At 44.7% G+C, this 72,089-nt stretch overlaps 1 protein-coding gene across 1 annotated transcript; it reads right to left on the bottom strand.

The window, feature by feature from the left end:
• Window positions 1-12,369: 12,369 nt before the first annotated feature.
• Window positions 12,370-42,305, bottom strand: RAB11A (RAB11A, member RAS oncogene family). The gene is made up of 5 exons (XM_073568883.1): window positions 42,129-42,305; window positions 27,888-28,083; window positions 27,293-27,486; window positions 18,007-18,087; window positions 12,370-13,156 (listed from the first exon to the last, which is right to left on the bottom strand). The coding sequence occupies exons 1-5, from the start codon at window positions 42,166-42,168 to the stop codon at window positions 13,017-13,019; spliced, it is 651 nt and encodes a 216-aa protein (XP_073424984.1). The 5' UTR covers window positions 42,169-42,305; the 3' UTR covers window positions 12,370-13,016.
• Between the last annotated feature and the right edge of the window lie 29,784 nt (window positions 42,306-72,089).

Raw genomic sequence — 72,089 nt, 5'->3', positions numbered from 1 at the left:
TAGGGTTGGTGCTGATGATTTAAATTATGTGCAGGCCTCAAAACCGTTAAATGTCCATTTTGCAAGGTTGCGAGAAAAAAACGCTATACAGATCACATACGGATGCTAACATGAGAAAAATACGTGGCCACACCCTGACAACGGATGACATACGGAGCACTATTTAGGGACCATTTATGCGTATTACGGCCGTAAAATACGGTCCGTATTTCTCTACGTTGTGTGTGACTACAGCCTAACACCACTGCCTATTGCCATACGCAGCAGCGTCCTATGTTGCCTGGGAACCGGGGAACACAGCGTCTCATGTTCCCCGGGCAGTTAAATCCGTGGGAAATATGGTATCCTGCATCCCCACATATCCTACTACTCCATAAGATCGGGATGTTTTCCCTGCACGCGTGGCAGCTCTCCCTGCAGGGTCAGGACAATTGCGGCGCTTGCGACTGCAGTAGCGTAGCGCCAGACCCGATCCATTCCCAGGTGGGAACACAGAGCCACAATACCGAACAATAAGAAACACAAAGGCACCCATTCATCAAGCATTTTCCACCAGTTTTCTGGTGTTAAAAAGTTGCAAATTTTTGTGCACCACAAAATTGCACGGAAATTTTCAATTTTGATGGTTTTCTCCAGCTTTGCCAACTTTTTGAATAGTGGTTGGAACTTAGTGAAAGTGGCGGGGTCTAGCGCAGCCCAATGCATTCTTGATGGAAGTACATTTTCTGATGCTGCTACATGGATAGTTGAAAGATGCCCCAAATTTGTTAAAGGAGCACGCCTCTTTATGAATTTGTACATCTTGCTGCAGAGTGAGGACTAAGGATCAAGACTGACGTACAAAATGGCAGTCTTGATTAATTCCCTCCTTACACTCTGCACTTTCAGTCGGGCAACAACACTTCTATATTACCGATCTACAGTATTATTGCTGACCTGAGGCGGTATGGAAAGATCAAGGGAAATGTGAGGTGAGCCTGTCCCCTCTGCCAGACATGAGGCATCATAAGAAATGTCTGCATGAATGCAACCACATCAGAGGGGGAGACGACATCAAGATAAATGCATGATGCGACTTTTTTCACGAGAAGGTCCGGCCCGTGAAAAACAAAAAATAATTACTCATCTGCACTACACCATTGAATAACATTTGTCTGAGTGCTGCTCAGACCAAAAATACGCATTGTGTGAACCTACCCCTTGAGAGATGAAATGCTCAAACCCAAAGCCTTTTATTCTTCTGTAGCTGGACTTGTGTTAGACATTGTTTTTGCTGGACAAGCTTTCATTTTTAATGGCACCATTTTATTTTTTGATGAATATCTATTTTGGTAGGAGGCATGAAGAAAAGACAATAAATCTTTTGACATTATTTTTTCAGGACGTTTAGGCTAAGTTCACACGTAGCAAAGTTACCGCGAGAATTCCGGAATTCCATTCCGCGGGAAAATCGCATTTTAAATTCCCGCGATTTTCCCGCGGCAAAACTAGCGATTTGCAAGCGTAATTAGCTTGCAGAATGCTAGCGTTTTCCAAGCGATCTGTAGCATCGCTTGGGGAACTGATTGACAGGTTGGTCACACTCGTCAAACACAGTGTTTGACAAGTGTGACCAACTTTTTACTACTGATGCTGCCTATGCAGCATCAGTAGTAAAAGATAGGATGTAAAAAATAATTAAAAAAATTAAAAATATTGTTATTCTCACTTTCCGGCGTCCCGCGCAGCCTTCCCGTCTCTCTCCACGCTCCCGGCATCTTCCGGTCCCAGTAATCCTTTGCGCGAATGACTGCGAGACGTCGCACTCCCGCGACGTCATCGCGAATGACCGCAAGACTACGACGTAATCGCGGTCATTCTCGCAAAGGATTACTGGGACCAGAAGATACCGGGAGCGTGGAGAGAGACGGGAAGGCTGCGCGGGACGCCGGAAAGTGAGAATAACAATATTTTTAATTTTAATTCTATTTTTTACAGGGATATGGAACCCAGAGCCCTGAGGACAGTCTCCTCTCCTCCGGACCGTGGGTACCATCCGCAAATGTTCTGCTTACTTTTCGCATAGTGGGCACAGCCACATGCGGAAAGTAAGCAGAACAATGCATTCCTATGTGGGCGGGATCGCCGCGATTCCGCTAAATTAATGAGCATGCTGCGTTTTTTACCGCGAAGCGATTCCGCCGCGGAAAAAAATGCAGCATTAGCACACATTACGGAATCCCATAGGATTGCATGGGATGCTGTTTTTTCGCGGCAAAATCGCGCGTTTAAAACCGCCGTGAAAACAAGGCGACGTGTGAACGCAGCCCGTGCAATGTTATGGACAAGTTATTTACAGACAGAATAAAGTTAATGTTGGTGCCCAATTTTTATGCTTTACTACTTTTGCACAACAAAACCATGTTTATTTAAAAAAAAAATTTGAGGGGTTGTCATGTTCTAAGAGATATAACTTTTAAATTTGTCTTAGTACAGAGCAACGTGAAGGTTTATTTTTTTTGCGTGCCAAGTTGTAGTTTTACCGGTACAATTCTGGGATATATATGACTTTTTGAACAGAAACAGCAATGCTGGCATAGTTTTTCATGTATATGGTTTTTTTTTTCAGATTCACAATTCAGGATAAATATTAAAATGATTTTTCAATATTGGTCATTGCAAAAAGCATCAATAGCAAATGTGTTGTTTCTGCAAGGAGGAGAGTTGGGTTTTTCTTGCAATTTTTTTTAATTTAAACTGGGATTTTACATTCAGTGGCTTGCAAAAGTATTCAAACCACTTGGCATTTTCCGTGTTTTGTGACCTCACAATCCGGAATTTCAGGGTTTCTTTTTAGGGTTTTCCAGTTCATGTAAAAAAATCTCTACAATTGTGAACATTTGGTTTTCTTTTTATTGTGAAATAAAAAACAAGGCAAAATAACAAAACTTCAGTGTGCATAACTATTCACCCCCCAAAAGTGAGTACTTTGTAGAGCCTCCTTTTGCTGCAATTACAGCTGCAAGTTGCTTTGGGTAAGTCTCTATGAGCTTTCCACATGTTGCGACTGGGATTTTTGCCTATTCCTCAAGGCAAAACTGCTCAAGCTCCTTCAAATAAGGTTTTCTCTGGTGAACAGCAATTTTCAAGTCTGACCACAGATTCTCAATTGTATTAGTCTGGGCTTTGAGTAGGCCACTGTTAAACATTTACACATTTCTCCTTAAATCACTCATGTTGCTTTAGCAGTATCATTTGGGTCGTTACCTTGTTAGGTGAACCTCCATCCCAGTCTCGAATCACTGACAGTCTGAAACAGGTTTTCATCAAGAATATTCCCGTATTTCGCACCATCCATCGTCCCCTCAACTCAGACCATTTTCCCTGTCCCTGCTGCCAAAAAAATCACCGAAGTATGATGCTGTCACTCCCATGTTTTACTGTAGGGATGGTGTTTTGGGGGTGATCAGTAGTGATGAGCGAGCATGCTCGGGTGGTCTCCGAGTATTTTGGCGTGCTCAGAGATTTAGTTTTCCTCGTCTCAGCTGCATGATTTGCGACTGCTAGATGGGCTGATTACATGTGTGGATTGCCTGTTTGTTAGGGAATTCCCATATGTATTCAGCTTGTCTAGCAGCCGCAAATCATGCAGCTGAGACGATGAAAACTAGATCTCTGAGCACGCCAAAATACTCAGATCACCCGAGCAACGATGCTACTTGCCAATCACTAGTGATGAGCTGTGTTGGTTTTGCATTAGACATGGTGTTTACCTTGGTGGCCAAAAATATTTGGGGAGTCTCCAAGATGTCTTTTGGTAAACTGGAAACGTAAGTAAAGGTTTTTCTTTGCTCACTCTTCCATAAAGGCCACCTCTATAGAGTGTATGGCTTATCGTGCTCGTATGGACAGATACTCCAGTCTCTGCTTGGTAACTCTACAGCTCCTTCATGTTTACCTATGGTCTCTGTGCTGCCTCTCTGATGCCCTCCTTGCTCAGACTGAGAGTTTTGATGGGCGACCCTCAGGTTTGTTGTGGTACCATGTTCTTTCCATTTGATAATGGATTTGATGGTGCTCCGGGTATTATCAGAGACTGGGATATTTATTTTTTTTTTTTTTTTTATAATCCAACCCTGACTTGTAGTTTTCACAACTTTGCCTCTGACATGTTTGGAAATCTCCGTGGTCTTTGGTTAATGGTGCTGCAGACTGTGGCTTTTCAGAAAAGGTGTCTGTATGCTGATAGATCATGTCCACACGGGTGGACTTCCTTTCACTAAGAATGTAACTTATGAAGGTAATTGCCTGCACCATAAATTTTTAGGGACTTCACAGCAAAAGGGGTGAATTCATATGCACATGACATTTTTTCGTTATATGATCCCATAAATGTAATTTATGCCTATATTTTTCTCCCTTCACCAACTTAGACTATTTAGTGCTGATGCATCACACACAAAGCAGATGACACAAATATTTAAACACAGATTGTAATGTAACAAAATAGGTAAAAAGTCAAGGGGGTGTGAATACATTCATGAGCCACTGTGTATATATTACACTTAAACTTTTTTTCTTTTACAACACTTTCTAGTCCCACAGAGGACTTGAAATTGAGATCCGTTGATCGCATTGAAAACTCAAGACAGAAGTCATCATTATTCTTGCTCATTGCCATAACAATTACCAGCGCTCTATGATGGATTGATTTCCCAGTCAAACTTCTCACATGAAGCTGTCAATATTGACAGCAGAATATAAAGGGTTAAAGTGCCAGGATCGGTGCTAGACCCACTCCAAGCATACGCAACAGAATCTCAGCAGTGTCATCCCTGTGATCCAAGGGGTAATGTTTCTCCTTGCGGAGAGTGACATGTCAAGGTGAGGAGACGTAAGCCTTGCAATGCTCCTCTGGGAAATACGCAAATTGTCTGTTCAGAGGGGAAGAGGACTAGAACCCTAGTGCCGCCTATTGGAAGTAGCAACCTTAAAAGTCAATATCAACTCTAACAAGCCTTGTCACATAACTTAGGATAAAAGCCAAAACCAAAATCTCAGTTTGCGTGAAGTCATGAAAAAGGTCAATAGAGAGTCAATATTGACTTCTAGGATTGCTACTTCCAATAGGTGGCCCTAGGGTTCTAGTCCTCTTCCTCTCTGAACTGTCAATTTGCATATTTCCCAGAGGAGCATTGCAAGGCTTAAAAATCTCATCAACTTGACAAGTCAGGTTCGACATATTAGTCTCCGCAAGGAGAAACGCTACCCCATGGATCCCGGTATGACACCACTCACACAGCCAAACCAGATCTCACACTTTGCACTAATGAGAAGCAGTACCCAGAAACAGTGTCTGCAAATTGAGATTTTGGTTTTTATCCTAAGTTACGCGATAAGGCTCGTTAAGGGTGAGTGCACACACTGCAGATGCACCTGTGGATTTTTCCACGCGGATTTGCAGGTAAAACCGCAGGTAAAGTGACCTGCGGTTTTCCTCTGCGGATTGACACCTGGACAATGGAACAGGTGTCAAACCACTGCGGAATCCGCAGGAATTGACATGCTGCAGATTTAAAACCGCAGCAAATCCGGGTGGAAAAATCCGCTGCATGTGCACTGCGGATTTGAAATCCCATTGGCTAACATTGTACTGTACAATATCAGCGGAACTGCAGCGGATCCGCAGGGCCTAATCCACAGCAGAATCTGCAGTGTGTGCACACACCCTAAGGGGTCGATATTGACTTGGTACTGCTATTACCAATAAGAATTGCAGGAAAGCACTTGCAACCCAGACATCTTTCCAACATTTTGCAGGACAGGAATAAAGCAGCCAAGTCAGGGAACCTGTGGTGACTCCTGAAATGTCTTTTAGTAAATAATTGAATTTTTCATTACAATGCTGAACCAGGCTTTCCAAGATCTCTGCTTTGTAGAGCACAACTGGGTGTTACTAGGTGTCCCTGCCCAATCAGTGATGACAGTATGTAGACACCCCTTTGACAACACCCAGTTGTAATTTGATTTATACATTTTTTGGAGGAATGATAAAGAGATGCATGTGTGTTTTCTTGTAAGAGACGATACTACAGGTCTTTAAAGCAGATCTGTCAGCTGAATATGATGCTGTAGTTAGGGGTAGATATTCTAGTTACAGGTCTGTATGGCTTGTAGCTATAAGGGTCCAGTGTATTGATGAGATTGCTTCACAGGGCAGGGAATGACGTATAGACAGCAGCCACTCACTTCAGTGGTGGACAGGGAAAGCACTCTACTTCAGAGCGCAATGGACTGGCCTGATTTATTATTGCACTTGCCCCTTTTTGTCTAGGTTTGTGCGTCTTTTTGATTTGAACCAAATTCATCTTTTAATTGGAATCTCTTTAAAGTCTACGTTATGAGTTTGCCTGTTTTAATCTTTTTTTGTTTGTTGTGTGGGTGGGTTTGGCGTTTTCAGCCGTATCATCAACAACTTTTAGAAAAGTCACAAAATGTTTACCTAAATGCACTCCCGTCCCCACCATGGAGTGGTTTTATGCACGTCCAAAATAATTTAGTAGAAATGTTTTTAATTTTTGCTATAAAAGATTCAAAAACAATAAAAAAACCCTATATGACGAGACAAAAAAAAAGTGCATTTCCATAATTAAGTATATATCCCCACAATCAACCGATAAGATGTAATGCATTTTGGATTAAAACTGATGTTGAACTGTTTTTTCCTCTGTCAAAGTTATGTGCTTCCATTTTTGGAAATCGCAATAAATTTCAAAGAATAAAGAAAATCTTTACTTTTTTTGAAAAATTCACGAATAATGTTATTTGTAAAACGCTGTGGAATTAATGGCGCTATATGAGTAAAATAAATAAAATAAAAACTGTGTGCCATATTGAAGAACTTGGCATAAAAAAGTCAATGAATACCACAAGCCAAAAAATTATATAGAAAATTCCATCACAAGAAAAACACCAAAAATATTTTCTGATCCCATCACCGGTACATCATATGCTATGTTTCCATGTGCAAAAAAGGTATTGTTTGTTTTTCTTTACTTTCCTCCACAGTTGTCTGCACCAAAATACACAATAAAAATTTATCCCAATTTTTCAATCTTATTGCAGATTTAAGCAGCATTTTGTAAATGCAAAAATGCTGTGATCCTGTAATTAATGCAAATATACAGTGGGTACAGAAAGTATTCAGACCCCTTTAAATTTTTCACTCTGTTTCGTTGCAGCCATTTGGTAAATTCAAAAAAGTTTGTTTTCTTCTCCTTAATGTACACTCTGTACCCCATCTTGACTGAAAAAAACAAAACAAATGTAGACATCTTTGCAAATTAAAAAAAAACTGAAGTCACAAGTTGATAAGTATTCAGACCCTTTGCTCAGACACTCATTTAAGTCACTTGCTGTCCATTTTCTTGTGATCCTCCTTGAGATGGTTCTACTCCTTCATTGGAGTCCAGCTGTACCTAATTAAACGGATAGGACTTGATTTGTAAAGGCACACACCTGTCTATATAAGACCTCACAGCTCACAGTGCATGTCAGACCAAATGAGAATCATGAGGTCAAAGGAACTGGCCAAGGAGCTCAGAGACAGAATTGTGGCAAGGCACAGATCTGGCCAAGGTTACAAAAGAATTTCTGCAGTACTCAAGGTTCCTAAGAGCACAGTGGCCTCCATAATCCTTAAATGGAAGAAGTTTGGTACCACCAGAAGTCTTCCTAGACCTGGCCATCCAGCCAAACTGAGCAATCGTGGGAGAAGAGCTTTGGTGAGAGAGGTAAAGATGAACCCCAAGATCACTGTTGCTGAGCTACACAGATGCAGTAGGGAGATGGAAGAAAGTTCCACAAAGTCAACTATCACTGCAGCCCTCCACCAGTCAGGGCTTTATGGCAAAGTGGCCCGACAGAAGCCTCTCCTCAGTGCCAGACATATGAAAGCCCGCATAGAGTTTGCTAAAAAAAAAAAAACACAAGAAGGACTCCCAGACTATGACAAATAAGATTCTTTGTCTGATGAGACAAAGATAGAACTTTTTGGTGATAATTCTAAGCGGTATGTGTGCAGAAAACCAGGCACTGCTCATCACCTGCCCAATACAATCCCAACAGTGAAACATGGTGGTGGCAGCATCATGCTATGAGGGTGTTTTTCAGCGGCAGGGACAGGACTGGTTGTAATCGAAGGAAACATGAAAGCGGCCAAGTACAGAGATATCCTGGATGAAAACCTCTTCCAGAGTGCTCTGGACCTCAGACTTGCCAAAGGTTCACCTTCCAACAAGACAATGACCCCAAGCACACAGCTAAAATAACAAAGGAGTGGCTTCAGAACAACTCTGACAATTTTTGACTGGCCCAGCTACAGCCCTGACCTAAACCAAATTGAGCATCTCTGGAGAGACCTGAAAATGGCTGTCCACCAACATTCATCATCCAACCTGAGGGAACTGGAGAGGATCTACAAGGAAAAATGGCAGAGGATCCCCAAAATCCAGGTGTGAAAAACTTGTTGCATAATTCCCAAGATGACTCATGGCTGTACTAGCTCAAAAGGGTGCTCTACTCAATACTGAGAAAAGGGTCTGAATACTTATGACCACGTGATAGTTCATTTTTTCATTTGCAAAAATTTCTACATTTTTTTTTCCAGTCAAGATGGGGTGCATATTTTACATTGAGAAAAAAAATGAACTTTTTTGAATTTACCAAATGGCTGCAATGAAAGAGTGAAAAATTTAAAGGGGTCTGAATACTTTCTGTACCCACTGTATTTCTTATATGTGCTTTTCAGATTCTGGATAGAAGTCAATGGAAGGGATGAACAGGATGCACCAAAAAAGCACAGTTCATCAGTCTTTAAACATTCACTGGGTTTGAGTTTTCATGAAACCACATGCACTTTGATTGAACTGATAAACACAGTGGATTTTCTGCACATACACCAGATGGCGCTGCTAAACTGATTAAAATTATACAGTGCCTACAAGTAGTATTCAACACCCTGAAGATTTAGCAGGTTTGATAACATGCAAATAAGTTAGAGCCTTCAAACTTCAAACAAGAGCAGGATTTATTAACAGATGCATAAATCTTAAAAAACAAAAAATTATGTGGCTCAGTTAAATTTTAATGCATTTTAAACATAAAAGTGTGGGTCAATTATTATTCAACCCCTAGGTTTACTATTTTGTGGAATAACCCTTGTTTGCAATTACAGCTAATAATCATCTTTTATAAGACCTGATTAGGCCGGCACAGGTCTCTGGAGATATCTTGGCCCACTTCTCCATGCAGATCTTCTCCAAGTTATCTAGGTTCTTTGGGTGTCTCATGTGGACTTTAATCTTGAGCTCCTTCCACAAGTTTTCAATTGGGTTAAGGTCAGGAGACTGACTAGGCCACTGCAACACCTTGATTTTTTCCCTCTCGAACCAGGCCTTGGTTTTCTTGGCTGTGTGCTTTGGGTCGTTGTCTTGTTGGAAGATGAAATGACGACCCATCTTAAGATTCTTGATGGAGGAGCGGAGGTTCTTGGCCAAAATCTCCAGGTAGGCCGTGCCATCCATCTTCCCATGGATGCGGACCAGATGGCCAGACCCCTTGGCTGAGAAACAGCCCCACAGCATGATGCTGCCACCACCATGCTTGACTGTAGGGATGGTATTCTTGGGGTCGTATGCAGTGCCATCCAGTCTCCAAACGTCACGTGTGTGGTTGGCACCAAAGATCTCGATCTTGGTCTCATCAGACCAGAGAACCTTGAACCAGTCTGTCTCAGCGTCCTCCAAGTGATCATGAGCAAACTGTAGACGAGCCTTGACATGATGCTTTGAAAGTAAAGGTACCTTACGTGCTCGTCTGGAACGGAGACCATTGCGGTGGAGTACGTTACTTATGGTATTGACTGAAACCAATGTCCCCACTGCCATGAGATCTTCCCGGAGCTCCTTCCTTGCTGTCCTTGGGTTAGCCTTGACTCTTCGGACAAGCCTGGCCTCGGCACTGGAGGAAACTTTCAAAGGCTGTCCAGGCCGTGGAAGGCTAACAGTAGTTCCATAAGCCTTCCACTTCTGGATGATGCTCCCAACAGTGGAGACAGGTAGGCCCAACTTCTTGGAAAGGGTTTTGTACCCCTTGCCAGCCTTGTGACCCTCCACGATCTTGTCTCTGATGGCCTTGGAATGCTCCTTTGTCTTTCCCATGTTGACCATGTATGAGTGCTGTTCACAAGTTTGGGGAGGGTCTTAAATAGTCAGAAAAGGCTGGAAAAAGAGATAATTAATCCAAACATGTGAAGCTCATTGTTCTTTGTGCCTGAAATACTTCCTAATACTTTAGGGGAACCAAACAGAATTCTGGTGGTTTGAGGGGTTGAATAATAAATGACCCTCTGAATAAACTTTTCACAATTTAAAAAAAAATTAAACAAAGAAATAACATTCTTTTTTGCTGCAGTGCATTTCACACATCCAGGCTGATCTACAGTCCAAATGTCACAATGCCAAGTTAATTCCGAATGTGTAAACCTGCTAAATCTGCAGGGGGTTGAATACGACTTGTAGGCACTGTACCTGCTGTGAAGAAATCCGTCTTGTGGTTCTTGTGTAATCAGTGTTAGAAGTTATCAATTAATGATAAGCCAGTGCTCCGGGGCCAGACTATAGGCAGAGTCTTATCTTCATGCTCTAAGACAGAGAAACCAAGGAAAGACCTAGGAGAGACCTGCCCACAGGCCACCCCCAAAACAAGAGAGAATTTTCTGATGAAACCTTTTTAAGTTTTTCATCCACGTGGACACTGCAGCAAATCTCTTCCTCAGCGGTGATGCATGCACAGCAATTAGCGAGGTCAGTAATTAGTGGCAGTGTTCACACCAGGACTGTGGAGTCGGTAAGCCAAACCTCAGAATCCTCAATTTTCCGGACTCGCCTGCCCTCGTCACTACTGAGCCTGTACATAAAGTGCAGCACAGATTCATCTCATTTACAACCCCACAGCACTGCCTCCTACTGAGCATGTAAATGAAGTGCAGCACAGATTCATCTCATCTCTGACCACAGCGCACTGGTCACTACTGAGCATGTACATAAAGTGCAGCACAGATTCATCTCATCTCCAACCCCACAGCACTGTTCACTACTGAGTATGTACATAAAGTGCAGCACAGATTCATCTTATCTATGACCCCACAGCACTGGTCACTACTGAGCATGTACATAAAGTGCAGCACAGATTCATCTCATCTATGACCCCACAGCACTGGTCACTACTGAGCATGTACATAAAGTGCAGCACAGATTCATCTCATCTCCGACTCCACAGCACTGGTCACTACTGAGCATGTACATAAAGTGCAGCACAGATTCATCTCATCTCCAACCCCACAGCACTGGTCACTACTGAGCATGTACATAAAGTGCAGCACAGATTCATCTCATCTATGACCCCACAGCACTGGTCACTACTGATCATGTCCATAAAGTGCAGCACAGATTCATCTTATCTATGACCCCATAGCACTGGTCACTACTGAGCATGTACATAAAGTACAGCAAAGATTCATCTCATCTCCGACCCCACAGCACTGGTCACTACTGAGCATGTCCATAAAGTGCAGCACAGATTCATCTCATCTATGACCCCACAGCACTGGTCACTACTGAGCATGTACATAAAGTACAGCACAGATTCATCTCATCTCCAACCCCACAGCACTGGTCACTACTGAGCATGTCCATAAAGTGCAGCACAGATTCATCTTATCTATGACCCCACAGCACTGGTCACTACTGAGCATGGACATAAGGTGCAGCACAGATTCATCTCATCTATGACCCCAGAGCACCGGTCACTACTGAGCATGTACATAAAGTGCAGCACAGATTCATCTCCCCTTCCTACCCAGATCCTTAGATCAGTTACAGAACAGGCATTTATAACTTTCCCAAGTCATTATGAAAACATTTACAGCACATCCTGCATTGTATTACTGTACCCAAGTCATTATATATTTTAGGAGTCGGTCCGTTTTATAGTAACTCCACCACCCTAGTTCACATGAGTGATGTATCCAACGCCATTACTACAGAACCTGAAGGGATCACGGAGCAGTGGGGGATTTGAACTGATAAAAATGGTATGATTATTTTTCACTTTGCATAATTTGCTACTCATAAGTCACCTTCTAAAAATCGTACAAACCCTTTAAAAACAAAAGATGACTTTTTTCCTATTCGGATGCATTATAGTAAGTAGCACCCAAAGTCCTGCACCCTCTCACCGCTAAGATGACTACAGAAGGAGGTCTTACCCCAAATGTCCGCAGAAAGCTGCGGGAAGGCAGAGCGTGAAGAGAAAAACGTGACTTAAGGCTTAACAGTATAAACACTTTATTACACATCACACCTGTTTTTTTCCATGTAGTTTCTATAGATCAAAACAGCAGTTCTAGCAATGAGTGACATACAAGTGACATTACCTATTACTAGATTAGTGAGAAAAACAACCCATGAACAGAAAAAAGATCTGTTGAGTCACAAGGTATGAGGAGAATATGCCTCCAGCAGACAACATGCTTTTATTTCTTATATTATACAGACATCTCTGAGTGGAGAGGAAGAAGAGGAGGATGGGGGTTAGGACAGACCTGGAATCATCTTATCTTTAGAGAGGAGGAAGGCAGCAGAGCAAAGGGAGGGAGAAAGAGAAAGAATTAGATCGTTTCTTTAATATAGGAAGATGGAAAAATCAAAAAGAATTTAAGACATGTAAAAATCCAGATGGAATAGTAAAATTAAAGTTCTTACACACATACACTCAAAAAATATATTAACAAAAATAGAAGAAAAAAAAAAAAAAAGGGGGAGAAAAAAAAAAAAAAAAAAAATTCCAAAGAGTCCAGTGCAGGACAGGGGGAATATACAGAGCCTGGCACCTCTAGGGCTGGTCAGGTACAAAGCCTGGCCCCTCCAGAGCTGGACACAGGGATTCATAGCCTGGCACGTCGCAGGCAGCAGCCATTATATGTTCTGACAGCATTGCATCTTTGGTTTATTTTCAGTGGTGGGTGGGACATGTATGGGAACTACGTTGTTACTGGGGGACATGTCATTCTCACGTCTGTCAGACATCTGCTTCTGGGACACAATGCGGTAAATCTCTGAAAAACAAAGCACAAATATGAATGGATTAAGTACAGTCACAGTGTCACATGTCAGAGAAGGACAGGACAACAGGGGACGTTACATCCGACTCATGGGGCTACTACGGTTGTGGTCAAAAGATTTGAGACTGACATTTTACTCAAGTACAATTATCAGAATTTTATAAGTTTTTACACTTTTATTGACAAAATAAATCAAGTTTATACAAAGACTCAATATCTACATGGTTGTCCCTTATTAGTCATCACACAGGGCACCGGAGGAGACACTCAGACTCAGCAGGGACCAGCCCCTGAAATGAGCGTCGCTGATGACGCTTTGTTTCAGGGTGGGGGCAGTGACTGCAGCCTGTGCCCCCCGATGATGCTTCGTTTAGAGAATCCCAGCATGCACTAGTGATACTCAAACTAATCGTCATCAGACAGGAAGGAAGAAAGAAAAATAAAATACAACAGCAGTAAGGTTAGTTAGGGAAGAGTGGGCAATTGTTAAAGCAAGTATCTTCGCTAATAGCTCAGAATTATAGGACTAAATAGATGGGAATAAAGGAGAAAAATGCTTTGCCTTCGTACCACCCCTTTAATGCTCCTTCATGGAATTTTACATCAATGCTGGAATATGGCATGTGTCACTTTACATAAAAGTATCCCAGCTTTTCTCACGGTTTCCTGACTCATTGCACTTTATGTTAACACATTTAAATTGATGTGTTTTCTGCCCTTGAAACAGATTATTGCACATAAAATAGGTAAAATAACGGACATTTTTCATATGCCCTTTATTTTGTCATGATTGTTTGTGACATGAGACGGCTTAGGAGTTTAACAGCAGTTTTTTCAAGTACTTTAAAGTAACCGTCTTAGAAAGTGCACCCCTTATAGTACTTAGTAATACACAACAGTCAAAACAGTGTTTAGCGCACATAAAGCATGTAAGTCATACAACAGGTATGAGCAAATTAAAAAAAAATATTTTACCCATTAAAATGTAGTTTTAACACAATTTTTTTTATTTACAAAAGGAATAATAGGAGGGAAACAAGCCTCACTTTTTTACGCAATATGTAGTCATACACTTTGTTGGGGCAGATCCATTTGGAGCTTCACTTTGCTGCAATTATTTCCTGCCACAATATCTGAAGCATTTGAGGAACCAGATGTATTAGAACAGTCAGCGCCAACACCGCCAGAGCAGCCCCGGGACAGTCAGCGCAAACACCGCCGGAGCAGCCCCGGGACAGTCAGCGCAAACACCGCCGGAGCAGCCCCGGGACAGTCAGCGCAAACACCGCCGGAGCAGCCCCGGGACAGTCAGCGCAAACACCGCCGGAGCAGCCCCGGGACAGTCAGCGCAAACACCGCCGGAGCAGCCCCGGGACAGTCAGCGCAAACACCGCCGGAGCAGCCCCGGGACAGTCAGCGCAAACACCGCCGGAGCAGCCCCGGGACAGTCAGCGCAAACACCGCCGGAGCAGCCCCGGGACAGTCAGCGCAAACACCGCCGGAGCAGCCCCGGGACAGTCAGCGCAAACACCGCCGGAGCAGCCCCGGGACAGTCAGCGCAAACACCGCCGGAGCAGCCCCGGGACAGTCAGCGCAAACACCGCCGGAGCAGCCCCGGGACAGTCAGCGCAAACACCGCCGGAGCAGCCCCGGGACAGTCAGCGCAAACACCGCCGGAGCAGCCCCGGGACAGTCAGCGCAAACACCGCCGGAGCAGCCCCGGGACAGTCAGCGCAAACACCGCCGGAGCAGCCCCGGGACAGTCAGCGCAAACACCGCCGGAGCAGCCCCGGGACAGTCAGCGCAAACACCGCCGGAGCAGCCCCGGGACAGTCAGCGCAAACACCGCCGGAGCAGCCCCGGGACAGTCAGCGCAAACACCGCCGGAGCAGCCCCGGGACAGTCAGCGCAAACACCGCCGGAGCAGCCCCGGGACAGTCAGCGCAAACACCGCCGGAGCAGCCCCGGGACAGTCAGCGCAAACACCGCCGGAGCAGCCCCGGGACAGTCAGCGCAAACACCGCCGGAGCAGCCCCGGGACAGTCAGCGCAAACACCGCCGGAGCAGCCCCGGGACAGTCAGCGCAAACACCGCCGGAGCAGCCCCGGGACAGTCAGCGCAAACACCGCCGGAGCAGCCCCGGGACAGTCAGCGCAAACACCGCCGGAGCAGCCCCGGGACAGTCAGCGCAAACACCGCCGGAGCAGCCCCGGGACAGTCAGCGCAAACACCGCCGGAGCAGCCCCGGGACAGTCAGCGCAAACACCGCCGGAGCAGCCCCGGGACAGTCAGCGCAAACACCGCCGGAGCAGCCCCGGGACAGTCAGCGCAAACACCGCCGGAGCAGCCCCGGGACAGTCAGAGCAAACACCGCCGGAGCAGCCCCGGGACAGTTAGCGCAAACTCCGCCGGAGCAGCCCCGGGACAGTCAGCGCCAACAGCGCCGGAGGAGCCCCAGGACAATCAGCGCCATCATCGCCGGAGCAGCCCCGGGATAGTCAGCGCCAACACTGCCGGAGAAGAAGATAGTTAATTTATAAAAGGAGAAATTGAAATTGAGGTGTTGGCTGAGTACTGGATAACCCCTGTAAGCCATTTATTTATAGGTGTATTGACAATTTCGAGGTATAAATTACATATTAATTTTTGTGTGGGTCTGTACGATTAACATTTCTTTAGGTTTATTTCTGTCTTACTATGTTTGCTCAACAAAAATAACTTTGTAGAAAACAAAATTTTCATGTTGCCATATATTTTGGAGCAACCTTTTTATATTTCTGATGACGGAGGGCCGAATAAGAGCTTTTTTTTTGAAGGCCATGTTGTAATCTGTATTGTTACTATTATGGGGCAGCTGTTGACATTTCAATAGCAGTTTATATTCCATCTTTTGAGACGAGGACAAAAAAAAAAAAATCAATTCTGGCATTGTATTTCCAATAAACACTGGCATAACTAGTGTGCTCACCTTATAGTTTGCAGACACAATTATAAAAATAAACAATACCCATTTATATCTTAATCAATTCGTCACAAAATCAGATTAAAAAAAAAAAAATGTATAATTTATGTCGTAATATTCTAAGACCAACAATATTTTAAAATGTATTGTTTGGGGGGAGTGAACTGTAATTTTAACTTGTATAACTTTTTGGGCTAGGGATTTTTTTATTTTGCTCTTTTATTCAATTTTCACAAGGTTGAAACAATTCTGTCTTTTTTTTACATTTAGATTGGCTTGTTTAAGACAAGGACATAAAAAGTAAAAACACTATTTATATTTTTTTTATTCTTTTTTACTTTGCTGTTCTGATACACAGAAAAGCTAATTTTATATGTGGACAGGAGGCGATCATACGTCTCTTTCCTGTTCCTGCGATCTGTTAGCTCCTCGGCAGCCCACCTTCTCACCGGAGTCAGAGGGGTGGAGAGGCGCATTTGATCAGGCTGCATCACAGCTACAGCAGCAATCTAGGGCTTGTTTTAAAGCAGAGTGTCGACAGTGTGAGTTGTAGACACATGCAGCTCTCACTTTCATCCCGGATATATCGGACTGGGATATCAGAATCTCAGATTGCACTTGGCCATGCAAGTTAATGGGTGCCTAAAAAAAAAATAAAAATTTAGAAAAAAACGGACTAGATTCGGATGACATCTGTGCACAGATTCACAAACTGACCACATCAGAGAAAATCGGATCACACTGTGTGATGCCAATTGGATTAGCATAATAGGACCGATTTTGTCAGATGAGTAGTGATGAGTGCGCAGATAAGGAGTTATCCAAGCATGCTCATGTGCTGTGTCTTTGGCGTGATCAAAAAAATATGATGAGTCCCCACAGCTGCATGTCTAATGACTGTTAGGCAATCACTGCATGTGTTGCGGCTGTCGAACAAACAGGCATCCCCCGCATGTGTAGCGGATGTCGAATAGCTATGAGCGTCTTCGAGCACATCGAAGACACTTGGTTAGCACCCAGGCATGCTCAGATAACACCTTATCCGAGAATGTTCGCTCATCGCTGCAGATGAGAGAAAGTACGGTCCATCGCCTTAAAATGAGCAGAGTCACTGCTGTAGCTCCTATCCCTGAGCCCCTTTACCGTTCTGACTTCAGTCAGTCTGAAGGAGAAGGGGAGCTGTGGTATCAAAGAGAAATGGTGTGTGATCTCCTCCTGTCCCTGTGTAATATATGGCCATTGATAGACCGGACTATTCGCAGGACCCTCATCCAGTGACCATGTGGGAAAGCCATAGCTGCTGGACAATAGAAAGGCAAACCACCTCCTGCCTAATAAGTGGCGCCGAGGATGGATGTATCTCATAGTCCTCGTCTGCGGAGCCACCAACCTACATCATGAAAATAATGATACCTTTAATAAATCATCTTAAGCCAATTACTAAAGGATTTATGGAAGAATGAGAAGATGAACATGGCAGAGTCCGTACAGCAGATACATATGACGTCGCTATCGCGTACGTTGTTCTCATTTTATGACTTTGGAAATGATGGCTTTTAGGATTTCAGATACAGAAAACTTACTACAAGGCATATGACACAGGCTCCATAGAAGGTCATGAGTGCACAGCACCAGACCCGCACTCTGCAATATTTCTCAAGGAAGACACTGTGCATTTCAGCTACACCGAATCACTGTGCCCCCAAACATTGCAATTACAGGAATAGTGAAATGTCTTGGCCAGCAACACGGGGGAACTTATGTTCAAAGCCCCCCAGTTAGACATCAGTGGGTCTACCGGGAATAAAGCCACTGTTTTATGAGAAAACAGAACGACCTGCCACCATATGACACTTGTCGGCAATCTGCAGCCTTCTCTCACCTGTCAGGATAGTCTGGAAAGCAGCCTCCACATTTGTAGAGTCCAGGGCTGAAGTCTCAATGAAGGACAAACCGTTCTTCTCTGTAACAAGAAATGTGAAAAGACATAAGACACTATTGCATCGATTCAGGACTGCCACAAAGAACACCGCAGAGATTCACTAATGTAACACATGGTGTAAAAATAATACAAGTGCCGCACTTTTTTTTTAATCAAACATTTATCAAATTCGGATTTAATATGTCAGATCTGAGGAATGGGAAAGATGAACATTATATTTCAGGGCACGACTAAGATCAAGCCGATGAGGGAAGGGAGGGTAGTTCCTAATAAAGGTTACATCATTTAGCCACAGTATTATTTTGTAAGCCAACCGGCTACAAGCGTGAGAAGGGAGCTCGGTAGCCGGCAATTTCCTGCTCCCCCCAGGACAGGAACTGTGAATAGTCACCAGGCGCACAATCCCAAGCTCTGAGGGTGTAAAGGGAGAGATTGCAAGTCTCCCTCCTCTGCCGTCAGCACTTTCTGCCAATATGACTCATCAGCCGACACATTACTGCTTGCTGGCAGTTTCCACCATGTAAACTGATAGATAGCCGTTAAAGACATCAATATGGTAGCCCACCATTTACAGACTGCGATGTATAATGTTGAATGCCAAGGGTCACAATGGGGACCGCCTGATCACTTGCATGGCTGGGAGAACCCGCAATGTCAGCACAGCCAGCCATATCTATGAGAGCCGTCAGTACCAGCCACACCGCTGCTCACTATATACCTAGGTCACTGATGTTACATCTGACTCTGCCAAGTATTTCTGGAGACTTACCAACGAAAATCATGATATCACAGAGGAAGGAAAAAAAAAATCTCAGCTATTCGGCCTTCCATTTTTCCTCTATAGTTATGACTACCAGTAAAACAAATAAAAATATATATATTATATATCTTACAGCGCCATCTTGTAAGATCATGTAGAATACAGATTTACCTGTGAGGACCAAATAGGAGAGCTATAAAAGAGGCATACATGAGCCGGACACAAGACCCAAAAGAAAGAGGGAGGGGACACAACGGATGCCATTGTATTAAACTGTTGGAAGCCAGCAGGCAGATGACATAAGAGTAAAGGCCCCTATGCACATTAGACTTAAAGCACCACTCCAGCGGGGTTTTATTGCACTGCTGAAGTGGTGCTTTAAACGTAAGCCCCCTGCTTGATACTCCTTCTGGTGTTGTCTTCTGGTTCCAGCGCCGCTCCTGCAGTTCTCCAGTGAAAAGTGACCTGCCGGCAGCTCCAGTGTTTCAAGCAGCAGCGCAGTCAAAGAGGCCACTTTCCAGTAAAAGTCTACGAGAGATTGTTCTAGCCTAGTTCTGGCTTTCACAGACTTATATTGAGAGCTTGTGGCATCGTTTTTGACTTCCGGGCAGTCAGAAGCTACTGTCACAAGATGGTGCTGTGGGACCGGAGTGGTGCCGAAAAACGGTTTAGACACCAGAGGGTGAGTATATGACCGGGGGCAAGGACTAACATTTAAAGTGCCACTCCAGCACTGAAAAAAAAAAAATGCTGGAGTGGTGCTTTAAGTCTGCTGAAACCACTGAGACTGGTTCGCTCAATGGCCTAATTTGGTCGGCTGATGGTCGGGAGAGATATTGTTCGCAGATGTCCCATTTCAGACTGCCGACTGCATTGTCCTGCCCAAGCAAGACTGTGGAGCCGGAGCCCATTTTGGTTGAGTCGGAGTCATGGTAATTGAGGAGTTGGAGGTTTGGCTTACCAATTCTACAGCCCAGTGCCCAAGATTAGCTTCCGACCGCGTGTCAGCCGGCAGCTTTCACACAGAACTCAGGAGCGCTCGGCCGTACGACTTCTCTTGTGTATGGCACAGTGCACTGAGATGGCTGTTATCTCAACGATGAGCTGACAGCCATTTAGTGCGCATCGCAAGCTTTAGGGATAATAACGAAAGCCCACAATCTCCTACAAGCTAAATACAAGCGCTGTTATAATACTTTAATACTGATGACTTGTGGATAGGTCACCAATATCAAATCGGTGGGGGTCTTACACCCAGCAACCTCACCAACCAGCTATTCTAAGTGCTGCTGGAGGCTGCATGTTAGTTGCGCTCAACAGCTCAGTCAGTTGTGCAGTGGATGCTGCAAATCATTCCTAGTCATCTGAATAGGAGCAAACCTGCATTACCCGGCAGTGGCCACTATATAGTTGACGGAGCTGTGCTGTTCAGCTCCACAACTGAAATTAGCTTATTTGTAGGGGTGCCAGTTCTTGGATCCCACCAATCGGATATTGATGTCCTATTTTGTGGATAAGCAATCAGTAGAGCTGGGCTAATAGATTTGTGGGACTCTGGTTCATGAGTCAGGTCAGCAGCCAGCCCAGCTAATCAAAAGCCACACCGGGGATCCTGGAAGGTAAGGGATTTGCGAGCCTCCCAAACAGCAGCCAGAATTACTGACCTGGCCAATGAACCAAAGACCCTTGAATAGATCCACCCAACTCTAGCAATCAGCATATAAGCAGTTGAACAACACTTTAAGACTTAAGGCCCCATCACACACAGTGATCTCGCTAGCGAGATCACTGTGTGTGACGTGGATCAGCGACTGCCCCCCCCCACCCCCCGGTGGGTTACGCTGATTGCGCAGCATCGTCCTGGGCCATTTTTCATCTAAGCTCTAAGCAGGCGCTGGTATCTAAGGTAAATATCGGGTAACTAAGCGGCGCGCATCACTTAGTTACCCGATGTGTACCTTAGAAACCTACGTGCTGGCAGCTCCCTGCGTGAGCACGCAGGTTTCTAAGGTACACATCGGGTAACTAAGTGACGCGCGCTGCTTAGTAACCAGATATTTACCTTGGATACAAGCGTCCTCGCTGGTGCTGATCGCTGGTGAAGCTGCCTGTTTGGCAGCTCACCAGCGATCATGTAGCGATGCACCAGCGATCCTGACAAGGTTGTATCGTCGGGATCGCTGGTGCATCTTTATGTGTGACGGGGCCTTTAGACACTATCCAGAGTAAAATTTTGGTCACAACTTTTGGAATATTAAACTTCCTAGAGCAGACCCCACGAGTCCCTGCTGAAACATCTCCACAGCTCCCTTCCATAAGCTCGATACCACGCAAGGGACTCTTCTTGACCAACACTCGTCACCAAACTTTCTCTTCCTATCTGTAGGAAGTCACATTTCCCATTCTCCCCAGCACATTGACCCAGACAATGTGGAGATTGCCACACATCGTTAAAATCCAAATCCTTGCCCAGTTTGCTTCTTGGTCTATTCTCAGTTCTTACCTGGATAAATACATCGGTGCAATGTGAGGATGACTAGCAGTAAGTTTTCCTCCTAGCAGCCATCTCTGACTCCTAAACTACATATTCAGGACAAACTCCCCATTCTCCTAACATGAACATTTGTATCAAATGATTCTATTCTGCTGTTGTTAATAGGTAAAGTTTGACACAACTGGGCAAACACTATAGTTTATCTGATTAATTTCCCCCATGCTGCTCTCTCTGGATATCTAGAAGATCTTCACCACCCTAGCCTAGTCTTATCTAATTTCAATACTAATGTAGGGATTCAAAGCCCAATTTTGCACCTTTGGTGTAGCATGTCACTCCTCAAGCATTCGTGAGATACAAGAGCTTCTGCTGAGAATTAATAGTCACCGTGCAATTCAGAACTATGGAATCCAGGCAGTTCAGATGCCTAGTAACTACAGCCTCAGAGGCATTGAAGTTGCATCTGAATTTCAGTGGTCACAGAGCATCTTGACCTTGAAGAGGTTATCTTTTTTCTTTTCTGTGGGCCTAGTAGCTACAGTGCCTTGCAAAAGTATTCGGCTCCCTGGAACTTTTAAACCTTTTCCCACATATCATGCTTCAAACATAAAGATACCAAATGTACATTTTTGGTGAAGAATCAACAAGTGGGACACAATTGTGAAGTTGAACGAAATTTATTGGTTATTTTACATTTTTGTGGAAATTCAAAGACTGAAAAGTGGGGCATGCAATATTATTCCACCCCTTTAACTTAATACTTTGTTGCGCCACCTTTTGCTGCGATTACAGCTGCAAGTCGCTTGGGGTATATCTCTATCAGTTTTTACACCGAGGGACTGAAATTCTTGCCCATTCTTCCTTGGCAAACAGCTCGAGCTCAGTGAGGTTTGATGGAGATCGTTTGTGAACAGCAGTTTTCAGCTCTTTCCCCAGATTCTTGATTGGATTCAGGTCTGGACTTTGACTTGGCCATTCTAAGACCTGGATATGTTTATTTGTAAGCCATTCCATTGTAGAATTTGCTTTATGTTTGGGATCATTGTCTTGTTGGAAGACAAATCTTGGTCCCAGTCTCAGGTCTTTTGCAGACTCCAACAGGTTTTCTTCAAGAACGGTGCTGTATTTGGCTCCATCCATCTTCCCATCAATTTTAACCATCTTCCCTGTCCCTACTGAAGAAAAGCAGGCCCAAACCATGATACTGTCACCACCATGTTTGACAGTGGGGATGATGTGTTCAGGGTGATGAGCTGTGTTGACTTTACGCTAAACATATTGTTTGGCATTGTTGCCAAAAAGTTTGATTTTGATTTCATCTGACCAGAGCACCTTCTTCCACATGTTTGGTGTGTCTTCAGGTGGCTTATTGCAAACTTTAAACAACACTTTTTATGGATATCTTTGGGAAATGTCTTTCTTCATCCACTCCTCCATAAAGTCCAGATTTGTGCAGTGTACAACTGATTGTTGTCCTATGGACAGACAGTCCCACCTCAACTGCATATCTCTGTAGTTCATCCAGAGTGATCATGGGCGTCTTGGCTGCATCTCTGATCAATCTTCTCCTTGTTTGAGATGAAAGTTTAGAGGGACGGCCGGGTCTTGGTAGATTTGCAGTAGTATGATACTCCTTCCATTTCAATATGATCGCTTGCACAGTGCTCCTTGGGATGTATCCAAATCCAGCTTTAAACTTCTCCACAACAGTATCACGGACCTGCCTGTTGTGTTCCTTGGTCTTCATGATGCTTTCTGTGCTTCAAACAGAACCCTGAGACTATCACAGAGTAGGTGCATTTATATGGAGACTTGATTACACAGGTGGATTATATTTATCATCATTAGTAATTAAGGACAACATTGGATCATTCAGAGATCCACAATGAACTTCTGGAGTGAGTTTGCTGCACTGAAAGTAAAGGGGCCAAATAATATTGCACACCCCACTTTTCAGTTTTTGCATTTCCACAAAAAATTTAAATAACCAATAAATTACGTTCAACTTCACAATTGTGTTCCACTTGTTGATTCTTCACCAAAAATTTACATTTGGTATCTTTATGTTTGAAGCATGATATGTGGAAAAAGGTTGAAAAGTTCCAGGGGGCCGAATACTTTCGCAAGGCACTGTACCTGCCTGTTTTACCCGGCACCAGCTTAGAGTGGTCACTGACCGCTCCTACCAGAGATTTAGCTGTTCCATGTTAACAGAGCAGCTCTTCTTCTGGGCTGTTCTGGCGACAGGGCTTGACCGCTGACGTCATGCTGACTGACCAATCAGCAGGACGTTGGCAGTCACACTGTCAACATAGCAAGAGCGGTAGAGAAGCTGCTGCTCTGTCGACGTGACAAAAGTGGAAGCCACGCAATCGCCAACAGGAGCGGTGTGTGACCGTTCCATGCAGGCAGCGTTCATCTCCGGGCACAACAGGCGGGTAGGTAGCAACTACTTCCCTGTTAGTTCTTAGGCACATTGTGTAAGAAAAAAAGAACTCTTTGATAATCCCTGGATGCAAATCTCTTGCATCCATATGTGGGAATCAGACTTGGGCTCCACTCTGCCAGAGAACAGTGGCCACAGGTGTAGGAGTCTGTGTGCAATAGTACTTCTATTACGCCAATCACCTGGAGGCATGTTATACACCTGTCAGATTGGCCTTTTTATGCAGAGCCTGTATAGATTTTTCTCCCATCAGGTTACAACATAAATGACCACAGTGACGAACTTTTTAAATTTAAGTGACTTTAAAAAAGAACCAGACCGCAAACAAACAACTACTTATGCACAGAAGAAAAACACTGAATACGGAAGACGTGACTCATGATAAAAGAAAAACTAACTTCCAACTTGGCAGAGCGCCATGAAGCATTTCTGACATTCTGGCCCCCACCATGGATAGAAAAAATAATCCCTCCACCTCCGCACAGAAACCAGCTCTCAATATAATGGAGTGCAAGACGACCCCTCTTCACAACCATACCTGCCTCTCTGTAGAGACCACCCAACAAGAGAACCCCACCTCTCCTCCTGTCCAGTGTTACATGGGTTTTTAGTTGTTCTTATTTGGAACCGTCATTCTTCTTTGACCAGCTAAGAAATCTCTATACATCTCCTCGAAGAGCTGACAATCCTCCTATTTCTTGGTAACATAAGACAATTTACAATTATAAGCAATGGCTGCTGCTTGGTCTTATCTGACAATTGCACAGGTTTTTATTTTAACATTTCTAAACTGCAATTAACGGGAAGCCATTATCAGAATATAACCCATTTTTTAATTCTAGTTTGTGTTTTAAATATTTTTTTTTTTTTTTAAAACGTGGCTTTTTTTTTACATTTCACACTGAATTAAAAAATAGAAATTTAGCCATTTTCACACTGGTGCTTGGGGCTTTTTTTTTTTTTTTTACACTCAGGAAAGTGGAAAAACTCATGTACATTAGCCACAATGGTCAGAACGTGACTCTCTTTTGTAATGAAGCGTCTAATGAGCGTGTGCAATCAGGGAGGGGGAGCAGGGTGAGCTGTGACATTGCCAACTATGATTGGTGGATCCTGTGCTATCAGCTGTGTATAGAGGCGTTACTGGTCATCCTGCCTCTTATGATAAGGAGCCTGCTGAAAACACTTACTGAAAGGACAAGAAGTATGAGTTGAAAAAAGCCTCAGTGGCCAGTGTGAAAAATGCAAGATTACAATTTTGTTTTTTTAATAGATTATATAAAAAAAAATCCATGATGGCAACAAGGGAGCATTGATCAATTCGTCATATCCACCACATGGTTGGCGCCTGTACAGTTTTTGGTATGGCTGGACAATCAGGAGACTAGCAGTGAAGAAAAACCTGACTATTTCCTTGCTTAGTGTAGGCACACTTTTCAGCGTCAGTATCTGGTTATAGGTGTAAAATGATAATGCCACAAGCAAACAACGAAAAAAAACAGGAGGAAACTGTACTACTGGAGTTCTCCTGGTAATGGTGCTCTTTATCTTATGGACAGTCTCAGCTTTCTGCAGAACACAGGAACATCCTGTAAGGTGACTCAGCCAGCGAAATGCCGAGATCTAGGCGCTAACGTGACCTGCTCTGCACCGCCTGACGACAGCTGGTAGGAATCACTAGTAACTGCGGAAATGAAGGGTTACAGGGAAAGGATCTGCAGATTGCATCATACCGCTAGTACATATAGCACGGACATTGTAGTGACACTACTGTATTAGCCGGGAGTGGTGCTTACTGCGCTTGCTCCTACCATTCTTAGACCAGCAGTATGGGGAATATTGGCTTTCACATACAAAACAAGTCCAAAGTCCTAAACTCACAATATTGTATAGGATAATAAATTAGTTTTTCTATTGTAAGTTAGGCTCCAGCTACACACACCATTCTGCAGTGCCGCCTCTGTTGCAAAATTAATACTTCTGGACGTTGACAGACCCTACTGTAGACTTCTGAGATTTTTCTCCGTCTGTTCTGCTGGGAAAAATTCAGCTGCAGGCCTCATTTCCTACAATGCCAGAATCTGCAGCGGAGCCCCCCGATGAACTATACCTTCACTTTAATATTGGTGGGGGGCTGAAATATGGGAGTCGCACCGATCCGAAAAATGCTTTATGCTATGGTTTTTTCCTGACAATGTCAATCCCAGCCACCAGAAGAACTACAGCCAGCTCAATCCACATTAATACCGCCACATTACAGTTGTTCTGCACAGGGGGGATGCTCTGCCAAGAAAAAAAAATGCAAATGGGTGTAGGGTGGGTGTGAGGGTCCCAGGTCTGAATTAGTAGTGCAGCCTCTTCATCCTCTGGTTGGGGTTAAAAAGGTCAGACCTACACTGATCATAGTCATGGCCTATCCCAGTCACATACCATCACTTTGTTATGGTGCAGTGCATGGACTGGCCGGTGGGTATCCCGACCCCACGATGACAGCTGCATAAAAAAAACCATGAAAGTGTCAAGCTCGGGTTGGAAGAGCCGACGGCCAGTCCGTGCATTGTGGTCCGATTAATACGGCCACTAGAATGCCCCTTACGTTGAGTTTATCCCCACAAAACTATATGATCGATCTGTTCAGCTTCTCTTGCTCCATAGCACGCTGCTGGCAGATTACACTGCATTTTCCAAGCTGACAATTTCCTTTTCACTTGCAAATTATTTACTTTGTGTTAACCATAAGGCTACAGAGCTGCAATCTGAATTTTGCTGGTTGTCATTAACAATGGTCAAGTTTGCCAGACACCATAGCAGTCCAGTGTCGTTCATATAATGCAGAGTGTTAGTTTGGGTTTCCTGCATCAAGTAACTATTTAGTGACTTTTACAAAGGCTACACTTATCAAATGTAAATAGGATGCTGTATATCAGGGCTAAAAAGTGGTGGCGTTATCTCACATCAGCCAAACCTGGTGACAGGTTCCCTTTAAAAGTGCTCATCAAGAACTAAAAGGAGGCTGTAAATGGCTGGGATTTATATAATCTATAGTCTAGTACAAACATCTTCTGTTGGGGGGGAAAAAAAAAAAAAAATGTGAGGAACTCGACCACATGTAGGTCAAAAAGTGAAACCATATGACACGCATAAAACTCAATGTTCTGTATGCCTGATTTACATGGAGGTACTGAGCACAGATCCTGCGCCTCGAAATATGTGATGTAAAATAAAAGTACACAATATGGCTTCCATAAGAAGCTTGTGGGCTCTGCAGACATGGGACATATGAAAAGTGCTACAAGGACTGTTCAGTATTAGATGTAGCATGTGACGTTACTGGACCCTATACTCGCTGTAGGAGAGGGGGGTTATATAGCATTTCATAGGCAGAGGTGGTAAGCCTGGAACTATAGATGATCATTGCATGGCTACATACATATCACAAATACAGGACCCCGATTATAACTCCTCACATCTGTATATCCCCTGATAGATTAGAAATACAAAGACACAACCATATAACAATAATGACCTGCAAAAGCCCGGGCTTCGTCAGTGGGCACAGCTCTCAGGTGACGCAGGTCGCTCTTGTTGCCCACCAGCATGATGACTATGTTGTTGTCTGCGTGGTCCCGCAGCTCCTTTAGCCACCTTTCCACATTCTCGTAGGTGAGGTGCTTGGCAATATCGTAGACCAGCAAAGCACCGACAGCTCCTCGATAATACCTGTTGGGAGAAGACAACAGGTCAGACATGGATAAAGGAGAAATCTAGAGAACACAAGTTACAGAACACAAATCTGTAACAAAGAGTATAACGGTGTCACTATATGCCCCTGCTAGGTTACGAGGAGCAACACTCATCGGCACGACACGTTTGAGGGCAGCAGCTTCTTCCAAACCCGGCTGATGCCATCTAGTGCAAACCCCACCGTTCAGCGGCAATAAAAGGATGGTTTCCACTGTAGTCTATGTACAGTCATGGAGACTTCCCATGTGCGACATGAATTTCCACTAATACGACAGGGACAAGTCTGAATCTGCTCCCTACGGCCGTTTCAAATGCATAAGCAGAGAGGATTCACCGAGCAGTAACCCTCCGTCCACTATAACATATGGATGACTCACGCAGAGGTGATGGCGCGGTACCGTTCCTGGCCAGCTGTGTCCCAGATTTGAGCTTTTATTGTTTTCCCATCCACTTGGATGCTTCTTGTGGCGAACTCCACCCCGATGGTACTTTTACTCTCTAAGTTAAACTCATTGCGGGTGAATCGAGACAGCAGGTTACTTTTTCCAACTCCAGAATCTCCAATCAGCACCACTGTAGAGAAGAGGAAAACATGTCACCAAAATCTAACGTCCATACGTCAATGGCGGAGAAGTAGAAGAGAATATTCACATTTATTTAGGAACCTAAATTCCTAAAGGTAATGTGTTTTTTTGTTCTTCTGACCTTTAAACTGATTAGGCTGATATTTCCTGTTTTGAAGAGAAGACTTTTCAGCAGTTCGCATTATCATCACAGGCAAGAAAACAATTAAAGGTAGCAGTCATTATACAGTAGATAACACAGGAACCAGCATGATAGGTGATGGTAAAAGTTCCCCATCCCTCCCTGCCCTATGACCTCCGCACAGATCATGTCTAGAAAACTCCTTACAGAAGTCAATAGGTCGCTTTCTAGGAATCATATGGCTTAAGGAAGAAATGCTCGAAATCTCAGAAGCTCAAACACAATGTGCGGAGATAGAATTACAAATCTGCACCTGAAGTGATATTATGTCACACTATGCAGGAGAACAGGAGCTGATCTGCAGCACACGGCAGGGGCTGCTACATATACACAACGCAGTGCTGTGTAAGGTTTATATCCAGCCATCGCTGGGGCAAATAATAGCTAATCAGTGGGAGTATCGGGTTTTGCACCCCCACTGGTGTGATAGGTCATCAACATAATACGACAGCCTCTTTGAATGAGTTTTCTGGTTTCAGAAAACCAATGCCCTCAATTTGATTTAAAAAAATAAAAAAATAAAAAAAACACACCAGCATTACTCACCTTCCCCAGGTCCGGCGCAGAGTTTCCCAGTGTCTGATGCTGTCTGCAGTGTCGACAACGCTGCAGCCCATAAGTGAGGTGCTCGAGTAGACGGCACAAGACGCTGAGATCACCGATTGGCTGCAGTGGTGCAAACAACAGGCACTAGAACAGCAGTGGAGACTCAGCAGCACACAGGATGGGCGAGTAAGACAGTGTCTGTATTTTTATATAAAATAAACCGCGCCCAGGAACCCAAGTTTTGGGAAACCAGAAAACCCCTTTAGGCTATGTGCCCATGTAGCGATTTTCAAGCGATTTTTTCCTGAGCAGAAACGCATGCCCTTGCCAGGGAAATCGCATGCGCTTTTTGACACGCGTTTTTGATGCGATTGTCAAGCGTTTTCCCATGAGTTTTTGCTCATATAATTGATGGTATGCGGAATTGCAGGCGATTCCGCCAAATTAATGAACATGCTGCGTTTTTTTACCGCTAAGCGATTCCGCAGCGGTAAAATACGCACCATTGGCACAACATGTGCGTTTTCTATTACAAATGCATGGGACGCGGCAGAATCGCGTGTTAAAAAACGCCACAGAAACGCTTAAAAATCGCTACGTGGGCACAGTCTTAAGGTTATGGAGCAAAATAACAAAACGAGTATGGCCCCATTCGTAAATCCATGTTCTGCTTTTATTGTGGATAGAACAAGTGCTCAGTCTATGCACCTGAAGTGTCAGCTCAGGAACACAAAGCGATTGTCAAGTATAAGGCCATGTGCACACGCTGCGGTTTTGCTGCGGTTTTGGCCCTGCAGAACTGCAGCAGTTCGCAGACATGGTATAGTACCATGTTAGCCTATGGGTTTTCAAAACCGCAGTGCTCACGCTGCAGTTTTTTACCTGCGGAAAAGCTGTGGGGTTTTTTCCGCAGCATGTCAATTGTTTCTGCGGATTCTGCTGCGGTTTCACACCTTTCACATAGTAAAGGTGTGAAACCGCAGGCCAAACCGCAGGTCACTTTACCTGCGGTTCCGCGGGAAAAAACCCGCAGGTGAATCTGCAGTGTGTGCACATACCCTTAGCTACCAACATGGAATGGGACTGGAAAGCCCCTTTCATAGGAGTTAGTAAGAGTCTGTGAAATTTATTGTGCATTTTTTTAATCACATCGTGCTTCACAAATTTGCTCATAGGCTTCTATGGAGATTTATTTTAAGGGAATTTGTCATCATGTTTTTGACACCTAATCTGAGAGCAGCGTAAGAGAGACCGAGACCCTGATTCCAAGGATATGCCACTTACCAGGCTGTTTGCTGTAGTTTTAACAAAATCCTTTCCATCAGCAGGAGATCATCACTGGAGGACAAGAAAACCCTGTGCCATGTAGTCCTCAATTGTCCTTAGCTGGTATAACGCCTCCCCACCACTGATTGGCAGCTTGCAGCCTATGCACAGTGCTCACAGAAAGCTGCCAATCAGTGGTGTGGGCGGGGTTATACAGAGCTCAGCATTCAGAGAATTGATATCTGCAGCTCGTAAAGTAGTGATTTTATCAAAGTGACAGCAAGCATCCCAGTAAGTTATACAGCGAGTATGGAAAGTATTCAGACCCCTTTACATTTTTCACCCTTTGTTTCATTGCAGCCATTTGGTAAAATCAAAAAAGTTCATTTTTTCCTCATTAATGTGCACTCTGCACCCCATCTTGACTGAAAAAAAACAAATGTAGAAATTATGGCAGAGTTATAAAAAAAAGAAAAACTGAAATCTCACACGGTCATAAGTATTCAGACCCTTTGCTCAGACACTCATATTTAAAAGGGAATCTGTCACCTCATTTTTGGCCTACGAGATGCGGCCACCGCCATCAGGGGCTTATCTACAGCATTCTGTAGATAAGTCCCCGATGTAACCTGAAAGAGACGAAAAAGGAGTTAGATTATACTCACTGGGGGGCAGTCCAGTGCGGTGGGTGTCGCAGCCCGGTGCCTCATCTTTTAGCGATGACGTCTTCCTTCTTACTTCTGCTGCAGCTCCTGCGCAGGCGAGGAGGGCAGAGTAAAGTACTACGGTGCGCAGGTGCCGAACCACTCTGACCTTTCCCGATGCCTGCGCACTGTAGTACTTTACTCTGCCCTCAGTAGGGCAGATATAGTACGCCTGCGCAGGAGCTGCAGCAGAGGTAAGAAGGAGGACATCATCGCTTGAAGATGGGAGGTGCCGGACCGCGACACCCATCGGACCGGACCCCCGGTGAGCTTAATTTAACTTGTTTTTCTTATCTTTCAGGTCACATCGGGGGGGGGGGGGGGGGGGCTTATCTACAGCATTACAGAATGCTGTAGATAAGCCCCTGATGGCAGTGGCCGCAGCTCATAGGCCAACAATGAGGTGACAGATTCCCTTTAAGTCACATGCTGTCCATTTCCTTGTGATCCTCCTTGAGATGGTCCTACTCCTTCATTGGAGTCCAGCTGTGTTTAATTAAACTGATAGGACTTGATTTGTAAAGGCGCACACCTGTCTATATAAGACCTCACAGATCACAGTGCATGTCAGACCAAATGAGAATCATGAGGTCAGAGGAACTGGCCAAGGAGCTTAGACAGAATTGTGGCAAGGGACAGATCTGGCCTAAGCTACAAAAGAATTTCTGCAGTACTCAAGGTTCCTAAGAGCACAGTGGCCTCCATAATCCTTAAGTGGAAGAAGTTTGGGACCACCAGAAGTCTTCCTTGACCTGGCCGCCCAGCAAAACTGAGCAATCGTGGGAGAAGAGCCTTGGTGAGAAAAGGTAAAGAAGAACCCCAAGATCACTGTGGCTGAGCTCCACAGATGCAGTAGGGAGATGGAAGAAAGTTCCACAAAGTCAACTATCACTGCCACCCATCCACCAGTCGGGCCTTTGTGGCAGAGTGGCCCGACAGAAGCCTCTCCTTAGTGTCAGACATATGAAAGCCCACAGAGTTTGCTAAAAGAAAAAAAAAACAAACAAGAAAAAAAAAAAAAAAAAAACACATGAAGGACTCAGACTATGAGAAATAAGATTCTCTGGTCTGATGGGATGAAGATAGAACTTTTTGGTGATAATACTAAGCGGTATGCGTGGAGAAAACCAAGTACTACTCATCACCTGCCCAATACAATACCAACAGTGAAACATGGTGGTGGCAGCATCATGCTATGGGGGTGTTTTTCAGCTGCAAGGACAGGACAACTGGTTGCAATTGAAGGAAACATGAATGCGGCCAAGTACAGAGATATCCTGGATGAAAACCTCTTCCAGAGTGTTCTGGACCTCAGACTTGGAAGAAGGTTCACCTTCCAACAAGACAATGACCCTAAGCACACAGCTAAAATAAAGGAGTGGCTTCAGAACAACTCTGTGACCATTCTTGACTGGCCCAGCCAGAGCACTGACCTAAATCCAATTGATCATCTCTGGAGAGACCTGAAAATGGCTGTCCACCAACGTTCACCATCCAACCTGACGGAACTGGAGAGGATCTGCAAGGAAGAATGGCAGAGGATCCCCAAATCCAGGTGTGAAAAACTTGTTGCATCATTCCCAAGACGACTCATGGCTGTACTAGCTCAAAAGGGTGCTTCTACTCAATACTGAGCAAGGGGTCTGAATACTTATGACCATGTGAGATTTCAGTTTCTTTTTTAATAAATTTGCAAAAATTGATACATTTCTGGCTTTTTTCAGTCAAGATGGGGTGCAGAGTGTACACATTAATGAGAAAAAAAAAAAGAACTTTATTGAATTTACCAAATGGCTGCAATGAAACAAAGAGTGAACAATTTAAAGGGGTGTCAATACTTTCCGTACCCACTGTATATAACTGGAATCAGGGTCTCCGCACCAATATCATGCTGCGCATAGATGTAAAAAAGCACGAATAGAACAATTTCATGTTACGTTTGCCTCTGGCTGTCAGGTGTAGATATCCTGGTGCTGCATTACATGCACTGTACAGTAATCACATCTGCTCACATTCCAGCTGCCAGCACCTGAAGGAAGGAGTGGGAGACGATCTGCCCCGACGGTGAATCAGCATGGCTCACCTCTAGTATCATTGATGAGAATTCGTCAGGTACGCCCAGGTGCACCCGTCTGACAGGTCTCCCTGCTCCTGGGACACTTCCTACTAAGGTGACGTATGAAGGAGACCTGCCCTTCGGCAAGCCTGAATGCTTCTAAAGAGGGAGAGGCCGATGTCAGCTCCTAGCACAGGGTTTAACCTTTACCTGGCAGGACGTGCAATCTGCCATAGAGAAGTTCATTCAGGTGTAGATCTACCTACCAGCAAAAGTGCGTCCCCATACAGCTCCCAGTAGGGACATTATCAGGGATGCGGTGTCGGTGGGTCTAGTGACAAGATATACGTCATCGTATAATGCTGAGAACATGTAGGACAAAGCAGATCTGGAGCAGCGCTGTGCCAGGCTCTGCATAGCTGTTATTAGAGACATTTATCATGATTGGCGAGAACGTTTAAGTAATGTTTTGTAAACATCGGTCAAACTACTGACAGTTTCCACATTGCACTAAACCTTGTGTCGCTGACATTATTGATAACTCTGCCGTCAGTGGTGGGATCCCTCGCCAGGCACAGCTATAGTATTCAGCTACCTGCAGGAACAATGGAAGAAATGCAGGAGATAAGCAGCTCTGCATATTTTGGGTTATCAGCGCAGATTTATGAGGAATTTTCATTCCGGTTCACCTCCCCCAATCCAGGAGCGACTCAGGATTAAAGTATGCAGTAGCAGCAGACTTCTGTGCTGCAAGATTCCCACTAACCAACAAAGGATTGACTACAGGACAGGAGGTCGACCTGCAAACACCGCACAGGGCGACCAAGGAGAAACGATCAGGGTGCGGGAGCGCAGCATGCCAGGACAAGCAAGTATAGACATTCTGGAGGGAGCTCACTACTCTGCCCCTCGGGGGATCGCCTGATACTGCCCGCTCCGTACACAGCCCTCACACGTGTCATCCTGCCAAGAGACGCATTCCATTCAATAATGGGAGGAAGTCGTGTTTGGAGAACCTCGTACACGTAAACGTTTCTCCGACATAAAGAACGTATACAACAAAGCGGGGACGGCCCAAATAAATGTGGCGTCACCCAGATCTCCCAGGTGTGATGAGACATCACCCTTGGCCTTAGCACTGGGTTTCACAAGCATCGCCCTGTAAAGCTTGCTGTGAAGACTGCAGCCTGCAGGAGTGACGCAGTACGCAGTGTACCAGAGACTGCGGTGACTTCACAGGGCGTGCGTCGTGAGTCACCCACATAGGAAAGCGCAGGGCGGCTACTATCAGCCCAGGGCTCTGGTCTCACCTTAGCACCACGTTCTAGATATCATTCCTACTTTAAGGTCCATTCAGATGGGCTGATTTCAGCCCATTAATGAGTGATGATTGGCCATGTCGGCACTGATCAGCAACGTCGGCACTCATTTACACAGACCCAAGAAAAGTCCCCGTACAGCACTGTTTTAATGACAGCATATCCGCTGTTTACATGGCGTACTCTACTGCCAATATTGAAGATTTCCATGCCGGCATAAAAGATCCATTCACCTACAAACGTCTGATACGTCGGGAAGGAGAGCGCTTACAAAAGCTCATTTGATTTTTGGCCACCGTTGAACCAATAGCAAACAGCACATCCCCTAAACTAATCCACAAATCCTCTACTGATTCTCTTCTTTCATATCTTAAAGAACTTGTGTTTTGTGTTCTTTAAATCTGCCAGTCGTTTCCAGAGATATAGGTCTTTTTATTTAGGTTTTTTATCTTTTATTTAAAGTCTTCATACAGGGGCATTCCTCAAAGAGCAATAATTCAGAGCAGCCTAAAGACACACCCCAGAGGTTCCCATAAGCATCATCCTACTTGTAAAAAACAGAAAAATTAAAAGGTCCATATCTCTGGAACCTTATGGTGGATTTTACTTTTAAAAAGGAAGAAAAAAATAAAAACAATATGCAGGGGAGCAGGTGGAATAAAATAAGCAAAAACTAAACACTTGACCTGGCGATAGCTCCTCTATAACTTAACCATTTCTTACAAGTGTGAGCCTCGAAAGGCAAATCCTTGCACCTACACCGCAGTACTAGTGCTGCACCCGTCTGACGTGCGCAGACTCCATGGCTGTGATACCCAACGGAGCACAAGACACAGGTGCCATCAGGCCCAAAGTGGTCTGGTATTTTCCAAAACTCAAACGTAGAAATGCAGCAGCAGGTGAGATTCATAAAACGTAACTTTTAATATTATATAAACTGCTAATATTTCTAAAAACAACTCGGTAGCATAAAAAATGAAAACTGCCTCCGTTTTTATATAAACCGAGCAAATGAACAGACAGCCATGGTGGTGGCCCGTATACATCTGTATACACACTAGACCCTTCTAGAAACCGGCGCAGAAAATGACAGTGGTCATATATGGTGCATGTGAAGCGCAAGAGGAAATATCAACATGTTAACATGATGAGGATTCTGCTTTCCCGTTACACCGGAGGAGGAAGACCTTTCTGTTCGCCCCCGTGGACTACTGGGTGAGAGATTTCCAACTTTTCCATCCGATACATATTAACATGTTGATATTTCCTCTTGCGCTTCACATGCACCATATATGACCACTGTCATTTTCAGGTGTTTCCTAAAAGGGTCTAGTGTGTATACAGATATACTGTACACCACCATGGCTGTCTGTTCATCTGATCTATGTGTATATAAAAGCGGAGGCGGGTTTCATTTTTTATGCTACTTAGTTTTAATAATATTAAAAGTTTATATAATAAGTTTTATGAATCTCACCTGCTGCTATATTTCTATGGCTGTTATATCAAGGATGTGTGGACTGTAAGAGAATCCTCACCTCTTCTGATTGTGACTAAACCACTGCAGTCCCAATAATGCAACTATTCTGGGGTTTCTTTTCTTACAAAGCTTCATTTTATTTATTTTCCTCATTTATACAGCGCCATTAATTCCACAGCACGTTACAGACATTATTGGTTGAGCTGTTCCTCCTGGGTGTTACCAGCAGGGAGGCATGTCCTACATAACCACCCCCCTGTCCAATCAGTGCTGGCAGAGTGAGGCTATGTTCACATGTTGAGTTTTTTCAGCAAATTTTCAGCTGTGTTTTTCAGGACCTGCCTGCAAAGTCAATTAGATTTCTGACACACCCCTTTGACACTTTCATCCTTCTAAGAGGAACAGCACAAAACATAGAAATGCTCCAGAACAGTTACATCATGGCTAATGCAAGTACCTAATACATACTTACCTTGTAATGTCTTCACATCCTGTTCCATCCAGATGTGTCCGGATCCCAGAATTCCAAGCAACGGAAGTTCACCGACCGGCATATTGGGACACCCAAGTGATGGGTGTCTCAATATGGAAACTGCTGATGGTACCAGCCTCTTGCACGGTACCACCAGCGGAACATCGTCGCATCACACACACACTGTATATCCCGTACGCGTACCACACACACACACACTGGATACGCTGTATGCAGCGTCTTGCACGGTACCACCAGCGGAACACCGTCGTGAACACGCCGCCGGGCTAAGCCGAATGATTCACTGACCGCCGCTATCTTTGTACAGGAGGAGCGCATGCGCAGTTTTCACGTGTCCGCCGCTATCTCTCTGCACAAAGATGGCGGCAGTCTGATTTAGGCCGGTTTCACATTTGCGTTTAGAGCCGCAGCGTTGGCCTGCGCACAGCCGCCACTGAGCCCCGCCCCCTGTGGCGCCTCCTCCAGTAGCTCCGCCTCCGGGCGCATGACGCTGCATGCGTCCCCTATCTTTATCACTGAGGACGCAGGCCGTGCGCAGTATGTCCTTTTGACGGTGCGCCGACCAGCTCCAAACGCAACCTGTTGCAATTTGGTTGCGCTCGGCGCACCGTCAAAAGGACGCAGGTGCCGCCAAACGCATACTGAGCACGGCCTGCATCCTCAGTGATAAAGATAGGGGATGCATGGGCGGAGCTACCAGAGGAGGCGCGGCAGGGGGCGGGGCTTAGCAGTGGCCATGCGCAGGCCGACGCTGCGGCCCTAAACGCAAATGTGAAACCGGCCTTACTGCGCCTGTACAAATTCCACGCAGGCACAGTGAATCATTCAGCTGATCCCGGCGGCAGAGGAAGCCAGTCACATTAAAGGGGTTTTCCCAGGAACGAAAGTTCATTTTAAAAATTGTCCGTGTCTGACAAAGTACGGAGCATACCACATCTCCTGGGCAGGGGAGGAAGCAAAAGACTATACTGACATTACAGCAGGGGATCATAGAGGATTCATTTTGTGAGGTAAAATATTTCACTGACTGATTTTAAACAATATTTTACCTCACAAAATGTATCCTCTGCAATCTCCTGCTGTAATGTCAGTATTTTCGTTTGCTTCCTCCTCTGCCCAGGAGCTGTGGTATGTTCTACACACGATCAGAGTACAGACAATTTTTTAAATGAACTTTGGGGGAGGAGAAATTCTCAATGCTGCAAAGCCTGCCGCCATCCCATCGTGACAATACCGCCTCCATCTAGTTTACTATAATACACAAGCCAGGAGAGGTGACAGATCCACTTTAATAGAAGTCTAAAAATCTTAAAAGGTGCAGTCTGGGACCAACACAGATGCCCATTTCATGTGATAGAACATCAATATGAGATTGGTGGGTGCGATTAGCTGAAGTTCTCCTGTGCCCCTCTGTCATGAATCTGCCATATCAGGGTCCCCTCTATGCTGAATCTCCCCTGATCTCGGATGGGCCAGTGCAGCTCAGACTACAGCATATGCCATGAAAAGGTCTCCCTGGACCAAGGGTCACTTCAATTAGATTTCCTGGTGACTTCTGCCAAAAGCATAAATGCAGAAGTGAGATAAGAGTTCACAAGAAGCAGATATGGAAACAAATGGTCACTCGAGTGTATCCTACACAAAAACGATCTGCAAACTTCCGCCGAAAGAACAAAATTCTGAAAGACCACCTACAATCTCAGCAGCTAATAAAGCAAACCACAACTACACAAACACAAGGAAGCCGTCATAAGGGTCTGCATACGAATCACAGAAGTCACTAGTCCGGCTTCGCGGCTGGATCCACACCTATCAACGTTGACAGAGAGCCAATTACCCGGTCCCCTGGTCCATGTAGTCATTCTCCCGTTAGCGTGAATTGCTATTATATCGTATAATATGTAGAACATAGTATAGTGATGTCTGAATTTAGCATTGGATCACCTGTATGTTACCGCTACACATAGGGTAGGACCCTCGGGTCACCGTCAGTGCGTACATTATCAGGATGGCGGATTATATCCTAGGCCCTATGAATACATCCCCAGCACTGATGAAGGGGTCAGCAGACACTTACAGGCCTGGCATTAATAATGTAATAGTCCTCTATATGTATAACAGCAGACCTGGGAGCCCTGCGCAGGGGACACAGGAGTCTAGTACAACTCCCCCCACACCACCACCAGACATTCCTGACTCTACAGAGGTCAAACTGCACTCCGACTACTGACCCCGAACACAACTCAAAGTCCGTACAGGCAAACTTCCTAGGTTCTTAATCAGCAGCAGAGGTGACGGCGGCACACGGCCCGGATCCTATGGGGCAGACGGTAGGACAAGTTACTCACTAACCAGGGAGTTAAAAGAACACCAGGTCTATCAGCCATATTATTTCCAGTCAGAAGCTTTCTATTCTCCCCGTTATCAGCCATTTCAGGCCAGGGAGAGGCCAACTGTGGTGTTATTGAAAAGGATTAGAAACAGGAAAGCCAGAACAATGTCTGCCCCCATGATCAGTACGTCATCTCCTGTGCTTCCCCCTCTAGATACATTCATGAGCGGGTGATATCAGCAGCTCTTACTACAACCGGCCACAGTCATTAGCTTTGCAGTCCCTTTAAATCGCCCAATGACAGGCAAAAGGTACATTACTGTTCAGTAGAAAGATGTGCAGACCCTGGTCCCGAGCCACATTGTTAGTCCATACACAGCGGCCCAGTGCCCCGCTCCTACCTGACAGGATCTACGGCACCGCTTCTGATCAGTAGGCCAGGCATTATGTCATGTGCCACAGTACTCTCATGACATGGTGAGGCCTACCAAGCAGAAGAGACGCCGGGACCACGTCAGGTAGGAACAGAGCACTGGTCCTGTGTCTGCAGACTATCAATGTGGCTCAGGACCAGGGCCCTGAAAATCTCTTTTGCTGAACTCTAGTATATTACATCAAAAAGTTAATTATTACAGACCCAAATTGTATTAACGACGGGACAGCAAGCTTGTGATTTTGCCAGAAAGGGTTTTTAAGGAGCTAGACCTAAAGATGACAGGTACTTAGGGTTGGTGCATGGGCCATGTCAGGAACATGTGGTGGCAGAGCGGGAGTCCTACCTCCCGGCATCTGCAGCTCTTCTTTTGATTCGCCGGCCCGGAGAGACGTCACATGTGTCATGCCGCAACGATGAAGTCACACAGGTAATCAAGAGGAGCTGTGATAGCCAGGAGGTGGGAAGCCGTTCTCAGGGCGACCAAAGATCACCGACATGGCCGGAGGGCCGGGTGTTGGGAATCGATTCTCTACTATGCAATTCACTGGTTGATATCCACACGTATGTACATGTACTTGGGGATACATGCTAAATTCAGTAGTGATCATGGGCATAGGCCTGTGTCTAGACAATCAAGAACATAAATCAGCCTCACACGGATGATAGCAAGGAACAACAGGATTAAAAAATAGAAACTCTGAACGAGATTTTATTAAAGTAAAAGACAAAACCAGGACCAAGAACTTGGGGAGATTTCAAAGTTTGAGTTGTCCTAAAGGTAAATTGTACAGAAAAGCAGGACAGGTTATAATACTTATTCATTAAGGAGTCGCTCACACTCCCGAATGACTAATCGGTGCAGGAGCCATGCTGGTGCCAAAACCACCCAGATGACTGCAACCCAACAGGTCTGTCCACCATAGAGGAGCTGCTGGGAAGGAAGCGCAGGGGGCCGCCTCCTCTAGAACACATGCACCCTTATGTTGTACCCCAGTATTATACAGTGTCGGGGCTGGGGGGTTTCCATAAAGTCAGAGTCTGGTAATCACAATATCCACGGCATGTGGACTACTAACCCCCACTGAGCCAATGCCCTTACTGCGGCGTGCTGGAGAGCCACAGGATGCAAAGTACTACAACTCCCAGCCACTGCATGTAAGGCCTCACACTTTTGTGTTTCACATCCGAGGAATAATTTTTCACAGAACATGTACTCCTTTATGGGGCTGTTCATATGTCTGTTTTTTTGCAGACAGTGTCCACAAATATAAAATTGAGATGCGCCCGATTTTGATCCAAGTGCCGGATCAATTATTTAGTCAGAATGCACGGAGCGGACGAGAGTAACCTGACCCCAAACCGACAGCCGGGTACATGCCTAGGAGCTTAGGGCAGGAAATTAGTGGCCGCCACCATACACCACAGTCTGTACTCGGACCGCAAAACTTGGGAGGTGGGAATCCAGCCCCAATGAGTCGGAGAAGGAAAACAGAATACTTTTATTTGTGTATAAGAAAAACTGATGAAGTAGTGTCAGTAATAGTGGACACAAATCAGACGAAAATCTGATTCAGACTGCAACTCCACCACAGCTGGAGACCACCGCTATTAGGTCAGGTGGTGGGATTGCACTTTGACCACAGCTGAAGAGCCACAGGCCACACTGCTGTAGGAGAAGGGGTTAAAAAGCGCTCTGTGAGGTGACATCAGAAGAGACTGATCAATGCTGGAGATGATCATCTGCTGCAAACATTATCTTCCACATAACACGAGGGGTTAACAAGACAGCGATGCAGCGAGCGACAGGTACGGAGGATTTCCCGATGGTAACGTACTGCAATCAGCCGAGGCCTAGTGCACCGAAACTGCAGGGTACAGAGGAGCGTCCCGACGACCGGATACTGAGGGGACTGATGTAGCAGAGCTGACACGGAACCTGATCCTGTACATCAGCAGGTTCACCTGCAGTCCTATGTAACGCCACACGTCCCAGGATCTGAGCTCAGTTTCATCTGTATAGTATATATATGATATTATATAAATTGCACAGGTGACTCCTGTTATATATATATAAATAATATTATAGGTGACATACGTATTCTATACTTGTGACCCCCCCATCCCATATGATGTGCCCTACTGTATACATGTGATCCCCATCTATGTGCCCTGCTGTGTACATATACCCCACCACATATATGATGAGCTCTGCTGTATACAGTACATGTACCCCCCCACATATTATGTGCTCTGCTGTATATAGTACACGTACCCCACCACATATATGATGTGCCCTGCCATATACATGTGATCCCCATCTATGTGCCCTGCTGTATACAGTACATGTACCCCACCACATATATGATGTGCCCTGCTGTATACAGTACATGTACCCCACCACATATATTATGTGCCCTGCTGTATACAGTACATGTACCCCACCACATATATTATGTGCCCTGCTGTATACAGTACATGTACCCCACCACATATATGATGTGCCCTGCTGTATACAGTACATGTACCCCACCACATATATGATGTGCCCTGCTGTATACAGTACATGTACCCCACCACATATATGATGTGCCCTGCTGTATACAGTACATGTACCCCACCACATATATGATGTGCCCTGCTGTATACAGTACATGTACCCCACCACATATATGATGTGCCCTGCTGTATACAGTACATGTACCCCACCACATATATGATGTGCCCTGCTGTATACAGTACATGTACCCCACCACATATATGATGTGCCCTGCTGTATACAGTACATGTACCCCACCACATATATGATGTGCCCTGCTGTATACAGTACATGTACCCCACCACATATATGATGTGCCCTGCTGTATACAGTACATGTACCCCACCACATATGATGTGCCCCGCAATATACATGTGATCCCCATCTATGTGCCCTGCTGTATACAGTACATGTACCCCACCACATATGATGTGCCCCGCCATATACATGTGATCACCACCACATATATGATGTGCCCTCCTGTATGTGACACCGGCACAGCCCGGATCCCCCATCATCCTCCCGTCCCCTCTGTGCGGTGAGTCGTCCATCCCTCTCGGCCCCTCCACGTTAGTCTATGTCCCCGCCGTCAGGGATCCGTCATCTGCACCCCATCTCCGCCGCCATTACAGCCCCGTCTCCCCCCACAGCTGCCCTCGTCCTCCGTCGCGGCTCCCGCTTCTACCTTTGAACAGATAGTCATATTCGTCGTCCCGGGTTCCCATGCTGGCGCTTGGTGTAGTGCTCCGGATCTGCAGCTATCGGCACCAACCGACAAATCTCCAGGAAGCCCGGCTGTGACCGAACCCCTCCCTGAAACAGGAACAACGCTTCCGCCCAGTCCCAACCGGAAACAAGCATGCAGCACTTCCGGGTTCAATGGAGCACCGCTCCGCCATCTTTGTACACCCTCGCCGCCGTGTCATTTGTGGCTGTGTTCCGGTATCTCTTTTCTTGTTGCTGGTTTATTATGAAAAAATGAGTTGGTTTATAGGTGTAGTTTCTGAAATAAATCACTTAAAGTTGTTAGTAGGGCGGCGTGACAGAGCGCAGTGAGAGGCGCAAAATGGCGGCGCTTTGTTCTGCAGGAGGTGATGCAGTATGGCGGGGGGTGGGCAGTCCGCTGTGACACTGCGGGCACGGAAGGAAACACGAGCAGCTGCTCCGTATGCGCTCAGTTGTTTGGTACTAGAGACAACATGAGGCAGAGGGCTGAGAGAGGGCAGAGTGCTGAGAGAGGGCAGAGTGCTGAGAGGTGGAAGAGGGCAGAGTGCTGAGAGGTGGAAGAGGGCTGAGAGAGGGCAGAGTGCTGAGAGGGCTGAGAGAGGGCAGAGTGCTGAGAGATGGAAGAGGGCTGAGAGAGGGCAGAGTGCTGAGAGGTGGAACAGTGCTGAGAGAGGGCAGACGAGGCAGAGTGCTGAGAGAAGGCAGAGGGCTGAGGTGGCAGTGCTGAGAGAGGGCAGACTAGGCAGAGTGCTGAGAGGTGGCAGAGGGCTGCGAGGTGGCAGAGGGCTGTGAAGGGGCAGAGCGCAAGGACTTGTGCAGGAGAGCAGCGGTTTGGCTGCAGCGGTTTCATGGTGTAATGGTTAGCACTCTGGACTCTGAATCCAGTGATCCGAGTTAAAATCTCATTGGAACCTAAGATTTTCTTTCCTTCCCCGGTGTCAGAACTTTCTAGATACAATCTGCATTATACACGACGTGTCCTGATCATCGCACGGTTCTGCTGGATTTTTCAAGGTCTTGTAGGATTCCCTCAGATGATGTCGGCAGTGATAACTGCGGGAGGGCTTGGTGCAGACCCCACAGTCACGGGATGCGGCACCATTACACCCCAGCTCACACCGCGGCAATGAGACTATTTATAATTACAGGCTCCGCCACATTTATTACCTGTGTATATATTACAGGGTTTAGGCCTCAATCACATTTGAAGTGTTCTTAAACCAGTCATTGGTGGCATCCATCCAGAGGCAACGGTGTCCTGTACCCGGGTTCTGTACAAGCGCAGATAGCGGCATCGCACTTAGTGAACTGACAAGATTATATGTAAAGGGCTTTTCTCAGAAGTTAAACTTTTTTTTTTTCAACTCAAAACGGGTTAAAAAAAACTGCAATATCTGTGCCTCCTATCATCTGCCATCTCGTTGCAGTGGTGCCCAATTCCATTCCAGTCTCTTTCTTCCACCTCAGGGTTGTATGACCGCTGCAGCCAATCATTATTTGGAGCTGGTCACCAGAGTGGGAAAGTAGACAAGACACTACGGATGAGCAGATTCATAATACCTAGCTCCGACCTCTGGTCCTTACAGACGGCATCTTCTGCTGCTTCTTAGGCTCCATGTCGTCATATTAGGGTGAGTGCACACGCTGCGGATTCAACTGCGGATTTGCAGGTAAAACCGCAGGTAAAGTGACCTGCGGATTTGCCAGCAGTTTTCCCCTGCGGATTGACACCAGGAGAATGGAACAGGTGTCAAACCGCTGCGGAATCCGCAGAAAGAATTGACATGCTGTGGATTTAAAACCGCAGCCAATCCATGCATAAAAATCCGCAGCATGTGCAGTGCGGATTTGAAATACCATTGGCTTACATGGTACTGTTACAATGCCTGCGGAACTGCTGCGGATCCACAGAGCCAAATCCGCTGCGTATCCGCAGCGTGTGCTCATACTCTTAGGGGTAGTCACTAGGCCTCACCCAACGTCATGACGCTGCAGGATCCTAGGAAGTGACAGAGGATGCCAGCTGCAGAAAGGAAGTCCAGCCACTACAGAGCAGTGGTCCCCAACCTTTTTTGCACCAGGGACCGGCTTCAAGCAAGACCATTCTACCATGGCCCGGCAGGGCGGGGATGGAGGTTGACAGGGGCGGGGCTTTGGTCATAAGGGGGTGGGGCTATGGACGCGGTTGTAGTTTAGCAGTGCATACTTATCATTTAATTATAACATTTATAATGTGACTCAACTCACCATAGGTTTTGAATGAGTGTGAGCACCTGGCTTGTTTGTTTCTTTGTTTCAGTGGGAGCACTGGGCTACTTCTACAGATGACCGTCACTGCTGATGATTGGAACCTACAAGGAAATGGAGCATTGAGCACTTAGAAAAATTGTACTGGAGTACTGTACATGCTGATTATTTTCTAATCATCAGAAAATGTATGTGTGGTTCCCCCCGTCCTGTCCAGCTCTGTGTGGCTTCCCCTGTTGTATGCATGGTTCCCCTGTCCCATCCTGTATACATGGCTCTGCTCCCACTCTCTCATCCTGTATACATGGCTCCGCTCCCACTCTCCCATCTTGTATACATGGCTCTGCTCCTACTCTCCCATCCTGTATACATGGCTCTGCTCCCACTCTCCCATCCTGTATACATGGCTCTGCTCCCATCCTGTATACATGGCTTTGCTCCCACCCTCCCATCCTGTATACATGGCTCTCCTGTCCCATCCTGTATGCATGGCTCCCCTGTCCCATCCTGTATGCATGGCTCCCCTGTCCCATCCTGTATGCATGGCTCCCCTGTCCCATCCTGTATGCATGGCTCCCCTGTCCCATCCTGTATGCATGGCTCCCCTGTCCCATCCTGTATGCATGGCTCCGTTCCCACCCTCCCTTGTATATATGACTCTGCTTCCACTCTCCCTCCCTTGTATATATGGCTCCGCTCCCACTCTCCCTCCCTTGTATATATGGCTCCGCTCCCACTCTCCCAGACTTGTATATATGGCTCTGCTCCCACTCTCCCTCCCTTGTATATATGGCTCCGCTCCCACCCTCCCTCCCTTGTATATATGGCTCCGCTCCCACCCTCCCTCCCTTGTATATATGGCTCCGCTCCCATTCTCCCTCCCTTGTATATATGGCTCCGCTCCCATTCTCCCTCCCTTGTATATATGGCTCCGCTCCCACTCTCCCTCCCTTGTATATATGGCTCCGCTTCCTCTCTCCCTCCCTTGTATATATGGCTCCGCTCCCACTCTCCCTCCCTTGTATATATGGCTCTGCTCCCACTCTCCCTCCCTTGTATATATGGCTCTGCTCCCACTCTCCCTCCCTTGTATATATGGCTCCGCTCCCACTCTCCCTCCCTTGTATATATGGCTCCGCTCCCACTCTGCCTCCCTTGTATATATGGCTCCGCTTCCACTCTCCCTCCCTTGTATATATGGCTCCGCTTCCACTCTCCCTCCCTTGTATATATGGCTCCGCTCCCACTCTCCCTCCCTTGTATATATTGCTTTGCTCGGCTCCGCCATCCTCCTCCATCATACCTACCCTCACGTCGCTGAACTTCCCTCCTGTCACTGAACTTCACTTCCTGCATCTCGCGGTGCTTCAGCTTCTTCCTGTCCGGAGCGGTCACGTTCTACCGCTGATTAAGGTCCATGAATATGGACGCCACGCCTATGGGAGAGGAGTGGCATCCATATTCATGACCTTAAATGAGCGGTACACTTGACCGCTCAGCGCTGAATGAAGTCGCCGCGCCGACAGGGACCGCTATGCAGGGTTGCAGGGTAAGTATCAGCTGCTACACAGCCTCCGGCTCCCCTTGTGTCCGCGGACCGGCAAGAGCACTGCAACGGCCCGGTGCTGAGCCGCGGGCCGGTGGTTGGGGACCCCTGCTACAGAGGACCAGACCTGAGATTGGACCTGGGTAGCAAAAATCTTTTTGCTCATCTTTAGAACCCATTGATGGGAAACTGGGCAGCATCAGAATGGGATCAGCGAGGTGAGGGCTATTGTACTTTCCCTAAGACATTCTTAGAGCTCTGACAACCCAGTCTCAACTCTATCACACTGACAAACAGAGCAGAGCTGTGTGACCTCCCGCTCAATTCAATGATCATGGTCTTGTGACCAAGGAAGAACGGGGGACACAAGTCCTAGTGGTAGGACCCACACAGTCTAAGAGCTATCACCTATCTGGTGGCTATTTGACAACTTCTTTAGGCTTGGATGCTCTTTTAACCCCTTAGTGATGGAGGCAATTTGCAGCTTAACCCCTTTACCCCAAGGGTGGCTTGCACTTTAATGACCGGGCCAATTTTTACAATTCTGACCACTGTCCTTTTATGAGGTAATAACTTTGGAACGTTTCCATGGATCCCGGTGATTCTGACATTGTTTTCTCGTGACATATTGCAATTTTGAATTTTTATGCCCTTAAATCACAGAGATATGGCACAAAAAAAACTTAATAAGTAACATTTCCCACATGTTTACTTTACATCGGCACAATTTTGTAACCAAAATTTTTATTTTGTTAGGAAGTTATAAGGGTTTAAACTTGACCTCATTTTTACAGCACCATTTTATTTTTACGGACCACATCACATTTGAAGTCACTTTGAGGGGTCTATATATTATGGAAAATACCCAAAAGTGACACCATTTTAAAAACTGCACCCCTCAAGGTGCTCAAAACCACATTCAAGAAGTTTATTAACCCTTCAGGTGCTTCACAGGAATTTTTTGAATGTTTAAAAAAAAATGAACATTTTAACTTTTTTTCCACTAAAAAAATTACTTCAGGTCCAATTTCTTTTATTTTACCAAGGGTAACAGGAGAAATTGGACTTCAAAAATTATTGTGCAGTTTGTCCTGAGTACGCTGATACCTGATATGTGGGGGGAACCACTGTTTCGGCGCATGGCAGAGCTCAGAAGGGAAGGAGCGCCGTTTGACATTTTCAGTGCAAAATTGACTGGAATTCAGATCGGACGCCATGTCACGTTTGGAGAGCCCCTGATGTGCCTAAACAGTGGAAACCCCCCACAAGTGACCCCATTTTGGAAACTAAACCCCCCAATGAACTTATCTAGATATGTGGTGAGAATTTTGAACCCCCAAGGACTTCACAGAAGTTTATAACGTACAGCCGTACAATTAAAAAATCATATTTTTTCCATAAAAATGATCTTTTAGTCTCCAATTTTTTTTATTTTCCCTAGGGTAACAGGAGAAATTGTACCACAAAAGTTGTTGTCCAATTTGTCCTGTGTACGCCGATACCCCATATGTGGGAGAAAACTACTGTATGGGCACACGTCGGGGCTTGGAAGGGAAGTAGTGACGTTTTGGAATGCAGACTTTGAAGGAATGGTCTGCGGGTGTCATGTCGCGTTTGGAGAGCCCCTAATGTACCTAAACAGTGGAAACCCCCACAAATGACCCCATTTTGGAAACTAGACCCTCCCAAGGAACTTATCTAGATGTGTGGTGAGCACTTTGAACCCCCAAGTGCTTCACAGAAGTTTATAACGTAGAGCCATAAAAATAGAAAAATCATTTTTTTTCCACAAAAATATTTTTGCCCCCAATTGTTTATTTTCCCAATGGTAACTGGAGAAATTGGACCCCAAAAGTTGTTGTGCAATTTGTCCTGAGTAGGCTGATATCCCATATTTGGGGGTAAAACACTGTTTGGGCACATGGCAGACCTTGGAAGGGAAGGAGCACCGTTTGACTTTTTCAATGCAGAATTGGCTGGAATTGAGATCAGACGCCATGTTGCGTTTGGAGAGCACCTGATGTGCCCAAACAGTGGAAACCCCCCAATTCTAACTCCAACCCTAACCCCAACAAACCCCTAACCCTAATCTCAGCCCTAACCCTAATGGGAAAATGGAAATAAATACTTTTTTTAAATTTTATTTTTCCCTAACTAAGGGGGTGATAACGGGGGGTTTGATTTACTATTTATGGTGGGTTTTTATATTTGGCAGCTGTCACACGCTAAAAGACGCTTTTTAGTGTAAAATAGTTTTTGCATCACCACATTTTGAGAGCTATAATTTTTCCATATCTTCCACTGAGTCATGTGAGGTTTTATTTTTTGCGGGACGAGTTGACGTTTTTATTGGTACCATTTTTGGGCACGTGACATTTTTTGATCGCTTTTTATTTCGATTTTTGGGACGCAGAATTAACAAAAACCAGCATTTCATGAATTTCTTTTGGGGGGTGCGCTTACACCGTTCCGCGTGTGGTAAAATTGATAAAGCAGTTTTATTCTTCGGGTCAGTATGGTTACAGCGATACCTCATTTATGGGTTTTTTTAAATTTTAGCGCTTTTATGCGATGAAAACAATTTTATATAAAAAATAATTATTTTTGTATTGCTTTATTCTTCATTCAGTTTTTCGCTGATGATGCTGTGCGGTGGCTCATTTTTTGCGGGACAAGATGACGTTTTCAGAGGTACCATGGTTATTTATATCCGTCTTTTTGATCGCGTGTTATTGCACTTTTTTTTTGGCGGTATGATGATAAAGCATTGTTTTTCGCTTTTTTATTTTTATTTTTTAAGGGGTGCACTAAAGGGGTTAACTAGTGGGACAGTTTTATAGGGCGGGTCGTTACGGACGCGGCGATACTAAATATGTGTACTGTAATGTGTCAGATCGCTGATCTGACAGTTTGGACGGGGCGCCGCTGATCGCTATGACGTACTATCCAGTCCTTGGGAATTAAGTCCCAGGTCACATGGACAGGATAGTACGTCTAATGGCAGAAAGGTGTTAATGACCGGGCCAATTTTTACAATTTTGACCACTGTCACTTTATGAGATTATAACTCTGGAACGCTTTAACGGATCCCGCTGATTCTGAGATTGTTTTTCTGTGACATATTGTACTTCATGTTAGTGGTAAAATTTCTTCGATATGACTTGCGTTTATTTATGAAAAAAACGGAAATTTGGCGAAAAGTTTTAAAATTTTGCAATTTTCAAACTTTTAATTTTTATGCTCTTAAATCAGAGAGATATGTCACCCAAAGTACTTAATAAATAACATTTCCCACATGTCTACATTTCCCACATATCACATTTAAAGTCACTTTGAGGGGTGTACATGACAGAAAATACCCAAAAATGACACCATTCTAAAAACTGCACCCCTCAAGGTGCTCAAAACCACATTCAAGAAGTTTATTAACCCTTTACGTGCTTCACAGGAACTGAAACAATGTGGAAAGAAAAAATGAACATTTAACTTTTTTTTTTTTTACAAACATTTTACTTCAGAGCCAATTTTTTTTATTTTCACAAGTGTAAAAAGAGAAAATGAACCACAAAATTTGTTGTGCAATTTCTCCTGAATACGCCGAAACCTCATATGTGGGGGTAAACCACTGTTTGGGTGCACGGCAGAGCTTGTAAACGAAGGAGCGCTGTTTGACTTTTTCATTGCAGAATTGGCTGGAATTGAGATCGGACACCATGTCGCGTTTGGAGAGCTCCTAATGTGCCTAAACAGTGGAAACTCCCCACAAGTGACATCATTTTGGAAACTAGACCCCACAAGGAGCTTATCTAGATTTGTGGTGAGCACTTTGAACCCCCAAGTGCTTCACAGAAGTTTAGAACGTAGAGCCGTGAAAATAAAAAATCATCTTTTCAACCCCAAATTTTTACTTGCACAAGGGTAACAGGAGAAATTGGACCCCAAAAGTAGTCCAATTTGTCCTGAGTACGCTGGTGTTTGGGCTCGAAAGGGAAGTAGTAACTTTTTGAAATGCAGACTTTGGTAGAATGGTCTGTGGGCGTCATGTTGCGTTTGCAGAGCCCTTGATGTGCCTAAACAGTAGAAACCCCCCACAAGTGACCCCATTTTGGAAATTAGACCCCCCATAGAGCTTATCTAGATGTGTGGTGAGCACTTTGAACCCCCAAGTGCTTCACAGAAGTTTATAATGCAGAGCCGTGAAAATAAAAAATCTTTTTTTTTCCACAAAAATGATTTTTTAGCCTCCAATTTTTCTATTTTCCCAAGGGTAACTGGAGAAATTAGACCCCCAACGTTGTTGTGAAATTTGGGGTAAACCACTGTTTGGGCGCATGGCAGAGCCCAGAAGGGAGGGAGCACCATTTGACTTTTTGAACGCAAAATTAGCTGGAATCCATGGTGGCGCCATGTCGCGTTTCACGCCCCCCTGATGTACCTAAAGTGGAAACCCCCTAATTTTAACTCCAACCCTAATCCCAACCCTAACCGTAATCCCAACACATCCCTAATCCTAACTTTAGCCCAACTCACTTTAGCCTAACTGTAACCCTAATGGGAAAATGGAAATAAATACATTTTCTTTATTTTATTATTTTTCCCTAACAACAGGGGGGTTTATTTGCTGCTTTTTTATTTTGATCACTGTGATAGACCCTATCACAGTGACCAAAATGAACCAATAGGAAAAATCTCCCTATTGTTGCCGGGTTCCGGACGGCAGATCTCAGCAGGCGCACTGCGCATGCGCCTGCCATTTTCGTGTTGAAAGAAGATGCTGGCGGCCGTGGGGGGAAGTAGGAGGACCCAGGGACACCAGGGGGGATCGGGGACCCTATTTCTCTCTCCTCTGATGTGCGATCACATCAGAGGAGAGAGAAATTTAATGGCAAATTGGACTTTTTTTTTTTCGGTCGCCGTTATACGGTTAATAATGGCAATCACAGCACCAAGGTCGGTAAAAACCAACCCAAATCATGTTCTCTGGGGTCTCGGCTACCCCCGGCAGCTGAGACCCCGGGGAAAATCCGACTCTGGGGGGCGCTATACACTTAAACCTCAGCGCCGTTAAAAAGTGGCGCTGTGGTTTAAGTAACCTTAATTGCCTCAGTGAAAAGGCGTATCAGTGGTCGTTAAGGGGTTAAAGGCAACTTGGGCCAAAAAATGCTATTTACCTGCAGAGAGAGGGTTAAATTCCTGCCTGGCCATCTTATTGGAGCAAGAGGTTTATAGATAAAATAAACTTGTATTCTCCCTGCAGCTGATCGATCCAAGTCATCGGGGGTGGGAGCGGTTACAATCACTGGTCACCATACAGTGAGTCCGCTGTTATCACTCTCTGCAATATTGAGGGTATGTGCACACGTTCAGTAAACGCTGCAGATTGGACGCTGTGTACTTTCGTAGCATCCAGATGTTACAGCATAGTGGATGGGCTTTCAAGAAATCACATTTCCACTATGCACAGACGCTTGTGGATCACCCGTGGAGACTGGCATGCGGTGCGTCTTTCCAGACTGCAGCATGTCGATTTATCTTGCATAGACGCCAGCCTCCGCAAGATGAATTTCACCCATACAATGTATTGGAAGCTGTGAATGTGCACAGTTCAATGAACACATGCGGATTCACCTTCGTTCAATAGCCGGAAGTGCTTTGCACGCAGCGGACATGTACTGCGTCCAAAGCGCTGCCAATTACTGACCGTGTGCATCTACCCTGACAGCTTGCTCTGCAGAGTGTGTGTTAACAATACTTACCTATATAATAATTCTATCAGCAGGAGAACAGCATTTAAGTACCATTCTAGGCCATGTTACTAAAGAGGTTGTACATTACCATTACAAACTTTTTAAATTAAGTAGCTCCCTCTGTAAAACAAAAATGCATACTGTCATCTCTGACATCAGTGCCATTCAAGTGATATCGGGGCTGGGTCTCCCCAGACTCACATGACATTATTATGCCATGTGAGCCCTGTAGCCAGTCTGCAGCCCAGATAATCCTTGTAAATGTTTGGCAACGCCATGACGCTCCGAGCTCCTGTTGGTTTGAACAATCATTCTGTGCTGACAGAATCCCTTTAACCAGGGGCGGACACTGACGGCTTGGGGCCCATGTGCAAGAAATGTCTGAGCCCCCCTCCTTTTATGGCAACAAAGCTACAGATATATACAGTTGAAACCAGAAGGGTGCATACAGTATATAAAAAGACACATCTGCATGTTTTTCTCAATATCTGACATGAAATCAGAATAAACCTTTCCCGTTTTGCTCAATCAGAATTACCATAATTATTAATATTTGCCAAATGCCAGAATAATGAGAGAGACTGTTTTAAGGCATTTTAATTACTGCAAAGTCAAAAATACACTAAGCTTGCTATGCCTTTAAACAATTCTGGACTGCCCGTATGATGTCATGTGTTTGGAAGCTTCTGAGAGACTTTTTGGCAAAATCTGAGTTAATTAGAGACACACCTGTGGATGTATTATAATGCACACCTGAAACACACTGCTTCTTTGTGTAGGATCATGGGAAAGTCTCAAGAAATTAGCTAACATATCAGGAAGAGAATTGTGGACATGCACAGGTCTGGCTCATCCTTGGCTGCAATTTCAAGATACCTGTAGGTGCCTCGTTCATCTGTACAAACAAGATGGTAATGTCCAGCCATCATACCACTCAGGAGACGGGTTCTGTGCCATTACTCCAAAAGAAACAGAAAAGCCAGATTAATGCATGCAAATGCACACAGGAACAAAGACCTTAATTTTTGGAGACAAGTCCTGTGGTCTGATGAAACTAAAATTGAACTTTTTGGGCATAATGAGCATCGTTATGTTTGGAGGAAAAAGGGAGAAGCTTGGAAGCCAAAAAACACCATCCCAACTGTGAAACACGGGTGGCAGCATCATGTGGGATTGTTTTGCTGCGGGAGAGTCTGGTGCACCAATTTTGCCAGAAGGAATGGGCCCAAATTCTGACCAACTATTGTGAGAAGCTTGTGGAAGGATATCCCAAACGTGTGACCCAAGTCATTCAGTTTAAGGGCAATGGTAACCAAATACTAATGAAATGTACTGTAAGTAAACTTTTGACTTTGCAGTAAGTAATAAAAATGCCTTAAACCATTCTCTCATTATTCTGGCATTTGGCAAATATTAATAATTATGGTAATCCTAATTGACCTAAAACGGGAAAGGTTTATTCTGATTTTATGTCAGATATTGAGAAAATCATGCAGATGTGCATTTTTATGTAGTGTATGTAAACTTCTAGCTTCAGTTGTGTATCACTGTGTATATGCAGGGTGGGCCACTTATATGGATACACCTAAATAAAATGGAAATGGTTCGTGACCCAGATCGGCGCGCTGAATTTGCAGAATGGGCAAAACAAAAAATGGAACAGGACCCTCAGTTTACATAGAACCCTAGGTTCAGTGATGAGGCAAACTTTTTCGGGTGGGGCATTTATATGGATACACCTAAATAAAATGGCAATGGTGACAATTTTCTTGCAAAGGGTGTCATGCATTGAAATCTGCTGCAATGACCCGGGTACTACGTTCACCAGACATCAACACAATTTCTATCTGCTCCTCACGTCTTAACCTCTGCAACATGTCAATGGCTGTAAAAAAAGAGAAACTTGTAAATAACTCATGAAAGAATAAAGTTACGTTAAAATCAAGCACTCCATTGTTTTTCTTGTGAAATTCTCAATACGTTTGATGTGTCACATGGCCCTCTTCCCATTGAAAAAAATAAAGTTGGATCCAAAATGGCCGACTTCAAAATGGCCACCATGGTCACCACCCATCTTGAAAAGTTTCCCCCTCCCATATACTAATATGCCACAAACAGGAAGTTGATATCATCAACCATTCCCATTTTATTTAGGTGTATCCATATAAATGGCCCACCCTGTATATTGACACACACACACGACACACACACACCTATCTTATATAGATAGTCTCCTTCGTTATATAAATCCTATACAGGCAAACACCCCAGTAGATATACAGTCAAGTCACCAATATACAGGATTGAGAACAACATAAAAACCACATGGCTGAGGAGGAAGGTAATGACAGTAAGGCTATGTGCAAACGTTGCAGATTTTTATGTGGATCCGCAGCGTTTTTCCATGCGGATTTGCACCAGATCCGCAATGTATTGCACAACCAATGTTAATCAATGGGAATCCAGAATTGGTGCACATGCTGTGGGAAATTCCGCACTGATTCTCAGCGTTTTATTTTCTGCAGCATGTCAATACTTTTTGCGGATCTGCAGCATTTCTGCACCCATTGACTTACATTGAGTGAGTCAAATCTGTAGTTAAACTGCAGGGGTAAAAAGGTCTGTGGATTAGCTGTGGATTTGTGTGCCAAAAACTCTGCGGAAATGAAGGAGGAAGAGTGTGGGCGGAAACTGTGTGTGTGGGTGGAGACTGTGAGCGGAGAATATGTGCGGGTCTGTCTGCTGGTGTTTGTGTGTGTGTCTGCGGGTGTCTGTGTGTTGCCAGGCGTCTGATGGGACTACTACTCCCATTCAGCTATGTCTGGTGTCACACATAACAGTGACAGTATGAGCCGATGATGGGACAGTAGTAGTCCCATCATCCGGCTACTGTGTTTAATTGTAAAACAAAAAAAAACACATTCAAACTCACCAAACCTCTAATTCCACGACACCCTCGATCTCCTGAGGCAAAAATAAAACAATAAACCAACACAAATACTCCCTGGTCCGACATAGTCCTAAATAACGAGTGTCCCATAATGATCTCACGTGTAGAACATTTACATTGGGAGATGTGACCACTCTATATGACTCCGGTGATACAGTGACAGGAGGTATTCTCCCGAAATATATCACTGCACCGCCTTCAGAGGTCACCTGAGTTCATTGAAATTCAAATTCAAAGAAACTTTATTGGCAGGACTAAATACCCATTAGTTTTGCCAAAGCAAGTGTACAAAAGGGAATAGGGATAGGGACTGTAGGGATGTTGGGTAGGGGCTGTAGGAAAGGTGGATGGGGGCAGATCCAGGATGGGGCTATAGAAGTCCATGGCATAGGGAAGGGGGATGGGGGCAGATCCAGGATGGGACTATAGAAGTCCATGGCATAGGGAAGGTGGATGGGGGCAGATCCAGGCTGGGGGCTATAGAAGTCCATGGCATAGGGAAGGTGGATATGGGGCAGATCCAGGGTGGGGCCATAGAAGTCCATGGCATATCATAGTTCTCTTTCTCGCAGTCTATGACATTCGCTCACATATTGCGCTGCTATCCCCACTGCTCTCTCTTCTTCCCCCAGCAGGATATATGTTTTCTCTTCCTCCTTCATGGTGATGAAATTCGGGAAGAGATGTGAGAGTCTCCTGAAGTGAGGGTCCCTCACTGCTGAGTATTTGGGGCAGTGTAGCAGGAAGTGGGTCTCATCCTCCAGGGCCTCCTGGTCACAGTGTTGGCACAGTCTTTCCTCCTTGGGCTTGTAGCTCTGCCTGTGTCGGCCGGATTCGATGGCCAGACTGTGCGCACTGAGTCTATATCGGCTCAGGATCTTGCGGTCTTTGGGGTCTGGGAGTTTCTTCCAGGTATGGGGCCAGTCTGTAGTATCTCTGTAGACTCCGGTACATGGTCAGTTTCTGTGATCTGATGATGTAGTTCTTCCAGTCACTTACGTACCTCTCCTGGCCTTCGTCTACCATCTTCCTGATTATGGCTTTTGTCAGGTTGTTGTGATTGGTGTTCTGGTCGGGTTGGGTTTGGGTGAGCTGTTCCAAGGGTCCTGGTTTTTCTGTTTCACCTACATGTGTCAGGGCTTTATGGTGATGGGAGCTTAGATTGCTCCTACGTAGGTGAGCCCGGAATGACAGTGCCCTCTTTAGAACCGTTAGGTGTAGAGGGAATCTGCCCAGCTCGGCCCGGCAAGCACTGTTGGAGGTGCTCCGATGGACTTGGAGAAGGTGCTTGCAGAATTCCAGGTGGAATATTTCTGTTGGGCTGGAATCCCACCTTGACCAGTCTGGGTAGGTGTGAGGACCCCAGACTTCGCTGCCATACAGGAGGATTGGGGCGATGATAGAGTCGAATATTTTTAACCAGACCCTCACTGGTGGCTTCAGATGGTAGAGTTTCCTTCGGATGGCATAGAAGGTTTTGCAGGCCTTGTCTTTCAGGGTCTCTATGGCTTGTTTGTGTCAGGATCCTATCAGCGTTGGCAAACTGCCACGGCTGAACAGGGTGACTTACCCACACTACTGGAGGGCCCGGGGTCCGATACTGCAGTGAAAGTTCAAGCAGACAGGACCTGCGACACTGAAAGTAGTAAGGAGTACAAGGACCTACGATCATGTGACAGCAGGGGGCAGGGCTTAGCGTTCTACTGCTGCAGATGATGTAATATACTTACTGCAGAGATACTGTAGTAGAGGAGAGGGAAACGCAGGTGAGACAAGCAGAGGTCATACACGAAGAGGGCAGTGCGGTACCAGAGGGACGAGCAGAGAATAGTCAAGTCACAGGCAGATAGTCATACACAGAGAGGGTAGCGCAGTACAAGAGGGAAAGGCAGAACTCGTAACAGGGACGGAACCGGATCAAAACCAAACAAGCAACAAGTTAACAGGCACAAGGCCCACGTACGCAAGAGGTCAACTAACTCAGCCGAGGGCAGGAGTATAACTGACACCGGACCTAGGTCGAGTGGCCACTAAATAGCCGCCCTCTGCCAGAGAGAGGCAGAAACAATTAACCCCTGTCTGACCAGGACTGGCTAAAGACAAAACCCCGTCCTGGATCATGACAGTTTGAAGCTCCCTTACCGGTGAATCTCTAGGCCCAGGTAGGTATATTTGTATGTTCCTGTAAGGGCGCAGTTGTTGAGGACAAATGAAGGATGCTGGTCTGATTTTCTCTTTCTCTTCTGGAACACCATGATATGATGTTGGTTTTCTTTAGGTTGACCGATAGTGCCCAGGTGGAGCTGAATTTCTCTAAGATTTTCAGGTTGTCTTGGAGGCCTTTCTCGGTTGGTGACAGAAGCAGCAGGTCATCTGCATACAGCAGGAATTTCACCTGTGCATCGTGGAGGGTGAGACCTGGTGCTGTGGAAGATTCCAGAGCAGTAGCCAGCTCATTGATGTAAATGTTGAAGAGCATTGGGCTTAGGCTGCAGCCTTGTCTGACTCCCCGGCTCTGCTGGAAATAAGCCGTTCTTCTGCCGTTAACACTCACACTGCAGAGGTTCTCGGTGTAGAAGCTTTTGATAACATCGTAGGACTTTCCTTCTATTCCGCTCTCCAGCAGTTTCAGGAATAAGCCTGGATGCCACACCGAATCAAAGGCCTTTTTAAAGTCCACAAAACAGGCGTATATTTTCCCGTTCTTTGTATTGTGAACTTGGCTCTGAATGAGGCTGTGCAGGGTATAGATGTGGTCAGTGGTGCAGTGGTTTGGCATGAACCCTGCTTGGCTCTTGCTGAGGACATTGTGCTCGGTGAGGAAACTGAAGATCCTCTTGTTAAGGATGCTGTTGAACAGTTTTCCCAGGTTGCTGCTGAGACATATTCCTCTGTAGTTGGCAGGGTCATACCTGTCCCTATTCTTGTGGATGGGTGTGATGAGGCCTTGGTTCCAGGTACGAGGGAAGTGGACGGCACTTAGCACAATATTGAAGAGTTTAACCGTTGCGGCCTGTATTTCTGGTGGGCTGTACTTCAGCATTTCTGGTAGGATTCCATCCAGGCCAACGGCTTTTCTACATCTTATGGAAGAGATTCTCTGCTACTTCCTGTAATGTAATAGGTGTATCCACGGGGTTTTGGAAATGTTTTACTTTTTCCTCCATTGCTTTTAGTCTTGCCATTATGCTTTCCTGTTCTTGGCTTAGTTCTTCCTGTGGAATGTCTTTATAGAGGCCTCTGAAGTACTGGAGCCAGATGTTGCCATGTTGTTTTCCTTGTCTTTTGTGCCCATGTGGTTCCATAGTTCCCAAAAGGAGTTGTCTTGGAGGGCATCTTGGAGTTGGTTAAGTTTGGTGGAGATGTAACTCTGCTTCTTCCTCCTGAGGATGGTTTTGTACTGCCTTTGTATGGTTTCATAGGCTTCCCTCAGACCCGGGTGGTTGGGGTCTCTGTGTTTCTTGTTTGAGGCTGTTCTCAGGGTCTTCCGTATGGCTTTACATTCTCTGTCAAACCATCCATTGATCTGTTTTTCTTTTGGTTTCTTGTAGTTGACTTTTTTAAGGTCGGACAGTCTGGCCATTGCATAGAATATATTGTTGAGGTCTTTTGCAGCTTGACTCACTCCCTTTGGGTTAGGCTGGTACTTGTAGTTGTAGAAGTGGTGGAGCATCCGCTGTATTTCAGGTCTGCTGGGAGCCTCTTTATACTTTAATGCCGACATTTTGTGCCATTTATAGGATGGAGGCCGGGTGAAGAGGCCGCTCTGCTGTGGCACTGCGGCACTGCTGCTTGAGAAAATTCTCACATAGTGGTACTGCCATAAAGTGAGAGCACAAACTCTGGTGACCTCTCAGTGATGCACTGTAAAAGCGATTATCTCCTGTCAGTGTGTCACCAGAGCCATGTAGAGCAGTCACATCTCCCAGTGTGACTGTTCTACATGTGAGATCGTCTTGGGACACTCGTTATGTAGGACTACGTCAGACCAGGGAGTATTGTGTTGGTTTATTATTTTATTTTTGGTGCAGGAGATCGAGGGATTCGGGGATTAGGTGATGCAGTAAGTATGGTTATTTAGGATTCAATAAAAGAGTCTGTGTGATTATTTCAAATAGAGGACATTATTCTGGCTGTGTCTTTATTTAAATATAGGATTAGTAATGGAAAGGTATCTTATAGACACCTGTCCATTACTAAGCTGTGGGCTAGATGTCAATACAAAGGTGACATCAACCCCACAAATATTACCCACTTGCCACTGCTACGTGGCAAGTGGGAAGAGTGCCAGTGCACTGCAAGCAGGAGAACTTTCCCACGCTCGCGGTGCTGTCAGACATGGAAAAGGAATTCACAGGGAGACACTGAGCACACAGTATTCTGTGTCTCTGCCATCTAGATGTAGCAGAGCTAGAACCGTTGTGGGACAAATGGATTAGCAGCATCTCTGCGGAAAGGTGAGAAATATTGTTGTTTTTTTATGTTTAACTCTTTTTAGATGACAAGGGCATTGGTGGAATGGGCGAGGTCGTAAGTGTGGTTTAATTAAGATTTATTAAAGGAGTCTGTCATTCTTTCAATTAAAGGACTTTATTCTGGGTGTCTTTGTTTTCATACAATGTGACTATGGGGATAGTAATGGGGGCGTCTTCTTGACGCCTCTCCATTACTAACCTCAGGGCTTGATGTCACCGTACAATACAAAGATGACATCCACCATGAACTATAACCCCACTTGCCACTTCTACAGGAGAAATGGGAAGAGCGAGGCTAAGTGCCAGAATTGGCGCATTTTAGAGGTGCATCTTTTCTGGAGCGTTTGAGAGCTGAAGTTTTTAGCCTGGGGGGGCAATATCCATGGCCCCTTCCTATGCTAATAATATCAGCCCCCAGCTGACTGCATAGCCTTTGCTGGTTATAAATTATAGGGGAACCCTACGTCATTTTTTTAGGGTCCCCCATTTTAATAGCCAGTAAAGGCTAGCTACACAGTTGTGAGCTGATATTAATAACATGGGAAGCTCCATGTGTATTACCCCCTTCCCAGGCTATAAACATCGGCCCCAAGCTGTCGGCTTTCCCTCTGCTGGTTACGAAATTTATGCAGGAGCCCACTCCACTTTTTTCAGAAAATTAATCTTTTATTAATTAAATACATGTACAGTAAGCTGCACACACTGTACTAATTGTATTTGTCACTGACATCTATACATCTACCTATTCTATTTGTATTTACTGTATGTAATCCATCTCTTCTATCCTGTCAGCTCCTGCAGTGATTTTACACTACACAGCTGCTGAATTGCCAGCTTTTCTTCTATCTATGTAATATATATACATATATATGTGTGTCTGTGTCACTAACATCTATATATCTATCTATTCTATGTGTATATATCTATTCTATATTTTCTAATCTGTCAGTGTGATTTTATTGTACACGGCACATGAATTGCCGGCTTTTCAAAGGACACCGGTGCGCATGGTCCGAGTGCTGTGCGATTTTTTTCTCTCACACCCATAGGCTTGCATTGGCGAGTCTTACACACACACCAAATACAGCAGAGAAAATAAACGCTGATGTGAGCTAACCCATAGACTAACACTGGGCTGAGTGCTATGCAATGTTTTCTCGCATATTACTCAGCCGTATTCTACGGTAGTGTGACTCAGGCCTAAGTTATCAGATGATTGCAGGTTCAAATTTCTTAAGTGGACTAGAAAAATAAAGTAAAAAAAAGTTTTTTAAGCCCTTTACCCCTAAGGGTGATTCTGACATTGTTTTCTCCTGACATATTGTACTTCATGATTGATGTAAAATTTCATTCATATAACTTGTGTTTATTTGTGAAAAAAATGGAAATTTGGCAAAAATTTCACAATTTTCCAACTTTGAATTTTTATGCCCTTAAATCACAGAGATATGACACACAAAAGACTTAATAAGTAACATTTCCCACATGTTTACTTTACATGAGCACAATTTTGGAACCAAAATCTTTTTTGTTAGGAAGTTATAAGGGTTAAAAGTTGACCAGCGATTTCTCATTTTTACAACACCATTTTATTTTTAGGGACCACATCACATTTGAAGTCACTTTGAGGGGTCTATATGATAGAAAATACCCAAGAGTGAGACCATTCTAAAAACTGCACCCCTCAAGGTGCTCAAAAGCACATTCAAGAAGTTTATTAACATTTCAGGTGCTTCACATGAATTTTTTGAATGTTTAAAAAAAAATAAATATTTAACTTTTTTTCACAAAAAAATTAATTCAGGTCCAATTTTTTTTATTTTACCAAGGGTAACAGGAGAAATTGGACTGTAAAAGTTATTGTGCAATTTGTCCGGAGTACGCTGATACCTGATATGTGGGGGGGGAACCACTGTTTCGGCGCATGGCAGAGCTCAGAAGGGAACGAGTGCCGTTTGACTTTTTCAACGCAAAATTGGCTGGAATTGAGATCGGGCACCATGTCACGCTTGGAGAGCCCCTGATGTGCCTAAACAGTGGAAAGCCCCAACAAGTGACCCCATTTTGGAAACTGGACCCCCCATGGAACTTATCTAGATGTGTTGTGAGCACTTTGAACCCCCAAGGGCTTCACAGAAATTTATAACGTACAGCCGTACAATTAAAAAATCATTTTTTTTTCAAAAAATTATCTTTTCACCCCAATTTTTATTTTACCAAGGATAAAAGGACCCCAAAAGTTATTGTGCAATTTGTCCTGAGTACACTGATACCCCATATGTGGGGGCAAACCACTATTTGGGCGCATGGCAGAGCTCGGAAGGGAAGCAGCACCATTTGACTTTTTTGGCTGGAATTGAGATCAGACGCAATGTTGCATTTGGAGAGCCCCTGATGTGCCTAAACAGTGGAAATCCCTCACAAATGACACCATTTTGGAAACTAGACCCCCCAAGGGACTTATCTAGATGTGTGGTGAGCACTTTGAACCCGCAAGAGCTTCACAGAAGTTTATAATGCCTGGGCATGAAAATAAAACATATTTTTTCCACAAACATCATCTTTTAGTCCCCATTTTTTTTATTTTCCCAAGGGTAACAGGAGAAATTGGACACCAAAAATTGTTGTCCAATTTGTCCTGAATAAGCTGATACCCCATATGTGGGAGAAAACTACTGTATGGGCACATGTCGGGGCTTGGAAGGGAAGTAGTGATGTTTTGGAATGCAGACTTTGATGGAATGGTCTGCGGGTGTCATGTCGCATTTGGAGAGCCCCTGATGTGCCTAAACAGTGGAAACTCCCCACAAGTGACCCCATTTTGGAAACTAGACCCCCCAAGGAACTTATTTAGATGTGTGGTGAGCACTTTGAACCCCCAAGTGCTTCACAGAAGTTTATAACGTAGAGCCATAAAAATAATTATATTTTTTTCCAAAAAAATGATATTTTTGCCCCTAATGTTTTATTTTCCCAAGGGTAACAGGAGAAATTGGACCCCAAAATTTGTTGTTGCAATTTGTCCTGAGTAGGCTGATACCCCATATGTGGGGGTAAACCACTATTAGCGCACATAGCAGAGCTTGGAAGGGAAGGAGCACCGTTTGACTTTTTCAACGCAGAATTGGCTGGAATTGAGATCATACGCCATGTTGCGTTTGGAGAGCCCCTGATGTGCTTAAACAGTGGAAACCCCCAATTCTAACTCCAACCCTAACTCCAACACACCCCTAACCCTAGCCCTAACCTTAATGGGAAAATGGAAATAAATACATTTTATTTAATTTTATTATTTTTCCCTGACTAACGGGGTGATAAAGGGGGGTTTGATTTAATATTTATGGCAGTTTTTATGTTTGGTAGCTGCAATACATTAAAAGACGCTTTTTATTGTAAAAATAGTTTTACATCACCACATTTTGAGAGCTAGAATTTTTCCATATTTTGACCCACAGAGTTATGTAAGGTCTTATTTTTTGCGAAACAAGTTGACGTTTTTATTGGTACCATTTTCAGGCATGTGACATTTTTTGATCGCTTTTTATTCCAATTTTTGGGACACAGAATGAACAAAAACCAGCATTTCATGAATTTCTTTTGGGGAGGGGGCGTTTACACCGTTCCGCGTGTGGTAAAATTGATAAACGGGTTTTATTCTTCGGGTCAGTACGATTGCAGCGATACCTCATTTATATCATTTTTTTATGTTTTGGCGCTTTTATACAATAAGAACAATTTTAGATAAAAAATAATTATTTTTGCATCGCTTTATTCTGCGAGCTATAACTTTTTTATTTTTTGCTGATGACGCTGTGTCGTGGCTCGTTTTTTGCGGGAAAAGATGACGTTTTCAGGGTACCATGTTTATTCATATCCGTCTTTTTGATCGCACGTTATAGCACTTTTTGTTCGGCGGTATGATGATAAAGCATTATTTTTTGCCTAGTTTTTTTTTTTTTTAAGGGGCTCACTAAAGGGTTTAACTAGTGGGACAGTTTTATAGGGCGGGACGTTACGGATACGGCGATACTAAATATGTGTATTTTTATTGGGTTTTTTTATTTACAAAAATGAAGAATTTTTAGGGAATTCTTTTTTTTTATTTATTTAGAGATTTTTTTATAAATTATTTTTACACTTTTTTTTAACTTTAATATATTGTCCCAATGTGGGACAGTACTATATATTGTCAGATCGCTGATCTGAAAGTTTGCACAGCACTCTGTCAGAAAAGCAGCAGGCTGGTGAAATATCAACAAAACAGTTAAAACTAATATACTTTATTTCAATCCTCTAAAAAGGAATAATTCCTATTAAAAGTGCACTCAACAAAAAGACAAACAAACACATAGGACTACCACCGTATTACACACTGATGGTCACAAATCGGCTCCGAAAAGCGTTTCTTTCAAACAATATTACTTATGTGGGAACATGTACAAATTAGTGGAGAGTATATAAGTCTCCTATTTTCTTACAATGTTCTCACAGTTCATATAGCTACTGGAGCCAATGATCCCATTCTTCCAATTTTATGGGATAAATATTTAAACAGTCTATTGATGTTAGGCTTACGCATTCACAACATCAGGCCCAGTGTAAACTCCACATTATATCTGGGTTACCATAGACATTTTAGCAGCAACAGCCATATATTATTTTCAAAGAATTGGCATATCCTGCAGACTGAGGTGCAGCTTCTTTCTCAAGCATCATCCTACTCAGGGATAAGCATGAAGAAAAATACCTCCTTTGACACAGCAGAACAACTCATTGCCCACATGGCAAATAAAAAGGGAGGATCTCACCCAAGGTACACATCACAGGGTTCCTCCATATAATGCATCTCCCGTCTCCCGACGCATTTCACTGTTAGCCAGATCATCAGGGGAGTTGATAAGATGTAGAGAAATGTCTGCTTCCTATAGAAATTGCCATCAAATGAGCTGCTTGTCCATCTGTCTTTTTATAAAGTGCTACCTTTACTCCTCCCCATCCACACATGTGGAATGAATAATTAGTGCTGACATGTTGCTAACAGGGTCCGCCTCATCGCACATCGGGTCGTCCAATCGCGTCCCCTCTTCATGTTACCATGGATACAAGGACGCTCAATAACTCAGTTACGATTACATGAATGCCTGCAATGTAAACGTAAGGGAGGCTACGACCCCTGTATCCTAATGAGCACGTCCTCACCTGTAACAATCCTATGCATACATTAGCTCCTTAGCATCCACTCCAGCAACCATTGCGCAAACGCATATCATGCCCCAGAATGTGCCAGTTCAGACGTCCGCGATCGCGCATAAAGTATCGCAACATGATATTCCTCCGGATCATGTCACAGAATATGCACTGAGCAGGCGCCACTTAGGACGCCCGCGCATGCGCAATAGGTGTTATAACATCATATACTTCCTCACAGAATGCACACTACGCAGGCGCCACTTAGGACGCCCGCGCATGCGCACTGAGTACTGTAACGTCATATTCCAACCGAGGGGAACCACATTCATACACGCTACTGCGCAGACACAGGTTTCCATATATGTGCATATATATACTCTCCACTAATTTGTACATGTTCCCACATAAGTAATATTGTTTGAATGAAACGCTTTTTGGAGCCGATTTGTGACTATCAGTGTGTAATACGGTGGTAGTCCTATATGTTTGTTTGTCTTTTTGTTGAGTGCACTTTTAATAGGAATTATTCCTTTTTAGAGGATTGAAATAAAGTATATTAGTTTTAACTGTTTTGTTGATATTTCACCAGCCTGCTGCTTTTCTATACTCTGTTGGTTGGTAGATCATTGCTGAAAAAAACCAGCACTCTGTCAGATCAGCGATCTGACAGGTGCTGCACAGGCTTTCTCAATGCCTGCTCTCAGATCCGGGGGCCTGCAGGGAGGAGACCCTCGGAGCAGCGCAGCACATCGCGCTGCTCCGAGGGGCTCAGGGAAGCACGCATGGAGCACCCTCCCTGTGCGATTCTTCCCTAATCCCCGGGTACACTGCGATCACGTTTGATCGCAGTGTGCCAGGGGTTAATGTGCCGGGGGTGGTCCATGACCGCCCCTGACACATAGTGCCGGGTGTCAGCTGTAATAATCAGCTGACACCCGGCCGCGATCAGCGGCGCTTCCCCTGGGGGCGCCGCTGATCGCGCTGACGTACTATCCCGTCCTCGGTCATACCGGCCTGGGTACCGTGGACGGGATAGTACGTCAGATGGCAGAAGGGTTAAAAGAAAATGAAAACACATCCTGGGAATGTGACGGAACTGCAGCCTAATAGCGGTTGCTGATTGACTGCAGGGCTCACGTGGCATAATCATGTAATGGGATACCTGGTACTGACATCACTGGGATTGCCAGAGGAGAGAATATGATGTTTTTTTATTTAACATACTGGATGACTTCATTTGGAAATGAGTTGGCCAGATAGTTCAGTACCTTTTTAAGTGGTTAAGTAAAAGTCTACAAAAACTGCCATTGTCAACTCAGCCTAGGTAATACTAATTCTGACCAAATAATAGGCGGGTGGCCAGCAGTGCTGACGGGATAAGATATGAAGGAAAACAGGATATTAGTCAGCAGCATGGAGTAAAACATGGGGTAATGTTCTGCCTAATCAGCATTTTATCAAGGCTAAACTCCCCATTCTATGGACAGATCATGAGGTTTTGAAAAATACAGCAAATACGGGCAGCTGAAGCGCTGATGCGAATACAAGAAGCTGCAGGTGCTGATTGCCATAAAAACTCAATTCCTACATTGTTTTTCTTTTTTTTCTGCCTTGTGATTCATGTTGTTTGCAATGTTTTTACATGAAAAGTATTGTACTTGTTTGTCAAGTTTCAAAAGTCACCAAAGGACATCTCGGTGGGAAAGCTACAGTGGGGAAAATAAGTATTTGATACACTGCTGATTTTGCGAATTTTCCCACCTACAAAGAATGGAGAAGTCTGTAATTTTTATCGTACTTACACTTCAACTGTGAGAGACAGAATCTAAGGCTGGAGTCACAACGAATAAAAAAACGGTCCCATTTTAACGGTCCGAAATCGCACAAAGGTATCTTAACCAGTGATGCGTTTTTGATGCAATTTTTCTTCATTGATGCGATTTTAATCGCATGTAAGCATCCTTTTGACATCCGTCTGGCGAGATTTTCTCGCAGGATAGCAAAATGGACATATAATGGAGCCTAATGACAGGTTTCCCCACACAAACGAATTAATAGATCTAGACACACACACATATATATATATTTATATATATATATATATTTTATACATGTCATAGAGACACATTTATACATATATTTCTAATTCATACAGTTCATCAAAGCAGAATAGCCGCAGAAACATTTGCCGGCTTTTGGATATTTATTCTCCTGCCCGACATGAAATGACACATGGTTTACATATAGTTAACCATTTCATTTCATGTTTTTTTTGTTATGTCTATCACTATTAATTAGATGAGTGTTTGTGGGTAAAATTATTGAATTGTAGGGGTTAATTTAAGGGGTTAATTCGTTGTATTAAATTACGGGGACTCCTGCTGACGTCACTGAGGCTGCAGGGAGTCCCCGTAATTTAATACAACGCATGCTGCGATTGTCCCGGTCAGAGGATCGGATGCGATAAAAAAATCGCATGATGTGAGCTGCCCCATAGAATAACATGGGTTCGAATGCAATGCAATTTTTTATCGCATTACATTCGTCCGTTTTATTTGCCAGTGTGACTCCGGCCTAAGGGTCCCGTTACATTTAGCGATGCACCAGCGATCCCGACAACGATACAACCCGGTCAGGATCACTGGTGCATCGCTAAATGGTCGCTAGTGAGCTGCCACACAGGCAGATCCCTCCAGCGACGCAGCAGCGATACAGCAATCTGTCAGGGGTTGCTGTTACCTGTCACACCACAGCGATTCTGCCGATTTCCGCCTGCATCCATGTGTTCTGCGTTGCCAACGACGTCGCTAGTCGGTGCCGGACACAGCGATGCACGCCGGCCAACCGGACGCCAATGACGAAAAAATAGCCCAGGCCATTCGAGCACGATCAGCGATATCCAGCGGAGGGGCCGGTCGCAGGTACGTGTCACACAAAGCGAGATCGCTGTTGCGTCACAAAATCGGTGACGCTTTGGCGATATCGCTAGCGATCTCGCTATGTGAGAAAGGCCCTTAAAAATAAAAAACAAATAAACACATTGTATGATTGTTTCAAAATTAATTAACATTTTATTGCATGAAATAAGTATTTGATACAGTAGAAAAACAGAACTTAATATTTGGTACAGAAACCTTTGTTTGCAATTACAGAGGTCAGACGTTTCCTATGTGTTCTTGACCAGGTTTGCACACACTGCAGCAGGGATTTTGACCCACTCCTCCATACAGATCTTCTCCAGATCTTTCAGGTTTCAGGGCTGTCACTGGACAACATTAAGTTTCAGCTCCCTCCAAAGATTTTCTATTGTGATCAGGTCTGGTGACTGGGTAGGCCACTCCAGGACCTTGAAAAGCTTCTTACGGAGCCACTCCTTAGTTGCCCTGGATGTGTGTTTCTGGTCATTGTCATGCAGAACCCGACAGGATAGGAGACATGGTTTACATACAGTAAACCATTGCAGAACAGTTAGATTTATATATTTTAGTGTCTAATACTGTTAGCAGCATGTGCGAAAAATTTGGGACCTGTATGTATTTTCTAAAAGAATGTATTCATGGAAAAAACTATTGTGGGCTCCCGCGCAATTTTCTTCTCCAGAGAGGGAAAGCCAGTGACTGAGGGCAGATCTTAATAGCCTAGAGAGGGACCATGGTTATTTGCCCCCCCCCCCCCCGGCTAAAAAAAAATCTGCCCCCAGCCACCCCAGAAAAGGTGTATTTGTAAGATGCACCAATTCCAGCACTTAGCTTCTCTCTTCCCACTGCCCTGTAGAGGTGGCATATGGGGTAATAAGGGGTTAATGTCACCTTTGTATTGTAAGATGACATTAAGCCTGGCTTAGTAATGGAGAGGTGTCAATAAGACACATCTCCATTACTAATCCTAAAGTTTGTAAAGGGTTAAATAAACACACACATGCAGAATAAAGTACTTTAATTAAATGAAAGAACAGACAGTTTTGCCATCTTTATTGTTCTGCTAAATCCAAACGATGCCCACGATCTCCTGCAAAAAATTAAAAATAAAAAAGCACCAATATACGAATAGTCACTAGCTATCCCTCTCTGGTGCAGAAAATTGGCGGGAGCCCATGCCATTTTTTTCCATGAATACATTCTTTTATTAAATAAATACAGGTCCCAAACTTTACACACACATAGTACTAACAGTATTAGATACTGACATATATAAATATAACTGTTCTGCATGGATTTACCGTATGTAAACCGTGTCTCCTATCCTGTCGGATTCTTCAATGATTTTACAGAAGCCGACAAGTATATATACTGTATATATATGTATATTTCTATTCTATCCTATTTAAGCTGTCAGTGTTCTTTTACTGTACACCGCACATGAATTGCCGGCTTTTCAAAGGACACCGGTGCATATTTCTCGCAAGTCACACGCATGGTCCGTGTGGTATCCGTTTTTTTCTCACACCCATATAGTTGCATTGGCGAGTCTCGGCCGATATACGGTGCAAATCGCAGCATGCTGCGATTTCGCTCGCACGTATAATACGGACGGAAAAAAAAATGGATGATGGAAGCTGCCCCATAGATTATTAACATTGGTTCGAGTGCCATGCGATTTTTTTTCTCACATAGCACGCGTCGGTATTCCTCTCTAGTGTAACTCCGACCTTACCCATCGGATTTTCTCCTTTCACTTAGAAAAGGTCAGTCACTCATGTTGATGGAGAGAACCTGCTTCACAATATTGATTCTAGTTAATCCTGAAGTTCAATGGTGTTGAGATCAGGGCTCTGTTTGACCCAGTCGAGTTCTACCACACCAAAATGGTGTAATCCCTCTTGTAAAGTAAAAATAACAGATGCCTCCAGCTACATTTAAGAGATGTTGACGCTGAGTCTCTTGCGGCTCACGTGACATTGTTATGACACGTGACCCTTGCCACCACTTAGCTGACACTGTTGGTCTGCTGCAACAGAAGAATGTTACTGTGAGAGCTGCCTCATAGCAATATCACGCAAGCCCCAGTCTGACCTCAGACTTTTAGCAGAAGACCAGATAATTCCTTTAATAAGAGATGTGACCCAATGCTTTTGTCTAAATAAGTTATATCTTGGTGATTACTCATGAACAACACATACTAGTCGGGTAAGTATCTAGAAGGATGAAAAAAGTATTTTCCTGGAAATTTGTGATCGTAGCCATGCCCTTTTCTGAAGCCTTGTCCATTCACTGCCTTGTTCCTTGAATTCCTGAAAGAATAAATCACTCAGAATCTCTGGTCTCTGGGGGATTTCAGGCAGATTTGGCAGAGCCCAAAAGATGTGTGATCAGTTGGACTTTAACAGTTAGATCATGTTCACACGGTCAGTATTTGGTCATTATTTTACATCAGTATTTGTAGCCAAAACCAGGAGTGGGTAAAAAATACAGAAGTGGTGACGTGTTTCCATTATACTTTTCCTCTGATTGTTCCACTCCTGATTTTGGCATACAAATACTGATGTAAAATACTGACTAAATACTCAATGTGTAAACTTGGCCTAAATCATAACAACACTCCCTCAAAAAGACTAGGATTGCTGAAAACTCTATTATAATAATAATAATAATAAATTTTATTTTTATAGCGCCGACATATTCCGCAGCACTTTACATTTCAGAGGGTATTTGTACAGACAATAGACATTACAGCATAACAATAATCACATACAGTAGATTATAACAAATACCAAGAGGAGTGAGGGCCCTGCTCGCAAGCTTACAGTCTATGAGGAAAGAGGTAGACACGAAAGGTGGGTGGTAACAGTTGCCCTGATTGTATGGACCAGCCATAATGTTAAGTGTGTAACAGTACAGACACAGAGGGCTAATGGATGCATAAAGCATGTGGGAACATGATGCTGGGAACCTGGTTATGGTAAAACTTTTGGCTCTGCCACACAGGGATAGGTTAGGTTAATGTGTTGAGGCGATAGGCCAGTCTGAATAAATGCGTTTTCAGGACACGCTTAAAATTGTGGGGATTGGGGACTAATCGTATTGACCTGGGAAGTGCATTCCAAAGAATTGGCGCGGCACGTGTAAAGTCTTGGAGACGGGAGTGGGAGGTTCTGACTATTGAGGATACTAACCTCAGGTCATCAGCAGAACAGAGGGCGCGGGTAGGGTGGTATACTGAAACAAGGGAGGAGATGTAGGGTGGTGCTGAGCCATGGAGGGCTTTGTGGGTGAGGGTAATAAGTTTATACTGAATTCTGGAGTGGATGGGTAGCCAGTGTAATGACTGGCACAAGGTAGAGGCATCGGTGTAACGATTGGTGAGGAATATGATCCTGGCTGCAGCATTCAAGACAGATTGGAGAGGGGAGAGTTTTGTAAGAGGGAGACCGATTAGAAGAGAGTTACAATAGTCGAGACGAGAATGAATAAGAGAAACAGTAAGAGTTTTTGCAGAGTCAAAAGTAAGAAAAGGTTGAATTCTAGAAATGTTTTTGAGGTGCAGATGACAAGAGCGAGCCAGTGATCGAATGTGGGGGGCAAAGGAAAGCTCGGAATCAAGTATGACCCCAAGACAGCGGGCATGTTGCTGGGGAGTAATAGTGGAACCACAGACGGAAATGGCAATGTCGGGTGTAGGTACATTAGTAGCGGGAGGAAACACAAGGAGTTCAGTCTTTGACAGGTTCAGTTTCAGATATAGTGAGGACATGATATTAGACACAGCGTTTAGACAATCGCCAGTGTTTTCTAGAAAGGCTGGCGTGATGTCAGGAGAAGAAGCGTATAATTGGGTGTCATCAGCATAGAGATGGTAATGGAAACCAAATCTACTGATTGTTTGACCAATAGGGGCAGTGTACGAGGAGAAGAGGAGGGGGCCTAGAACCGATCCTTGAGGAACCCCAACAGTAAGGGGAAGGTGAGAGGAGGAGGAACCGGCAAAAGAAACAGTAAAGGAGCGGTCGGAGAGATAGGAGGAGAACCAGGAGAGAACGGTGTCCTTGAGGCCAATGGAATGGAGCATAGTGAGGAGGAGCTGATGATCCACAGTGTCGAATGCTGCAGAGAGATCCAAGAGAATTAGCATGGAGTAATGACCATTTGATTTAGCTGTTAGCAGATCATTAGAGACTTTAGTGAGGGCAGTTTCAGTGGAGTGTAAAGAGCGGAAACCGGATTGGAGAGGGTCGAGAACAGAGTTTTCTGAGAGATAGCGGATAAGACGGTAGTGGACCAGGCGTTCCAGGAGTTTAGAGATGAAGGGAAGATTAGAGACAGGTCTATAGTTAGCGGCACAGTTTTGGTCGAGGGATGGTTTTTTAAGTAGTGGATGTATGATGGCATGCTTAAATGAGGAGGGAAAAATACCAGAAGAGAGAGAGAGGTTAAATATTTTAGTTAGGTGAGGGGTGACAGCAGGGGAAAGGGACTGGAGGAGATGTGACGGAAATGGGTCACTGGTGCAAGTAGTTGGGCGAGAAGATGCAAGGAGCCTGCTTACTTCTTCTTCTGTGACTGGTTCAAAATCAGAGAGTGAGTTAGATGCAGTGGGGGAGGGAGGACAGTGCATGGTATGAGGGGATTTGGAGATAATTTCCTGTCGGATCTGGTCAATTTTTTCTTTAAGTAATTGGCCAGATCGTCAGCTCGGAGCTCCGTGGTTGGGGCCTGTACTCTTGGATTGAGTAGAGAATGAAAAGTGTCAAAGAGATGTTTCGGGTTATTGGACAGTGAGATGATGAGGGTGTTGAAATAGGTTTGTTTGGAGAGGTGAAGGGCAGTGT

The sequence above is a fragment of the Dendrobates tinctorius genome, unplaced genomic scaffold (assembly GCF_039654945.1).
Source record: "Dendrobates tinctorius isolate UK_male_01 unplaced genomic scaffold, ASM3965494v1 ptg000022l, whole genome shotgun sequence".
NCBI lineage: Eukaryota > Metazoa > Chordata > Amphibia > Anura > Dendrobatidae > Dendrobates > Dendrobates tinctorius.
This window is presented reverse-complemented; position numbering and strand designations above follow the sequence as displayed.

Bases quoted from the DNA above. Each gene is read 5' to 3' on its own strand.
- RAB11A (XM_073568883.1), bottom strand. From the start codon at position 42,168: ATGGGAACCCGGGACGACGAATATGACTATCTGTTCAAAG. The intron at 28,084-42,128 runs GTAGAAGCGGGA...TCTTCTCTACAG, and splicing joins ATATGACTATCTGTTCAAAG to TGGTGCTGATTGGAGATTCT. The intron at 27,487-27,887 runs GTGAGTCATCCA...TTCTCCCAACAG, and splicing joins TACCGCGCCATCACCTCTGC to GTATTATCGAGGAGCTGTCG.